The 72089-nt window shown below is 42.0% G+C and overlaps 4 protein-coding genes across 6 annotated transcripts in view; 1 reads left to right on the forward strand and 3 right to left on the reverse strand.

Moving 5' to 3' along the window:
- Window positions 1–25232: 25232 nt before the first annotated feature.
- Window positions 25233–27625, reverse strand: LOC112214678. Its single transcript, XM_024373595.2, has 6 exons — window positions 27568–27625; window positions 27046–27408; window positions 26557–26907; window positions 26233–26358; window positions 25952–25986; window positions 25233–25607 (listed from the first exon to the last, which is right to left on the reverse strand). Exons 1-6 carry the CDS (start codon window positions 27623–27625, stop codon window positions 25470–25472), a joined length of 1071 nt encoding a protein of 356 aa, XP_024229363.2. The 3' UTR covers window positions 25233–25469.
- A 13492-nt stretch (window positions 27626–41117) lies between these two features.
- Window positions 41118–43265, reverse strand: LOC112214680. The gene is made up of 6 exons (XM_024373598.1): window positions 43178–43265; window positions 42656–43024; window positions 42154–42504; window positions 41776–41892; window positions 41581–41630; window positions 41118–41420 (listed from the first exon to the last, which is right to left on the reverse strand). Exons 1-6 carry the CDS (start codon window positions 43215–43217, stop codon window positions 41289–41291), a joined length of 1059 nt encoding a protein of 352 aa, XP_024229366.1. The 5' UTR covers window positions 43218–43265; the 3' UTR covers window positions 41118–41288.
- A 17606-nt stretch (window positions 43266–60871) lies between these two features.
- Window positions 60872–64549, reverse strand: LOC112214679. Its single transcript, XM_024373596.2, has 6 exons — window positions 63661–64549; window positions 63174–63542; window positions 62113–62463; window positions 61787–61918; window positions 61604–61638; window positions 60872–61322 (listed from the first exon to the last, which is right to left on the reverse strand). Exons 1-6 carry the CDS (start codon window positions 63698–63700, stop codon window positions 61188–61190), a joined length of 1062 nt encoding a protein of 353 aa, XP_024229364.1. The 5' UTR covers window positions 63701–64549; the 3' UTR covers window positions 60872–61187.
- Window positions 64550–66058: 1509 nt separating this feature from the next.
- The window catches only part of dock11 (dedicator of cytokinesis 11), a 115377-nt gene continuing 109346 nt past the window's right edge, over window positions 66059–72089 (forward strand). For 2 of the 3 annotated variants that reach the window (XM_042298284.1, XM_042298285.1), the window contains exon 1: window positions 66061–66318. In XM_042298284.1, coding sequence (XP_042154218.1) covers window positions 66217–66318 — 102 coding nt within the window. In that variant the 5' untranslated portion in view covers window positions 66061–66216. Of the gene's footprint in view, window positions 66319–72089 lie in introns of all 3 variants that reach the window. The other variant, XM_042298286.1, reaches the window with a different exon arrangement.

Genomic DNA, 72089 nt, shown 5'->3' on the forward strand with positions numbered 1-72089 from the left:
TGGGAAGTTCTTCAAGACTGTTAGAAAATAATTCCAAGTGAAGCTGGTTGAGAGAATGCTAAGAGTGTGCAAAGCTGTCATCAAGGGAAAGGGTGGCTACTCAAATATAGAATATATTTTGTTTTGTTTTACACTTTTTTGGTCACTACAAGATTGCATATGTGTTATTTCATAGTTTTGATGTCTTCACTATTGTTCTACAATGTAGAAAATAGTAAAAAAATAAAGAAAAACCCTTGAATGAGTAGGTGGTCTAAAACGTTTGACCGGTAGTGTATACAGATGAGACGAGTAATGCAAGATATGTAAGCATTATTAAAGTGGCAATACTAAAGTGACTAGTGATCCACTTATTAAAGGGGCCAATGATTTCAAGTCTGTATGTAGGCAGCAGCCTCTCTGTGTTAGGGATCGCTGTTTAACAGTCTGATGGCCTTGAGATAGAAGCTGTTTTTCGGTCTCTCGGTCTCAACTTTGATGCACCTATACTGACGTCACCTTCTGGATGGTAGCGGAGTGAACATGCAGTGTCTCGGGTGGTTGTTATCCTTGATGATATTTGTCCTTCCTGTGACATTAGGTGCTGTAGGTGTCCTGGAGGGCAGGTAGTTTGTCTGCTGTAATGCGATGTGCATACCGCACCACTCTCTGGAGAGCCTTGCGGTTGTGGGCGGTGCAGTTGTCGTACTAGGCGGTGATACAGCCCAACAAGATGCTCTCAAATGTGCATCTGTAAAGGTTTGTGAGGGTTTTAGGTGATAAGCCAAATTTCGTCAGCCTCCTGAGGTCGAAGAGGCGTTGTCTTCACCATACTGTCTGTGTGGGTGAACTGTTTCAGTTTGTCCGTGATGTGTACGCCGAGGAACTTAAAACTCTTTATCTTCTCCACTGTTGTCCCATCGATGTGGATAGGGGGATGCTCCCGCTGCTGTTTCCTGAAGTCCATGATCATCTCCTTTGTTTTGTTGACGTTGAGTGAAGGGTTGTTTTCCTGACACCACATTCCAAGTGCCCTCACCTCCTCCCTGTAGGATGTCTCGTCATTGTTGGTAATCAAGCCTACTACTGTTGTGTCATCTGCAAACTCCTGCAAACAGGAGGGGGCTGAGCACGCACCCATGTGGGGCCCCAGTGTTGAGGATCAGCAAAGTGGATATGTTGTTTCCTACGTTCACCACCTGGGGGTGGCACATCAGGATGTCCAGGACCCAATTGCACAGGGCTGGGTTGAGACCCAGGGGCTCAAGCTTAATGATCAGTTTGGAGGGTACTATGGTGTTGAATGCTGAGCTATAGTCAATGAACAGCATTTTTACATACTGTAAGTATTCCTCTTGTCCAGATAGGATAGGGCAGTGTGCAGTGTGATGGCGATTGCGTCATCTGTGGACCTATTGGGGAGATATGCAAACTGAAGTGGGACGAGGGTGTCTGGCAAGGTGGCGGTGATATGATCCTTGACTAGCCTCTCAAAGCACTTCATGATGACAGAAGTGAGTGCTACTGGGCGGTAATCATTTAGTTCAGTTATCTTTGCCTTCTTGGGTACAGGAACAATGGTAGCCATCTTGAAGTATATGGGACAACAGACTGGGATAGGGAGCGATTAAATATGTCCGGAAACATACCAGCCAGCTGGTCTGCACATGCTCTGAAGACGCAGCTAGGGATGCCGTCTGGGCCTGCAGCCTTGCGAGGGTTAATATGTTTCAATGTTTTACTCACGTTGGCCACTGAGAAGGAGAGAGGGGGGCGCAGTCTTTGTTAGCGAGCCGCTGCTCGCTAACAAGACAATGCTGTTTCTGTAGTCCGTGATTTCCTGTAGACCCTGCCACATACGTCTTGTGTCTGAGCCGTTTAATTGCGACTCCACCCTGTACCGGCATTTTGCTTGTTTGATTGCCTTGCGGAGGCAATAACTACACTGTTTATATTCAGCCATATCACCAGACCTCTTTCCGTGGTTAAATGCGGTGGATTGCGCTTTCAGTTTTTCGCGAATGCCGCCACCCATCCACGGTTTCTGTATTTATTTATTTTTTTACATTTATTTAACCAGGAAAATCTCATTGAGACCCAGAGTCTCTTTTTCAAGGGAGACCTGGCCAAGAAGGCAGCAACAATCAATACATTACATAATTATAACATACTACAATACAACATCATGATCCAGCCTAAAAAACAGAGTCTCCCATCAATATTTTAAATTAATTCAGTGACACTAACATATCTAGATGAAGCATGGATTGTAGACTATTCCATGCGTCTGCTGCACGAGAAGAGAAGGCAGTCTTGTCTAATACTGGGAATGTCCTGGGGACTTTAAGTAGCATCCACCTAGCACACCGGGTACGGTAACTGCTGGTGGTGAAGGAGACCAGACTGCAGAGGTAAATAGGGAGTTTGCCCAAAAGGGTTTGTAGAGGAACACAAACAAATGTATCTTTCTGCACATATAAAGTGAGGTCCAACCTACCATTTGGTACAATGTGCTATGGTGGGTGGCATTTGTAATAAAGAGCAAGGAAGCATGTTAAACAGAGTCCAGTCTCTGTAAGATAGATGAGGTTGCATGCATATACAACAAGTCACCATAATCAATTTGGTTAGGGTATGTTTTAGTCGTCACAGTGGGTATGACATCTCCAATGCACTTATTTATTAACGCACTCACAGAGTCAGCGTATAGATCAATGTCGTTCTCGGAGGTTGACTGGAACATATTCCAGTCCGCGTGATCAAAACAATCTTGGAGCGTGGCTTCCAATTGGTCAGACCGGCGTTGAATGGCTCTCGTCACTGGCACATCCTGTTTGAGTTTCTATCTATAAGCCGGGACGAGCAAGATGGCGTCGTGGTCAGATTTGTCGAAGGGAGGGCGTGGGAGGGCTTTGTATGCATCGCAGAAGTTGGAGTAGCAGCGGTCGAGAGTATTAGCCCTACGTGTCGTGCAATCAATATGCTGATAAAATTTAGATAACATTGATCTCAAATTAGCTTTGTTTTAATCCCTAGCTACAATAAATGCAGCCTCCTCGTATATAGTTTCCAGTGAAGTTCCTTGAGGGCCGTCTTGGTGTTCGCTTGAGGGGGGATGTACACAGCTGTGACTATAAATTACTAGAAGAGCAGAAGGACTTGGTTGTTAGTTGTTAATCATAAAGTATACACCCCCGCCCTTCCTCTTCCTAGAGAGGTGATTATCTCTTTCGGCGCGATGCATGATGATGGCCATCTTGAAGCATGTGAGGACGGCAGACTGGGATAGGGAGAGATTTAATATGTCCGTAAACACACCAGCCAGCTGGTCTGCGCATGCTCTGAGGAAGCGGCTAGGGATGCCATCTGGGCTGGCAGCCTTGTGAGGGTTAACACGTTTAACTGTCGGACTCACGTCGGCCATGGAGAAGGAGAGCCCACAGTCCTTGGTAGCAGGCCGCGTCGGTGGCACTATATTATCCTCAAAGGGGACAAAGAAGGTGTTTCATTTGTCTGAAAGCAAGACGTCGATGTCCGTACGTGGCTGGTTTTCCTTTTGTAGTCTGTGATTGTCTGTAGACCCTGCCACATACAGTACGTCTCGTGTCTGAGCCATTGAATTCTGACTCCACCTTGTCTCTATACTGACATTTCACTTGTTTGATTGCCTTGCAGAGGGAATAACTACACTGTTTGAATTTGGCTATATTCCCAGTCACCTCTCCATGGTTAAATGTGGTGGTTCGTGCTTTCAGTTTTGCGCAAATGCAGCTATCTATCCACGGTTTCTGGTTAGGGTAGGTTTTAATAGTCACAGTGGGTACAACATCTCCTATGCACTTTCTTATAAACTCATTCACCGAATCAGTGTATATGTTGATATTATTCTCTGAGGCTACCAGGAACATGTCCCAGTCCGCGTGATCAAACCAATCTTGAGGCGTGGATTCCAAATGGTCAGACCAGCATTGAATAGTCCTTAGCACGGGTATAACCTGTTTGAGTTTCTGCCTATAGGAAGGGAGGACCAAAATGGAGTCGTGGTCAGATTTGCCGAAAGGAGGGTGGGGGAGGGACTTGTATGCATCGCAGAAGTTAGAGTAGCAGTGATCCAGTGATTTACCAGCGTGAGTGCTACAGTCAATATGCTGATAGAATTTAAGCACTATTGTTCTCAAATTTGCTTTGTTAGAATCCCCAGCTACAATAAATGCAGCGTCAGAATATATGGTTTCCAGTTTGCATAAAGTCCAGTGAAGTTCTATGAGGGCCATCATGGTATCGGCTTGAGGGGGGATATACACGGCTGTGACAATAATGAAAGCAGAATTCCCTTGGGAGATAATACGGTCGGCATTTGATTGTGAGGAATTCTAGGTCAGGTGAACAAAGGGATATGAGTTCCTGTAAGTTGTTACAATTACACAATGAGTCGTTAATCATGAAACATTCACCCCCGCCTTCTTCTTCCCAGAGAGATGTTTATTCCCGTCGGGCGCGATTTACAAAGAATCCAGGTGGCTGGAATCAGTTAAAATGCCCTGGATGGTTCGGAAAAAGGATTCCGCTTCGGGAAAGTTGTTTTTCTGGTCGTAGTGCTGGTAAGTTGACCTCGCTCTGATATCCAATAGTTCTTCCCGGCTGTATGCAATAACACTTAAGATTTTCTGGGCTAACAACGTCAGAAATAGTACATAAAAAACTAAATACTGCAAAGTTTCCTAGGGACTAGAAGCGAGGCAGCCCTCTCTGTCAGTGCCATCTTGTAGAGATCTTCTTTGTGGTTCTTAAATGTTTTCAACTCGAGATCCAAATGAGAAATTGACCCTAAATAAATGACCCTAAATAAATAAAAAATAGTGTGTGATTATAGATCTATTCTCATAACTCAGGACCGATAGTTTAAGAATGCACAATTATGCACATTTTAAGGTTGGGAAAATGCTTTTGGCTTTGCACATCTAACTGACTGGAACTGGTCTGGTGTTTACCGTCCAGATGAACAGATGAAGAGAGGTGTGAAAAGAGCCATCTTTTCGGTCTCAAAGCCATCTTTTGGCTGGTTGACTGGAAATTTGATGAGACATACTGAGAGAGAGAGAGAGAGAGAGAGAGAGAGAGAGAGAGAGAGAGAGAGAGAGAGAGAGAGAGAATAAGGGACATTTAATCCCCCAGTGTTAGTCTATGAGAGACCCAGTGATGTTCACCTCAGCAGGTCTCACTCTACACTGAGCTGCTCCTTCCTGTCACTCACACCACGGGAAGTGATGCGTACACTTACTGGCACCTCCTCTACCTCAGACCCCAATCATATTCTCCTTATAAGGTGCTTCTCGGAATAGGGGGCTGTGACCAGTGCAAAGCCAAGACAGGAAATACTAAGGGGGGAATAACATCATGACAAAGGCAATTTTGGTCCTCTCTAACCACACCCTGAACCACTGAGCTGTGTGGCCTGAGTTGGAGAGGGCTACAGTGGCCCTGAGGTACAACTCACAAACACTGAAGAGATATTTACTGATTTACATTTCAATACATTTTATTTAACTACACATACAATATAGAATGATTTAAACATGTATTCAAAGATATGGACAACCAATTTTCCTCTTCCATCCTCCTCCACTTTACCATCTTGTAGCAGCATACACTTAATGGGTTCTGACTTCTAAACTTTAAAGATTGTTAATTATCAGGTATCCTATGGAAAGGAGAAGGGCAACAGTCTGGTTGCTACACCAAAAGTTAATGGTCATCTGTAGGGGGAATGTATATGGTGGAGTCAACTAAGGTTGGATATGAGCCAGGGGTTTGAAATGTTACTGATTAAGGAAAAGGCAATCAGGTGGTTGCGGTCACTGATAAAGGTGGACAACTGTGGATTAGTGAGGAATGGGGGCCGAGGTCAGGTCAAGTCACGTTAAGGGAGAAGGAACAATTTATTACCCACATCACTTAACTTCCTGCCTGACAACAACATCTGCCGAAATTGTTGCCACCCCTATTACTAGCCTGTTCAACCTCTCTTTCGTGTCGTCTGAGATTCCCAAAGATTGGAAAGCAGCTGCGGTCATCCCCCTCTTCAAAGGGGGGGACACTCTTGACCCAAACTGCTACAGACCTATATCTATCCTACCGTGCCTTTCTAAGGTCTTCGAAAGCCAAGTCAACAAACAGATTACCGACCATTTCGAATCTCACCATACCTTCTCTGCTATGCAATCTGGTTTCAGAGCTGGTCATGGGTGCACCTCAGCCACGCTCAAGGTCCTAAACGATATCTTAACCGCCATCGATAAGAAACATTACTGTGCAGCCATATTCATTGATCTGGCCAAGGCTTTCGACTCTGTCAATCACCACATCCTCATCGGCAGACTCGACAGCCTTGGTTTCTCAAATAATTGCCTCGCCTGGTTCACCAACTACTTCTCTGATAGAGTTCAGTGTGTCAAATCGGAGGGTCTGCTGTCCGGACCTCTGGCAGTCTCTATGGGGGTGCCACAGGGTTCAATTCTTGGACCGACTCTCTTCTCTGTATACATCAATGAGGTTGCTCTTGCTGCTGGTGAGTCCCTGATCCACCTCTACGCAGACGACACCATTCTGTATACTTCCGGCCCTTCTTTGGACACTGTGTTAACAACCCTCCAGGCAAGCTTCAATGCCATACAACTCTCCTTCCGTGGCCTCCAATTGCTCTTAAATACAAGTAAAACTAAATGCATGCTCTTCAACCGATCGCTACCTGCACCTATCAGCCTGTCCAACATCACTACTCTGGACGGCTCTGACTTAGAATACGTGGACAACTACAAATACTTAGGTGTCTGGTTAGACTGTAAAATCTCCTTCCAGACCCATATCAAACATCTCCAATCCAAAGTTAAATCTAGAATTGGCTTCCTATTTCGCAACAAAGCATCCTTCACTCATGCTGCCAAACATACCCTTGTAAAACTGACCATCCTACCAGTCCTCGACTTTGGCGATGTCATTTACAAAATAGCCTCCAATACCCTACTCAACAAATTGGATGCAGTCTATCACAGTGCAATCCGTTTTATCACCAAAGCCCCATATACTACCCACCATTGCGACCTGTACGCTCTCGTTGGCTGGCCCTCGCTTCATACTCGTCGCCAAACCCACTGGCTCCATGTCATCTACAAGACCCTGCTAGGTAAAGTCCCCCTTATCTCAGCTCGCTGGTCACCATAGCATCTCCCACCTGTAGCACACGCTCCAGCAGGTATATCTCTCTAGTCACCCCCAAAACCAATTCTTTCTTTGGCCGCCTCTCCTTCCAGTTCTCTGCTGCCAATGACTGGAACGAACTACAAAAATCTCTGAAACTGGAAACACTTATCTCCCTCACTAGCTTTAAGCACCAACTGTCAGAGCAGCTCACAGATTACTGCACCTGTACATAGCCCACCGATAATTTAGCCCAAACAACTACCTCTTTCCCAACTGTATTTAATTTTTATTTATTTATTTATTTTGCTCCTTTGCACCCCATTATTTTTATTTCTACTTTGCACATTCTTCCATTGCAAAACTACCATTCTAGTGTTTTACTTGCTATATTGTATTTACTTTGCCACCATGGCCTTTTTTGCCTTTACCTCCCTTCTCACCTCATTTGCTCACATTGTATATAGACTTGTTTATACTGTATTATTGACTGTATGTTTGTTTTACTCCATGTGTAACTCTGTGTCGTTGTATCTGTCGAACTGCTTTGCTTTATCTTGGCCAGGTCGCAATTGTAAATGAGAACTTGTTCTCAACTTGCCTACCTGGTTAAATAAAGGTAAAATAAAATTAAAATAAAATAAAAAAAGATGTCATGTTTTGAGGGAAGGAGGAGACTTCACCAAAATTGGGGTATGTATACTTGTGCTGGTGTGAACATGTCTTTGTCTCTTCAGCTGTCTGACCCATTAGGAGATAAACTTGGTTTGAGCTTTAATAATCGTCTGTGAGTTTTTACTCTGTTAATTTAGAACATAACACACTATACGGGGGTCCAGCTCCTTCTCTCTTCTCCTCTCCATCTTCCTCTTCTTGGAGGTGAAATTCAGGGAAACATAATTCAATGCATTGGGATCTTGGTTCTGTTTTACAAACACCATGACAGACTACATTTTCACAGTTACTGAAATGCTTATATGTCAGTATTTAATGATAAAGTATTTACCTGATCATTTTGTGGTTGTCTTTGAGAATTATGCCCTGAATTTGATGTAAAAAAATATGTCCATCAATGCTTTGCCTTTGTTTCATGATAACTCCTGATTAGGTTGATACACATTTTCAAATGTATCAAAAGCCAGATAAATAGTTGAAAGCGTACCTTTAATTTTTAGATATGTTGCATTGACAAAGAACATGTGGCAATGTGGATACAATCCACAGAAATACAGGCCACAGTCACCTATTTCAACATTTGTGATTTTGAGGAAGTTAGTGGTGTTGTTGCTGAACATTCCAAAATGGCTTCTTTGAAAACCATTATGAAGATCAGGTGTTGAATTAAAGCCGTACATGGACGAGATACACACAGGCTCTGATCCGTTGACTTGCTTGAACCATGCTGTGTGTCCCGCAGCCATCGTAAGATTGGAGCACTGCAAGGTGATGGTGTCCCCAGTACGAACCTCCATAGTTTGAGACTGAGAAACCAAAGCAGAGACCAAATCTGAAACACAGAGAAGGAAGTTAATGACTATAATTGCTGTTATCACATGTACATGTTAGAAATCAGGAAGAAGGGCCTCCCAAGTGGTGCAGTGGTTTAAGGCTTGGCATCGCCGTGCTAGCTGTGCCACTAGAGATTCTGGGTTTGAGTCCAGCATGTCACAGCCGCCAGCGACCGGGAGACCCAAGGGTCGACAAACAATTGACCCAGCGTCGTCTGGGTTAGTGGAGGGTTTGGCTGGCAGGGATGTCCTTGTCCCATCGCACACTAGCGACTCCTGTGGCAGGCTGGGGGCAGTACACGCTGATATGGTCGCCAAGTGCACAGTGTTTCCTCCGACACATTGGTGCGGCTGGCTTCCGGGTTAAGTGGGCATTGTGTCAAGAAGCAGTGTGGCTTGATTGGGTTGTGTTTCGGAGGACGCATGGCTCTCGACCTTCACCTCTCCCGAGTTCGTATGGGAGTTGCAGCAATGAGACAAGACTGTAACTACCAATTGGATACCACGAAAACGGGGTAATAAATTATTTCAAAAAATGAATCAGGAAGAAGTGCTGCACTGAACATTCTGGTTATACATGATGGATGCAGTCAATCTTACTCTGTCTCCATGATAGATTCAACAGTAGCTTACTTACTCAATCCATAGAGCAGTAGAGCTGGTAGGAAGGTTCTCGCCATTCTGTGTGGTTGTGAATCAGAGAACACCTCTTTATTCACGTTGAGATCACAGTGAAATCAAAAGGGATTTCATTGGTTGGGGGCGTGGTAGTTAGTATTGGACCACAATGTCTATTTACAGAAAGCAGAATTGACACAGACATTTTATGTGGGGTGTAAAAACAGAAGTGTAGCATATTTGCGTTGAATCAATATGGAGATTGGTGTTAGGGTTCGGTTAGGTTCATATAGGTCAGAGGTTGCGACCCCATGTGGTGTCCCCTGATTCAAAAATAGGGTCATGAGAAAAAAATCTGAAGTAAAACTTACAAAATCACTCTTAGCTGTTAGTTGCAGTTGTAATAAACATAGCGGTTTCTGTTGTCTCTATCTTTTGAACAGTTTAAGTTACAAAATATTATGACCCTATCCCTGAAAGATAAGACTCTAAGGAACACGTGTGTGTCTTCTGTTTCCCTCTACAATGACCACAAGCACTCAGGACTCATTAGAACAGAGTGGACAAGACCAGGCACTAAATAAGATTATGGGGGGCATGATCAATGATGACATTCTTTTCTACACAAAAACTTTATTACCTGGTGATATTCTCTACTTCCCAATACCTTTCTGATGCATTTCAATCACTTCAAACCACACTTCCTTCAAGATTGAAGTTCTGTCAGAAGTACTTCAGACTGACTTGGCCGTTGATTACAGTAAACATTACAAGTAAACATTAGCCATTGATTACATTACACTTTTAATATGGTGGGGTCTTGAAAAATGTTGGATTTCAAAATTGGGTCACAGGGCCAAAAAAGTATGGGAGCAACAGATTTAGGTGTTTGAATTTGGTGGGGCTCATAGAGGACCACAAGGCTACACACAACAGATGGATTATACAGTACCAGTCAAAGGTTTAGACACACCTACTCATTCAATGTTTTTTCTTTATTTTTGTACTATTTTCTACATTGTAGAATAATAGAGAAGACATCAAAACTATGAAGCAAAACGTATGGAATAATGTAGTAACCGAAAAAGTGTTCAACAAATCAAAATATATTTTATATTCTTCAAAGTAGCCACCATTTGCCTTGATGACAGCTTTGCACACTCTTGGCATTCTCTCAACCAACTTGACCTGGAATTGTAACGGTTCTCTTGAGTTGAAGGAGAGGCGGATCAAAATGCAGCGTGGTTTCTATTCATGGTTCTATAATAAAGCAAAACTATACATGAATAGACTAACAAAAACAATAAACGTGAGAAAACCTAAACAGCCCTATTCTGGTGCAAACACAGAGACAGGAACAATCACCCACAAACACACAGTGAAACCCAGGCTACCTAAGTATGATTCTCAATCAGAGACAACTAATGACACCTGCCTCTGATTGAGAACCATACTAGGCCGAAACATAGAAATACCCAAATCATAGAAAAACAAACATAGACTGCCCACCCCAACTCACGCCCTGACCATACTAAATAATGACAAAACAAAGGAAATAAAGGTCAGAACGTGACAGGAATGCTTTTCCAGCAGTCTTGAAGGAGTTCCCACATGCTGAGTACTTGTTGGCTGCTTTTCCTTCACTCTGCGGTCCAACTCATCCCAAACCATCTGAATTGGGTTGAGGTTGGGTGATCGTGGAGGCCAGGTCATCTGATGCAGCACTCCATCACTCTAGTTCTTGGTCAAATAGGCAATACACAGCCTGGAGGTGTGTTGGGTCATTGTCCTGTTGAAAAACAAATGTTAGTCCTGCTTAGCGCAAACCAGATGGGATGGCGTACCGCTACAGAATGCTGTGGTGCCATGCTGATTAAGTGTGCCTTGAATTCTAACTAAATCACAGACAGTGTCACCAGCAAAGCAACCCACACATCACACTTCCTCTTCCATGCTCACGGTGGGAACCACACATGTGGAGATCATCCGTTCAGCTACTCTGCGTCTCACAAAGACACGGTGGTTGGAACCAAAAATCTCCAATTTGGACTCATCAGACCAGGACTCATCAGACAGATTTCCACCGGTGTAATAACCAGTGCTCGTATTTCTTGGCCCAAGCTAGACTCTTCTTCTTATTGGTGTTGTAAGAATATTTTGAAGATAAATACACAACGCAGAGGATGAGAGATCAATAGAGTACTAACGATCAATGGAAATAGTGTTTTTTTTGTAATATCAATGGGTCAGAGACATGGGAGGAATTTCAGTCCGGGACTCATGGCTACATGGCAAGTTCTCATTGGTCCAAATTGTTTATACATTGAACCTGAAATAGGATACTTGGCCATTGGCCCAGTTTTAGTGCAAAGGAATTCTAATTGGTCGACAACAGGCTTGGGCTGGGTTAAAAAACGACATCCTGTTCTGTGGAGAGAATCACAGTGTAACGGTCGTCGTATGAAGGAGAAGAGGAGGACCAAGGTGCAGCGTGATATGTGTCCATATTTATTACGGAACATGGAAATAACAAAACTAACAAAGAGAACAACCGAAAACAGTTCTGGCTGGTGCAGACACACAACAGAAAACAGAAAATAATCTGAAACACAATAGAAAACAGGCTACCTAAATATGGTTCTCAATCAGGGACAACGATTGACAGCTGCCTCTGATTGAGAACCATACCAGGCCAAACACAGAAATAGCAAATCATAGAAAAACTAACATAGACAACCCACCCAACGCACACCCTGACCATACTAAAACAAAGACATAACAAAAGAACTAAGGTCAGAATGTGACACACAGGAGAGAATCACTGAAGATAATAACTGAGGACAGGGGAGAATGAACATCTTCCTCCTCACACTGATTTGTTCTCTTTTGAATAAACCTATTTTCCTCCCCCTGATTTGCTTTGGGGTCTGTGTTATTGAAGAGTAACATCAACTGCTAACAGTGTCCTTTAGAAGTGGTTTCTTTGCAGCAATTCGAACATGAAGGCCTGATAAACGCAGTCTCCGCTGAACAGTTGATGTTAAGATGTGTCTGTTACTTGAACTCCATGAAGCATTTATTTGGGCTGCAATCTGAGGTGCAGTTAACTCTAATGAACTTATCCTCTGCAGCAGAGGTAACTCTGGGTCTTCCTTTCCTGTGGCAGTCATCTTGAAAGCCAGTTTCATCATAGTGATTGATGGTTTTTGCGACTGCGCTTGAAGAAATGTTTGAAGTTCTTGATATGTTCCGTATTGACTGACCTTCATGTCTTAAAGTAATGAAGGACTGTCATTTCACTTTGCTTATTTTAGCTGTTCTTGCCGTAATATGGACTTGGTCTTTTACAAAATAGGGCTATCTTCTGTATACCACCCATACCTTGTCACAACACAACTTATCGGCTCAAACGCATTAAGAAGGAAAGAAATTCCACAAATTAACTTTTAACATGGAACACCTCTTAATTGAAATGCATTCCAGGTGACAATCTCATGAAGCTGGTTGAGAGAATGCCAAGAGTGTGCAAAGCTGTCATCAAGGCGAAGGGTGGCTACTTTTAGGAATCTCAAATATTAAATATATTTTTTATCACGTTTCAGGAGAAGACCCAGATGCAGACAGTGTTGTCATGACTTTGGCCTGGGGGTAGGTTTATGACAGACATAAATACCTCTTCCCCCTTTTTTCCTCTCTCTACCCTACTGATGTGACATTTGAAAACCCCTTGGTTAACATAGAGATTCTGGGAACATCAGAAGGTGGGGGGAAATGAACTATATTCTGGTAATCCGACCAATTGAACATATGTCTGAGACATTCTCATCAATGACATTATGACATAAACTCTACAGTGGAAAGTCTGCACATTGTAGTTATCGGAGTCACATGGAATTGTTGTTCAATTTAAATGTTTGAATATAAAATTATTGGTGAAGAGATTACATGTAATTTTAGCTTCCAAATGAGAGATTTGGGTTTTCATAAGGTTAGGGCTCTGCTCAATCAGTGGCCTGCCCCTGTGAAGAGACATGGGTTATAAAACTTTTCAGACACACCCTTCTCGCTCCACTATATATAGCCTTGTCGAAAATGTACCCTCCTGTTCCAAGTACTTGAGGTCTGCAGCCTCTGCATTAAAAGGACTAACATGTCAACTACAGAACTAAGCCAACCTCAGCGTGAGCTTTGGTTGCGAAATGGTATGAACTTTGAACTCTTATTCACTACAGAAGTGATACCTCCTAGCCGTTGAGTTAGCAACAGCAGCTGCAAACGTGGTCCAGGAAAGAACAGACAGAGTATCCCGTCTACCACACAATGACGTTACTACAACATATCCAATTGACCACCAGAGACATTCTTCAAAGGACAAAGGACTCGGTTTGGCAACACGGCATTCCATCTACCACCAACCTACCGAAGCGCAGCTCAGAGTAAATATTTATTGCATTTTCCTTTTCCAAATGGGCGGTAATTTAGAATGCGTAAGATACTGTATTTACGACAGCACAGCTTCTCCCTGTGTCCCTCAGTCTTCCCACTCTTTCACTCAAAACCAGCCCTTTTTCTTTTGTGTAACCAGCTGTCATATCTGTTCCTCCCGCTAGGGACGTTTTCCTTTATGACGTCATTTGTAATTAAGGTATAGTTCATTCTGTGTATATGTAATTCTGTGTGATTAGTTAGGTATTTAAGTAAATAAATAATTCAACTCAATTTTGTATTGCTGATTCAACTTGTTAGCCAGGGTTCGTGAAGATAACCAAGAATTCACAACTTTCAGATGAGACTGAATTAAGGTGACGATTAATATTGACTGCTACTGATGTAAAATATTACTAGGTCTTTAAGAGTTTATTCGGAAGATAACAGCTCTATAAATATTATTTTGTGGTGCCCCGACTCTCTAGTTAATTACATTTACATGATTAGCTCAATCAGGTAATATTAATTCTGGAGGAAGGATTTTATAGAATAGCATGTCATATCACTTAATCCGGCATAGCCAAAGACACGACAGTGTTGAAGCCCTAAACCTCAGCCCTAACCCTAGTCCTAGCCGTAACCCTAACCTAACCCTAGCCTGACTGTAGATACAGCTACAAAGTAGTCAAGTCTTTTCAGAGACAGGCGTTATTGCGAGAAGGGTAGTTGCAGTCCAGTATGGTGACTGGAGAATGGCCGAGTGGGTGTGTCGAAAGGAAAGTAGTGGGCATGTGGAAAGGAGTTAGTGTGTCAAAAGCACTCTGATATAAGTTAGACTGTTTTGATTGAGCTGTGTTTTTTTAATTTCAGTTCCTAACCATGCAGCTACGATACATTGAGCTACCATAACCCAAGAGTATATCTTTTTTTCATACATTTGTTTTGTACATCTGTTTTGAAGCCCATGCAAGGTCGTCTGAGTCGTATTTCTCTGTTAGTTTTACACAAAGAATTGTACATTTTGAATTATAAAACTGACAACTGTTATTTTTTATTAGAAGTACAGGTGATGGGTGTACTGTTGCTTCATGTGTTGTACATGTGTGCTTACTGTGACTGTCCCCCAGATATTGGCTACTACAGTAGGTAGCTACTTCCTACTCCGTTGCTGGACATTGGTGCTTGACAAACAAAGGGCACTGTGTCCTGGTGTTGTTGCCGTTCATACCCTCCCCATTGAGTAGTATAGTGTATGTACTGTATGTATCACATTTAGATGGTTTTCAATATTGGTTAATGTGTATGCTGCTATCCTAATTGAAAAAAGATAATGGGATGGTAAAAAATTGGCACGTTAGCTACCGCTGGCGACACGACCATGATACAGCTCCCCAGTAAGAAGCACCTCGGGTCAGTGCACTGGTCACCAGCTTATCGACTCATCATTCAGCCAAATTGTCACGTCCTGACCTTAATTCCTTTTTTATTTCTATTTTAGTTGGGTCAGGGTGTGAGTTGGGGTGGGCATTCTATGTTTGTTCTGTGTGTTATAGTTCTATGTGTTTTGGCCTGGAATGGTTCCCAATCAGAGGCAGCTGTCCATCGTTGTCTCTGATTGAGAACCATACTTAGTCAGCCTGTTTTCCCCCTATGGGTTGTGGGTAGTTGTTTTCTGTGTCTGTGCTTCACCATACAGAACTGTTTCGATTTTCATTGTTTCACTTTGGTTATTTTGTATTCAGTGTTCAGTTATATTTCATTGAAATGGACACCTACCACGCTGCGTTTTGGTCCGATCTTTCATACTCCTCATCAGATGAAGAAGATCGTTACACAAATCAGCCACACAAAACGGTCTTGAGTGGCAACAAATCTGCCAAATTAGCTGATTCACTTTCCATACACCCACTCCTTTCGACAAACCCACTAGCCCATACTCCTGTCACATTGGCTGCAGCTACCCATACTTGTCTTTAGATCATGATCATAGCATGAAGATCTGTCTGGGTGTCAGAGCTACTAACCCGGGGGTTCCCAAACTTTTTTGCCCGCGACACTATTTTGATATTAAACATTCTTCGCGACCCCACCATGTAAAATAAGTTATGTAATCAATGACCAATGTTTACTTTTATAATTGGAGCGATGACAGTCTATTTCAAATCAGTCTAACAGTACTTTTGACAGTTTTCTATCTGAAGGAAGTAAGGTTTGAAGTGACTGAAATGCATCAGAAAGGTATTGGGAAGTTCAGAAGATCACCAGGCAATAATTCTGATGACGTTCGAGGGAAACAGAAGATACATATGTGTTCCTGAGAGTATTATCCTTCATTAATGGGGTCATAATATTTTGTAGTTTAAACCATTCCGAATATAGAGCCAAATGTGTAGATAGAAAACTGAAACAGCTCTATTTATTAGAACCCCATCTAGCGACTGTTGGAGGTTACTGACGTAACCCTGGTTATTTGAACCAAGCGCAATTGTTTTCATTTTATTTCTGAGTTTTTCTTGCGACCCCATTTTACAGCCAGGCGATCCCAAATCAGGTGACCCCTATTTTGGGAAACGCTTTACTAACCAATAATATCAGGTCATCACTGGCTCCAGTGTTGTAGTTCCTATCACCTCACACTGTGGTTGATGCACTTGTCACCTTTCTAATGTCAGTTAGAAACAAACTGCAGGAAATGGGAATTAGCTGACCCCTTCACGTTTGAGTCGAACTCTGACGCCACACTATACTGCGGTTGAAGCGACCGATCACACATAAGGCATGTAATTATTCTATTTCAGTTCACTTGAAAAGATTGTTAATTAATGTATAAAATATTTTGATAGTGTAAGAATCTAAAACATATAAGAATGTTAATCATCATCTGATTACTGAGGACTCCATTAACTTCAGAGTTCACTGTTAGAAGCAGGACTGATGATACAGTAGGTGTCCTCTTCCTTCTCTCTGCTGGTCTCAGAACAGCCAATCAGGCCTAGAGACCATCATTCCAGCCATTTAAGACAGCCAGTCCCCTGCGTCTCACTCTAACCTGGCAGACAGAACGACTAGTATATACCAGTGGCAGTCAGTGCCGTTTAAGTTTTTAAAATATACAGTGGGGAGAACAAGTATTTGATACACTGACGATTTTGCAGGTTTTCCTACTTACAAAGCATGTAGAGGTCTGTAATTTTTATCATAGGTACACTTCAACTGTGAGAGACGGAAAATCCAGAAAATCAGAAAATCCAGAAAATCACATTGTATGATTTTTAAGTAATTAATTTGTATTTTATTGCATAAGTATTTGATACATCAGAAAAGCAGAACTTAATATTTGGTACAGAAACCTTTGTTTTCAGATCATCCTTCATGTTTCGGGGCTGTCGCTGGGGAATACGGTCTTTCAGCTACCTCCAAAGATTTTCTATTGGGTTCAGGTCTGGAGACTGGCTAGGCCACTCCAGGACCTTGAGATGCTTCTTACGGAGCCACTCCTTAGTTGTCCTGGCTGTGTGTTTCAGGTCGTTGTCATGCTGGAAGACCCAGCCATGACCCATCTTCAATGCTCTTACTGAGGGAAGGAGGTTGTTGGCCAAGATCTCGCGATACATGGCCCCATCCATCCTCCCCTCAATACGGTGCAGTCGTCCTGTTCCCTTTGCAAAAAAGCATTCCCAAAGATTGATGTTTCCACCTCCATGCTTCACAGTTGGGATGGTGTTCTTGGGGTTGTACTCATCCTTCTTCTTCCTCCAAACACGGCAAGTGGAGTTTAGACCAAAAAGCTCTATTTTTGTCTCATCAGACCACATGACCTTCTCCCATTCCTCCTCTGGATCATCCAGATGGTCATTGGCAAACTCCAGATGGCCCTGGACATGCCCTGGCTTGAGCAGGGGGACCTTGCGTGCGCTGCAGGATTTTAATCCATGACGGCGTAGTGTGTTACTAATAGTTTTCTTTGAGACTGTGGTCCCAGCTCTCTTCAGGTCATTGACCAGGTCCTGCCGTGTAGTTCTGGGCTGATCCCTCACCTTCCTCATGATCATTGATGCCCCACAAGGTGAGATCTTGCACGGAGCCCCAGACCGAGGGTGATTGACCGTCATCTTGAACTTCTTCCATTTTCTAATAATTGCGCCAACAGTTGTTGCTTTCTCACCAAGCTGCTTGCCTATTGTCCTGTAACCCATCCCAGCCTTGTGCAGGTCTACAATTATACCCCTGATGTCCTTACACAGCTCTCTGGTCTTGGCCATTGTGGAGAGGTTGGAGTCTGTTTGATTGAGTGTGTGGACAGGTGTCTTTTATACAGGTAACGAGTTCAAACAGGTGCAGCTAATACAGGTAATGAGTGGAGAACAGGAGGGCTTCTTAACCTCTAGCGTCGAGCAATCCCATATCCGGGAGCGTAATCATAGCCTCAAGCTCATTACCATAACACAACGTTTCCTATTCATGAAAATCGCAAATGAAATGAAATAAATATATTGAAACACAAGCTTAGCCTTTTGTTAACAACACTCTCATCTCAGATTTTCAAAATATGCTTTTCAATCAAAGCTACACATGCATTTGTGTAAGAGTATTGATAGCCTAGCATAGCATTAAGCCTAGCATTCAGCAGGCAACATTTTCACAAAAACAAGAAAAGCATTCAAATAAAATCATTTACCTTTGAAGAACTTTGGATGTTTTCAATGACGAGACTCTTAGTTAGATAGCAAATGTTCATTTTTTCCAAAAATATTATTTGTGTAGACGAAATAGCTCCATTTTGTTCATCACGTTTGGCTAAGAAAAATACCGGAAAATGCAGTCACTTACAACGCCGAACTTTTTTCCAAATTAGCTCCATAATATCGACAGAAACATGGCAAACATTGTTTAGAATCAATCCTCAAGGTGTTTTTCACATATCTATTCGATAATCTATCAGTGGTGGCAGTTGGCTTGTCATCAGAAGCAAATGGAAAAATACTGCAGCTGGAGATTGCGCAATAATTGCAACGGAAGACACCAAGCGACCACCTGGTAGATGTAGTCTCTTATGGTCAATAATCCAATGATATGCCTACAAATACGTCACAATGCTGTAGACACCTTGGGGAAAACGTGGAAAACATAAGATGACTCCTAGCTCCTTCACAGCCATATAAGGAGTCATTGGAATGAGGCGGTTTAAAAAAATCCGTCACTTCCTGATTGGATTTTTATCTGGGTTTATCTGGCCTGTAACATCAGTTCTGTTGCACTCACAGACAATATCTTTGCAGTTTTGGAAACGTCAGAGTGTTTTCTTTCCAAAGCTGTCAATTATATGCATAGTCAAGCATCTTTTCGTGACAAAATATCTTGTTTAAAACGGGAACGTTTTTCATCCAAAAATTAAAAGAGCGCCCCCTATATCGAAGAAGTTAAAGAAAAACTAACAGGTCTGTTAATTTGTTAATTTGCAATACATTTGTTAATTTGTTAATTTGCAATAAAATGCTAATTAATTACTGAAAAATCATACAATGTGATTTTCTGGATTTTTGTTTTAGATTCCGTCTCTCACAGTTAATGTGTACCTATGATAAAAAATTAGAGACCTCTACATGCTTTGTAAGTCGGAAAACCTGCAAAATCGTCAGTGTATCAAATACTTGTTGTCCCGACTGTACATGGCCTTATTTCTATTACAGGATATTGGATGACTGTCATTCATATTCCATTCACCCAACTCAATATAACATTGATAGGTTTAGGCTTAATACATGTTACTCAAATTTTCCCTGTACCCATCATGAGGTTGCTACAACCTAGCCTATGAATGAAAGTTTACAACGTAGGTGCACAGGTGGAGAGAATTTTGAGTAATCAAGGTGACAGTCAGTGACACATTCAATACCGACTTGCACACTCTTGCCTGCATCTAGCTGATCTAGGGTGTAATCATTAGTCCAACAGTTGCAAACAAGAGTTTCTATTGGACAAATGCAGGTATGTTTATCCCTGTTTAGTTCCGTTTGCTTCCATTTAAGAACGTTTTTCAACAGAATAAGCGTAATCAATACACCCCTGATCGCACGCAAACACAGTTAGCTTTCATAGCAGCCACATACAAACAGCTCGTTGTATACATAATTCCTTCTCCTATCTACACACTCTCCTCCTCTTGTATTTTCCCTTCTTTTGTGCACAACACATCAGCTGTCTGTGACCAGGAGAAAAAAGCTTTTTGATAAGCGGCATATGGTCCCCAGTTATTGGCCACCTTGCTTTTTAGATCAATTACAAGACATATCCATTTAATTTAGTTAAAAAAGAGACACCAACCTCGTGTCCAAAGTGTTTACTAGATAGTTGGCTAGCCTCCCGGTTAAAAATAATACTTACCTGAAATCCGTTAGCTATATTTCAGAGGTAAAAAGTTGGATATTAAATGATGTGTTGTCTGTCGCGCAGTCAAATTTTACAATATACAGAGTGTCCCAGAGTGTATATATATTACTTTTATGAAAACTCTCAAAACTTAACTTACATAAATTACAATGAAAATCAGTGGTCAGTTAGCTAGAAGGGTGTCTTTAGTTGCAAAACTTAACGTTATTTTCCAGGCCATTTAAATGTTGAACTCAAGGTGATTTAATCCTCAAACCGCTAGAGAGTGTCTGAAGTTAGGAGATGTCCAATGTTAGGGGAAAATTAGCTACAATAATGTAGCACAGTGTGTACAATCAATAGTAAGTAGTTCAGCTGTTACACTGGGCCCCTGTGATAAAACATGTATTGACTTGAAGAGTTCCAGGGTTGCATAAGAAATGAATGAATTTGTTCAAAACTGTTCAACTATTGTCTTTCTCTATCTTTGAGTCAACTACTGACCACATTGCAGTGCTAGCTAGCTGTAGCTTATCCTTTCAGTACTAGATTCATTCTCTGCTCCTTTCATTGGTTGGACAACATGTCATTTCATGATGCAAGAGCTCTGATAGGTTGGTGGGTGTCCTCCGGATGTTGTCGTAATTACTGTGTAAGTCTATGGAAGTGGGTGAGAACCATGAGCCTCCAATGTACCTAGAAGAGGAGAGAAGCTAGGTGTCCTCCGGCTACACCATAGTGCTGCCCCACAGAGTGCTGCTGAGACTACTGTAGAACTTCATTGCAAAACAGTGCGTTTTAATCAATTATTTGGTGACATGAGAATATAATATAATATAATTGTATCTAAAAAGGCTAACTTTTTAAATATTTCACAATTATTATTATTTTTTATTCACTGAGTAGGATGGTCCTCCCCTTCCTCCTCCAAATAGCCTCAACTGGTACTGTATACACATGATGGAGATCTATCTACATAGGACAACGACAAAACTCTGTCTGGCCATCTCTCAGTTATTTGCAGCAGGTAGAGGCAGCTGTAATAGTGCAAACTTACTATTGAAACGTAGGATCATGCCTATGTATTTAAGATGGAAATATGTGTTTTGCTTTGCAACTATTTTCAGTATAGTACCTGAACAGGCATGAACTAGATTGAGATTGAGGTCTTCGATTAATCAAAACATTTATCTTTTTGAGCTTTGTCTCTTGCTTTTGCTCAGTCTGATGTTTGAAGACCTTTATCCTTGGAGGCACAGTTAATTTGGAATGCTTCATCACTGGGGACCTTGGCAACTTCTACAACTGGTTCAATGTGAAAATGGGACAGTCTGAGTCATTCCAGCCAGGAGACTATGTGACTCTGAATTGGACAATACACACTGAGACCTGTGCAGGAGAACACAGTGTATATTGGTTCAGACATGGCTCAGGAGAATCCCGTCCAGGACAGCCAATACTATATTATATACAATGATGCCAAAAATTGGAAATATGAAAGATTTTCTTCTTTCAGGTGGGGACATTCAAGCGGCGACTGAAGCAGATATTAGGATCCTTGCCCTCCTCTCCATCATAAGAACTGAAATTGTCCTCTGCTGTCTGACCATCATCTTCATCATCTACACCACCAGGAAATAGATTCATTCAATGATTAATGTTCACAATCCTTCAGCTGTTGCAAACACAAATGTGGTTTATTGTCTGTTCAAATGTTTCAATGCTCGTCAGCTTAGTTGACAATATCAAGGTAAAATGCCCACATGTTGATGATGCAGATTCGTTTGTAATACTTTTTGGATATTTCTGTTTAGACTTTCAATAAATAAATGAATCTTTATTGAAAATGCCTTTTTTTATTCAGTTACTGATAGATACAGTATGATATATTAACATATTGAAACAAGACTGATGGGAATTATTTCACGGTTGTTGCTTTCTGGGAGCATACACAACTTCTCCACCCTGCACTCTCCCTCTTCCACACTCTGATTTGTTTATTGAGAAGCTCAGTGCAGCATAATTGTCTGTGTCCATGGTCAGAGTATAAAATAGAGAAAGAGAGATACGTACTTCATCCACAATTACTAAATAACCCCAGCGACCTATATGAAGCATGAGATTTTATTGAGAACGTGAAGTTGCATAACAGCAAGAAAAACAAATTAGGCAAAATTACTCACTTGGACTGTGGGTGAAATGTCCATTGTACCCCTAATTTAAAAAACAAAACAAATATTCTTTTTGTGTATTATTATTTTGCATTCATACATGATATTATATACATTGATTACATTAATACATGGCATTCATATCTTGTATAAAGTCAAACTTAATCACACTACTTACTTTTTTACTTTTTTGCTGAGCTCTCCTCCACATGAGAATGTGTGTTGCTATCAAGATAATAACGATAACAACCAAAACAGATGTTATGTAGTTTAACAATCCGGCTTGATTCTCTTGACGAGAAAAATACATTTAAATGGAGAGAATTGTTCAGGTTGCTGACCAGAAACCCCGGACATGAAATGTATAATAACTGTACCTACATTTGGTGCCCTGTGTGAGGAGGACATATTTTTCATAATTTGTAAAAAATAAAACAATTGTAATCAGCTCTTACAAGGTCTAACCCTCAATGTCCAGCCTGGTCTGTTTACTTGAGTTTATTTACTGGCTAAAAAGAACCACACAACATTTTGACATTCAGAAATTAAAACTGGAAACATAGTTCGCTACAAAACTTTCTGTTTCTTTACTTACCATGAATAATGAGATATTCAACATCTCCAAAATATGATTCATTACACCAGAATATTCCACAACGATATGATTCAACATCAGTATGGGCAACATTCCAAAGGGTCAAATTAAAACTCAAATCATCCATTGCAGCTCAAAACGAATCATCTTTGCAAAATCTCCCTGGAATTGCACTTTTCATAGTAGGCTGTGACATGGGTGCAAGTCCTTGTCCCGGTGTGTTTCAGAGATATCCAGGATAACACTGAGTCTACAGTGGAGAAGCACTCCAGAGTCACAGGTCCCCCTAGGGGCACCGATTCGGTCATCACAGTCTGATACAATGAGATGCATGGTACCATCTAGAACACACAGGACAGAGGACATACTTGGAGATCGAAATATTTGCCCATGGGGTAAATCATTCAGAGGTAAAGGGCTCATGTTTGATGTAAATGTATCCAACTCATGTCCCAATTTGCATGAGAGTTACAGTAAAGCCAAGTCAATAAGTTGAGTCAAGGTAGAGGACAACATCAGTTATCTTACAGTAAATAGCTACTGAAACAGAGGAGAAATGGACTAGGAAGTCTAGATATGCACATACAGTACTTAGTGAGATGCAGAATCACCATACAGATGAATAGTGGGATCATCTTGCAGTCCATCCTGAGTGGTTACTCTCGCCTGCCCTGAACCAAATGGACTGGTGCAGTACTGTGATCAGTAGGCTTCTTGTCTGACAGTTACAGAGAAAGGAACCTTTTTTTCTCTGATTGGTGGGGATACGTTAAATCACACCCTTCCTGGTAGCAGTGGTGTGTATTCATGGATGCCAAGGAAGGCCGTACAGACACAGAGGGGCACTGTTTCGTTTGCTTGGATGCTTTGTCCTGTGAGGTACATTCAGCCTCTTGCGAATTGAAGGAAAATGATGCAACACAAAGAGACAAAAGATACATTTTAATGGTCTATTTTTTGGGGAAGCCTGGCTGACGCCAGGTTGGATTTGTTGTCACTTTTATCAAATCCCATTGAGAGTATATGTCATTGATTGTTGTGTCTTGATGTGTTGTTGTCCTCCGGATGCTAGCTAGCCAGCTAGCTAAAATTGTCCCTTTCTGAAATTAGCCATGGATGGGGATAGGGATTTGGACTTGTGGTTTTACTTAATTCTCCATACTAGCCAATAATTATAACGGTGATTCTAATCCTACCATTAATTCATACATTGTTATGACCCTTGCTTGAGAGGATGGAAGTTCAATATGTAGGTAGATGTAGAAGGCTAATGTAGAAGGCTAACTTTGCCCATGAATGGAAGTTTGGCTAACGAGCAAGCATTTAGCCAGGTAACATTCAGTAGGACAACAAAAAATTACAGTGTGTACTGTATGACAGAGTGATAGACTGTTTCATCAACATGAAAGAGAGGAGGATGGCATAGGCGTTTCTTTACAAGGTTAGTAAACTTGTTTTTGTACTTGCACGAACGCGCACTCACACACACGCTCACAGAAATCAGAACCACGGACAGCCACATCATATTTAATGTAGCTTACGTTGATTGGACACAACAGTTTTTGGTATCTTTTAGTTCCAACTGTATTAGACTAAGCAGAGGTGGTTTGATCATGTTGAAATGTTGAGGTTGAAATGGTACTGGAATAGTGAAGGCAGCTCCTGTTTTCTGTGCGACTTGCGGTAACTCTCCGTGGATCTAAATCAATAGCTGTTTAGTGGTCATTAAGTGTCAGAAACATTCACTTGCTTGAGCATTCAACATTCAATATTCTTTGTGGACTTCACTGGACAGAGGCTGCTATGCGTTTTTGTGCTTAAACAAAGGTGAGGTTGACTTTACACTGCCACTGTGTCTTCTTATTATCTCCTTTAGGCCTATATATCACAGTCGCAAAGCATATGAATTAACAGGCTATAGAGAAAACAACGCAATTATCACAAAACATAGGTTGTAATATGGCTTGGCTTCCCCAGTGTTTTTACCCACGCACCACTACTGCCTGGTAGGTGTGTAAACCGACACTGCACTTCCTACAAAGAGAGCATTTATTGTAAATCATAAACATGTTTATATGTGCGGTATGTGGAGTCAGAGTGATTCTCATGGTCTCTCCTGAAAAATGTATTTGTATCTCAGCAACTCTAAGCTTGGTTAAATAACAGTTAAATAAAAAAGCAGTTATTCTGTGATAAGAAATAGATGTGTGTTGGTGTTCCTCCATTTCTAATGTTGTGATGGAGCCTGATACATATTCAGCTAAACTGCTATTCCTTTAATAATATTGTATATTTGTAATTGTGGTGGCAGAGACGTTCAGTAGACAGAGAATAGGGATGAACGGAGTGTATAAATTAATGGTTTATTATGTTAAAAACACACAGTCATAGAGCAAAAATGGGATTCTCTATCAGATTATTTCTTACAAACTGTCAAAAGATATGGCTATTTAAGGCATTACAGGATTACATAAATCTAGACAATGTTAAAATTACATTGTCTTTGTTACATTGTAACTAATTTCAGTTACTAAAAGCAGTTCAATTATGCTACAAATAGTAAAATGGTTATTCTTGGAGTTTTTGTGACAGTGGTGATATCTTTCACTGCTGCTGAAGGTATCTGACATCAGAGTACACTGCATCGTCTCTGCTGGTCTTCTTTCTTGCTGTTCTAGAGGAGGACTTGTTCTTGGGGGTGAAACTGACAGCTGCATAGTTCAACACGTCACTGTCTTGATTCTGAGGGGGGTGGAGCCATGAGAAAATACATTATGATGACAGCATGAACTACTATATAATGTTTCTATTCTCCTGTGGAAGAAAACACTTGACAAAAGACATGACTGTTCAGACTGTACACCCACTACAATGACCTGACAGTCAGTGGAACAGAGACAGACAGAAGTTCCATGGAAAAATGAACAAAAATAAGTAGGCTACATCTAGTACAGTGACCTATTACTTCCAAGAAAACTTAACATAAAAAATACAAATAAGCTGACTTCTAGCTGTAAGGAAAGTTAAAAGGCAGTTTCTGTAAAAAACTGAAAGCATACTATATTTATAAATGTTGACAAATTTACCTGATTGCCGTGGGATGTTGGGACATCAGTCCTCCCTTCAAAGAGATTGAAATAGAGGAAGGCCAGCTATTATTTTTTTATGACAATCTATCTATTTTTAACCTCATGTAGTTAATTAATAGTGCTTATATGATGGACATTTAATTGATCTTTACAGAATGTACATTGCATAGAGATGCATGAAACATTAGATACATCACCTATAACATTATAACATCACATACATTAGATACATCACCTATAACATTATAACATCACATACATTAGATATAAAGTAATACCTCTGCTATCTCTGTTCTTGCACAGCGCCCAGACAAGTAGAAGGGTCACTATCCCCAGAACGATGTTGGAGACGACCAAGGCCAGAACAGTAGGACTCATATCAAATGGAGAATCATGTTCTGGAACTGTGGAAAGGGTATCAGAGAATTCATATTGTATTCATGAGCGCTTAGGAAGATCATCAAACAGTAAAGTATGGCATCAAAAGCTGATGGTGATATTGTATAGCTTGTTGAGACAAGATAATGAGGTCATTTGGAGGTAGGCTGTTTGCATGAATATACAGTATTGTTGGGGATATTTACAGATTAAATGGGATTTACCTTGAATGTCCAGTTTGGTCCCATTCCCAAACAGTATCTCCCCACATGAGGCCACAGCACAGTAGTAAGTCCCAGCATCAGAGAGGCTGAGGTTCCTCTTAGGGAGGTTGAAGACACAGCTCTGTGTAGGAGACCCAGCCTCAGAGATCTTCTCACACTGATCACTCCTGTCTCCATGGGTGTAAATGATTCCTGGACGGGATTCTCCTGAGCCATGTCTGAACCAATAGACACTGTGTTCTCCTGCACAGGTCTCAGTGTGTATTGTACAGTTCAGAGCCACAGAGTCTCCTGGCTGGACTGACTCAGACACAGGCTGCTGGAGCACAGTCATGTTTCTGGACCCTGAACCTGACAAGAAGTTCAATAAACCCATTGAATCTCTGGAGTATTACTGTAGAACGTGTTCAAACTCAACATCTCATCTGAATAAGATAACACCTCATATTTACACAGCATATATGTACATTTAGGTTTACAAAAACGTACCTTTTACTATGAGAATGGCTCCTTCTCCAAACTCCACCTTGTTGCCATAAGAGCTTCCGCAGTAGTATGTGCCTGAATCAGAGAGCTGCATGTCTGAGATCCTCAGGTGATTTCTTTCTTGGCCATTTTCCACTGAGAAGCGAGGGTTATCCTTAAACTCATGGTAAAAGGTTGCGTTCCTGTCAAACTTATAGACAGTTGAGAAGAGTTGAAGCTTATCTCCCAAGGGTTGCTTGTACCAGGAGAAATGCATGTCCATGTGGTCTTTATAGAAGCAGTGCACAATCACTGCGTCTCCAACTTTGGCTGATATGAGACCACTGTCCTGAAGTATGGATGAGGATTCAGTACCAGCTACCACATCTAATAAAGAAAATGAACAATACAGTATATTTGCTGTTACTTACCCCAAATACAACTTAGAATATTCAAAGTGTCTGTAAAGTATTGCATGTGATATCTCAAGCATCCAAATCAAAGGCGAACATCTCAAAAGCAGAGAAATATAAAAGTTGGACTTACCCATCTCTACAAGAAGTGGAAATATGAGACACAGTGTGATCCTCTTTGAAGTTGTCATCCTCTTAACAACTTGTCTTGAGTGGAAAAAGTCCACCAATGTAGACAACACTTCAACAATGGAGTTGCAGGTGATTGGTCGAACTGGACCGATCATTTTTGTTAACGCCTTATTCCGTTGTGTAAATCTTCTTCACATTGTACAGAGTCATAGAGTATCCAGGCTGGACTGAATCAGACACACACATATTTTATTATAGGTATATTCTTATCCTTAAATATTTAGTACAAATGTAGTTATAATCATTCAAGTTTGGCATTCCTTATTCTTTACCACTACATCTCCTGTTGTCTACGTCAAGAGACTGTTGGTTGTGACCTTTTTGGGAACATGCATACAATGACATTGTCATCCACTAGGGCTTCTGCCACCACACAGTCACTTCACCTCACACAAAAAAAACATCTATTGAAAAAAAAATCTACATTTCAGAACTTACACTCAATTGGATTGGATGGATAGAATCCCTTCCCATGATTTTGTTATTGAGGAGGCAGATTCCTCTAGGCCTATAGGTGATGATAATACTTCACAGTTAAAACTGTGTTGTGTTTGACTAAGAACTACAGATCTAGATGAAATTACCTAATAAATAGCTCATTGTGTTTTTTCACAGATTTTAGTCAACTATGTTTAGGTTTGCTGCCTCATCAAAAGAGTTGGTTTAATGTTGTTACAATGGTCAACTTGAAGAGCAAGTAGTATAGCCTATGGTATGAGATAGCTAAGAGTTCTGAGACATCCGGCTGAAAACCACAGAGAGAGAGAGCGAGAGAGAGAGAGAGAGCGAGAGAGAGCGAGAGAGAGAGAGAGAGAGAGAGCAGAGCAGAAAGAAAGAAGGAAAGAGAGCAGAGGGTCCTGTGTACAAAGCCAGCAGGCTCTAACAAAGTGTAGATACATCCTCATCTTGTGTTCATTCAAGACCGCAGAGTAACTGTAAATATGTTGCTGTTTGTTTGAGGGCATGTTAGTGGCATGAGAACGGTTTAACACTTCAAATTAAAGCTGTAATACATCACTTGAAAGCAAACTTACCAAATTCACATAGAAATGTGAGTTATATATCTGTCATTCTCATTGACAGCAAAAATTAAGAAGCGTTAGATCTGTTATAAGTGTGCTATATCTATGCTTCCTGCTCTTAAAACAACAATGTGTAACTTTTTGTGTGAACTGGCCAAATTCACATAGAAATGTAGGTTATAGATATTTAATTCTCATTGAAAGCAAGTCTAAGAAGTGGTAGATCTGTTCTATGGTCTCTATTTCTAAGCTTCCCGTTCTTAAGTCTAGTTTTTGCATCTTTTACTTTGGTTTTGTGCACCAGCTTTAAACAGCACAAAATACAATATTTTTGGTTATTGAAAAGATATTTCACAGAGGTTTAGATGGTACAATGATTCTCTACACATTGGTTGTTTTGTCACATAAACTGAAATTAGGTGAACTATTAGAATTTTAGCAACCAGGAAATGGCGTAGTGATTTCTGCATATTGCGTCTTTAAAGATCCTGGGTATGGCCTTAATAAATACATTCAACTTCCTTTGTCTTGACTGTTGTAAAATGCTTTATTCATCTTGTCACAAGCAAGTCCATTTAAAATGAGTTTGGCAGAGAAGCAATACACTTAATTCAAGTAGCTACAGTAATTATATGTTACAGTAATACAGATAATAATGTTAATAAAGTGGGAGTTGATAAAAAGAGAATTCATTGGACTGTTTCATTCATCCAGTTCTACTGTCTGATCCCAGCATACACCACTGTCTCTGTCACGTAGAGTAGGCCAGATGGCTAAACTGGATAACCTAACCTCTATAAAAATAAAAAGATGGCGGAACCGCAAAAGTTCTTCTGTGCAAAGGTGTTTATTTACAAGTGATTCCGGAACAGAAAATAACAGTACTGCCATCAACGTCTATCTTATGGGACAGCTTAACAACAATGCTGCCCCATCCACAGCTCAATCCAAAAAATCCCCCTTAGAGACTGGAGAGAGGCTCCTTTTGTAGGGCTAGCCCCTCCCCTCAGAACAATTAACCCTAATTAATTAATCAATTAACAATACAAACCTACATTTTCCATGAACTAAACATACTAAAGGATATACATTGCAACACGGTTTTAAACAATATCACAACATAACATTTACAACATTACATCATTACTGACAATATCTTTCAATATGCCCATATGCATTAATGAGCCATTTGGGACAGGCACTATAAAGCCAACCCAATTCCCTTAGCTCGGGTCCTTTTCCAGCATACCCAGAAGCTACAGAGATGGAGAGAGAGGAACAGAACAAACAAACAATGCGCTCATCCACAACATTGATAAGTATAATAATTATTGTATCTCTCAAATATGAACATTGACAAGTGTGAAATGCATGCACCAAGACAGAAGTTAAATTGTGTGCGTTAAAGAACCAAATGCTGCCCGCGGCCAGTGACGGACTTCTACGTCACATTACCTTCCTCCTCTCCTGAAGCGACCATGTTCGGGAGCCTTGATAGGTAGTCCGCAGTAACGTTCTCTTTTCCTGCCTTGTGACGGACACAGAACCTGAAGGGCTGGAGCTCCAGATACCACCTGGTCACACGAGAATTCCCTCCCAAGAAGGTAGTAACGGAGGCTATCTAGGGCCCACTTTATAGCCAGGCACTCCTTTTCGATTGTAGAATACCTGGTTTCCCTGGGCAACAGCTTCCGACTCAGGTACAGCACAGGAAGCTCTTCTCTTGGCTCCCCTTGGGCCAGTACAGCTCCAATTCCTACAGCCGAAGCGTCCACCTGCACGAGAAATCTCTTCTTAAAATCAGGGGTCTGGAGAACAGGGAATGAGCACAGTCGTTTTTTCAGTGTCATGAAGGCTTCCTCACACTCCTCAGTCCACTTCACAGGGTTGCTGGCCCCCTTCGAAGTGAGGTTGGTCAGAGGGACAGCGATGGTCGAAAACTGTGGAATGAATCTCCGGTACCACCCTGCCAGACCTAGGAAGGACTTCACCTGTGTCTTGGTTCTGGGTTGAGGGCTATTCCTGATGGACTCCACTTTCTCCACCTGAGGCCGAACTTCACCCTTACCCAGCTGGTAACCCAGGTACTTTGTCTCCTGTTTCGCCCACTCACACTTCAGGAGGTTAAGCGTGAGGCCTGCTTCATGGATCTTCCCCAGGACGCTGCTAAGATGCTGTATGTGCTCCTCCCAGGAGTGGCTGTAGATCACCACGTCGTCCAAGTAAACAGCACAGTAATCGTCACAGTCCTGGAGGACCTTGTCCATCAGCCTCTGGAAAGTCGCAGGGGCCCCATGAAGGCCAAACGGCATGACCTTGAAACTGGAACAGGCCCATTGGCGTCCGGAATGCAGTGTAGGCCTTGGATTGTTCATCCAGGGGCACCTGCCAGTACCCTTTGCAGAGATCCAATGTGGTGATGTAATGAGCTCTACCTATTCTCTCCAGTAAGTCGTCAATGCGGGGCATGGGATAGGCATCAAACTGGGAGATGGCATTCACCTTACGGAAGTCCATGCAGACGCGCAAAGAGCCATCCTTCTTTGGGACAATGACAATAGGGCTGCTCCATTCACTTGAAGATGGCTCGACAACATCCATCTCTATCATGGTGTGGACCTCTTCCTTGAGGGCTACCACCAGCCTCTCAGGCACACGGTAAGGATGCTGGCGGACAGGGTTCTGGCCAGGTTTCAAACGAATGACGTGTTCCAGGACTTTGGTTCTTCCTGGTCTCTGACTGAAGAGGGCCGGATACTTGCCAAACAGCTGCTTCAGCTCATCTTGCTTGTCTTCTTCCAGGTGAGCCAGTATGACTTCTGCTCATTCTTTCCATGCCTCTGTGACCCCATCCGACTCATCCTCTTCTACTCTGCGGACCAGAAAGGACTTTCCTTTGGAGAGTTCCTCTTTCTTCTCCCAGGCCTTGAGAAGGTTCACATGGTAGGTTTGCTTCTTCTTACCCTTGTCCGGGTGCAGCACCTCGTAGGTCACTGGGCCCATCTTCCTCCCGATTAGGTACGGTCCTTGCCATTGCGCAAGGAGCTTGCTGGTAGACGAGGGAAGGAGGAGCAGGACTTTCTGTCCTGGCTCAAACTCTCTGTGGCGAGCGTGCTGGTCATAGCCTCTCTTCTGGGCCTTCTGGGCTTGCTGAAGGTTTGCTCTAGCTTCCTCTCGGTACCGTTCCAACCTGTCTCGCATCTGGAGGACATACTGGACAATCCCCTGTCCTGAGGTAGCTACTGGGGAACCTTCCCAGCACTTCTTCAGCAGGTCCAGTGGTCCTTGCACTGGCCATCCATAGAGGAGTTCGAATGGCGAGAAACCTGTCGATGCCTGAGGCACCTCCCTGTAAGCAAAAAGCAGAAAGGGTAACCACTTATCCCAGTCTTTACTAGTGTCAGCCACAAACTTCCTCAGCATGTTCTTGAGCGTTTGATTGAATCTCTCTACGAGCCCATCCGTTTGGGGATGGTAGGGAGTAGTCCTCAAGCCTTTAATGCCCAGCTGTCGGTGGAGTTGAACCATCAGTCGCGAGGTGAAGTTTGTCCCTTGGCCCGTCAGGATTTCATCTGGGATTCCTACACGAGAGAAGAGCTGAACAAGAGCACTGATTATCTTTGGAGTGGTTATGGAACGGAGTGGGAAGGCTTCTGGGAACCTTCTGGGAACCGGGTGGCATAGTCACAGTTCACCAATATATACTATATTGCACTACTCTATATTGCACTACTCTTCTCCAAGGGTCCAACAATGTCCATTGCAATTCTCTTGAATGGGGTAGAGATAACTGGCAGTGAACATAGAGGAGCCCGTTCAGACCTACGGACAGCGCTGGTTTTCTGGCACGTGGGGCATGATTTGCAGTATTTTTGTACATCAGTATACATGGAGGGCCAAAAGAAACGGGAGCCTAGCCTAAGATAGGTCTTATGTTGCCCTAGATGGCCTGCCCATGGAACTGTATGTGCAAGGTTGAGAACAAGTGGTCTACAGGTAGATGGCACCACCAACTTCCTGCTATCTGCCTCTGACCCAAGGTAGAGTATGTGGTTGTCTACTGTGTAAATCCCCCACATAAAGATTGACTGTCCCCAGCTAAGGCCTTGTCAAACAAACATTTCAAGGTTGCGTCAGACTTCTGCAGAGTAGCAAAATTTTGTGGAACATCCCATTGCACCTCTAACCCAGACACATCAGCAACAGGTACAGGGGTTCCCACATACTTCTCAAGACGCCGCTGGCGGCGTGAATTTCTGGGCCCTTTGGTTCCCCCCTCGCACAGACTATCACACAAGTCAGGCAGAGGTTGTAAACCAGCTTTGGCCTGGGCACGAGTGACAACTGAACATGCCATCTGAACATCAGACTGGCAAACTGACTGCTCATATAGCTGACCCCCCACACTTCCCAACAGATCAGAGAGTACAGGCACATCCCTCCCCAAAATCATCTCAAAAGGTAGCTTCTCCATTACCCCAACTTTGAGGAGGTATTTCTGACCCTGAATCTCAACTGTGAGCTCAGCTGTGGGCTGCTGTGACTGGTCACCATGGACACATTGGATCAGTGTCTGATGACCATAATCAATGTCATTAACAGGTACATTACCTTTTCTGATCAATGACAGGGAACTGCCGGTGTCAATCATTGCAGTAAGACTTTTACCATTCACTTTTACAGGTACCAAGCATGACCCTTCCCGAGTCTGTCTATTCTGAACACCATCCCCCTCTCTGGGTACATAACAGTAACCTGAGAGCTTGGATTTACGTAGCGGACACATTGAAGCTTTGTGCCCCTGCTGCCGGCAGTAAAAACAGGTCAGACCCCTCCCATCAGAGCGAACTGCATGATCCCTTACCTCCCTCCCAGACACATAACCCCCAGAGTTACCTCCACCATCTCTGGCGTTTCTGATGTCCCTTGTGTCGCTGAGACTCCTTGGAGCGGGTGCTGCAGGTTGTGGTGGGCCCCCTTTACGTGCATTAAGATACTGCAGTGCAAGCTTGGCCGCCATAAGCCCGTCCTTGGGCTCGTGCTCTCGGACCCAGGTTCGAATGTCGTGTGGTAGAACTTGTAGAAGTTGCTCGAGGATGATGACCTCCCGATTTCGTCCTGTGTCTTCTCCCCGGTCGAACCCATCGTCGGTAGAGACCCTTGAGGCGGTGGTACGTCTCTGTCGGCGACTCACCCGATGGCGTTGATGCAGCTCTGAAGCGTTGACGGTAGGTTTCCGGTGAGATGTCAAACTTCACCAGCAGCGCTTCCTTCAAGCCCTTGTAGACATTGGCCAGCCCCTCATCCATTGCTGTGTAAGCCTATAAGGCCTTGCCCGTGAGCAATGGGACAAGCCTGCAGGCCCACTCTACCTCAGGCCACTGCCACGTCTTAGCCATGCGCTCAAACCTCAGCAGGTAGTTTTCAATGTCCTCCCCTGCTGGTATGAGGGCATCTTTGGCTCCTTCCTCAGGAATGCTGGAAGATGGACGTTAACACTGCTGGACTGGTCTCCTGGTGCTGGCCTCATTACTGCTTGGGGTGCCTGCTGTGGAGTTGAAGTCCCTGCTGCATCGAGCCTTTGTCGTCCTGGTGTTGGAAGACCCAATCTTGGGCTCTCACTGACGAGTTCCGCCTGGTGGGGAGCTGTGAGGATAGATTGGCGTAGGCCACGTAACTCCTGCTTGAGGTCTTCGTCCCTCCTCTCAAGGCAGGTGAAAAGTTGCTGAAAAAGGGTTACCATGGTTGGGTGTGGTTCTGGTCCCCCAACTGCTCCTTCAGTCAGCAGCTCACCCAGTTCTGGTTGTCTTTGGCCCTGCGGTCGGGCTCCTAGTTTCTCATACTTGACCTCTTCTTCACCAGATGATTCCATGGTATTCCACCCCGGTTCAACTTCAGGTACCTTTTCTGACAGTTGATGCTGTTGCTGAGAACGCAATCCTGTACGCATTCCTTTACCTCTCTTGTTGGAATTCACTGATTTGCGGTACGCCATCCCACCACTGCCACCATATGTCACGTAGAGTAGGCCAGATGGCTAAACTGGATAACCTAACCTCTATAAAAATAAAAAGATGGCGGAACCGCAAAAGTTCTTCTGTGCAAAGGTGTTTATTTACAAGTGATTCCGGAACAGAAAATAACAGTACTGCCATCAACGTCTATCTTATGGGACAGCTTAACAACAATGCTGCCCCATCCACAGCTCAATCCAAAAAATCCCCCTTAGAGACTGGAGAGAGGCTCCTTTTGTAGGGCTAGCCCCTCCCCTCAGAACAATTAACCCTAATTAATTAATCAATTAACAATACAAACCTACATTTTCCATGAATTAAACATACTAAAGGATATACATTGCAACACGTTTTAAACAATATCACAACATAACATTTACAGCATTACATCATTACTGACAATATCTTTCAATATACCATATGCATTAATGAGCCATTTGGGACAGGCACTATAAAGCCAACCCAATTCCCTTAGCTCGGGTCCTTTTCCAGCATACCCAGAAGCTACAGAGATGGAGAGAGAGGAACAGAACAAACAAACAATGTGCTCATCCACAACATTGATAAGTATAATAATTATTGTATCTCTCAAATATGAACATTGACAAGTGTGAAATGCATGCACCAAGACAGAAGTTAAATTGTGTGTCGACCCACATTGTTAACTTATGGTATAATGGCGCAGGGAGGAGTGATGAATATGTGTGTGCGTTAAAGAACCAAATGCTGCCCGCGGCCAGTGACGGACTTCTACGTCACAGTCTCCATGTGACCTCTGTCTTCTAGACCTGTTCTTCTTGTTGCTCAGATTCAGAGCTACGCAATGGAGACTGTCTCCATCTTGGTTCTGTGAGAAACAATTATAAAAGTGGGAGGGGGAAATAATACCATATGTTATTATTTAACATAAACATTTCCAAACATATTTTTATGGTAATACAAAATGTAAGGAATTCTACTTACCCCTGCATCTGTAGAAGAGACTGCTGGACATGGTGTCAGAGAGACGGATCCTGAAAAGAAACACCTCAAAGATAAAGATGCAACTCCTTCTTCCCATGCAGATACATCTGTAGATGGTAATGTTAAAGAAGAGCAACTTCTAAAAGGTTGTCACTTACCTCTGCACTGCAGACACTTTCTCTGGTTCATCTTGTACATGATGCAAGCAAGGACAATGATCAGGATTAACTTCTTTGGGGTTGGGGGGCAGTATTGAGTAGCTTGGATGAATAAGGTGCCCACAGTAAACTGCCTGCTACTCAGGCCCAGAAGCTAGAATATGCATATAATTAGTTAGATTAGATTTGGATTGAAAACACTCTGACGTTTCTAAAACTGTTTGAATTATGTCTGTGAGTAACACAGAACTCATATGGCAGGCAAAAACATGAGAAAATATCCAACCAGGAAGTAGGAAATCTGTTTTTTTTAAGTGATTGCCTATCCAATATACGGTGTCTATGGGGTCATATTGCACTTTCTAAGGCTTCCACTAGATGTAAACAGTATTTAGAACTTTGTTTCAGGCTTCTTCTATGAAGGGGGAGCGAATAAGAGCTGTTTGACTAAGGGGTCTGGCAGAATGCCATGAGCTAAGTCATGCGCTCGGCCGTGAGAGCGAGGTCCGTTATTTTTCATTTCTAAAGACAAAGGAATTGTCCGGTTGAAACATTATTGAAGATTTATGTTAAAAACATCCTAAAGATTGATTCTATACATCGTTTGACATGTTTCTAAGAACTGTAATACAACTTTTTGGACTTTTTGTCTGAACTAAGTGCTCGCGCATTGTGAATTTGGATTACTGGGCTAAATGCGCGAACAAAAAGGAGGTATTTGGACATAAATTATGGACTTTATCGAACAAAACAAACATTTATTGTGGAACTGGGATTCCTGGGAGTGCATTCTGATGAAGATCATCAAAGGTAAGTGAATATTTATAACACTATTTCTGAGTTTTGTGACACCTCTCCTTCTTTGGAAAATGGCTGTATGTTTTTCTGTGGCTAGGTGCGGACCTAACATAATCACAAGGTGTGCTTTCGCCGTATAGCCTTTTTGCAATCTGACACAGCGGTTGCATTAAGGAGAAGTGTATCTTTAATTGTGTGTTTAACACTTGTATCTTTTATCAATGTTTATGATGAGTATTCCTGTAATTTGATGTGGCTCTCTGCACTTTTACCAGATGTTTTTTTTTATTTCTGAATATAACACACCAATTTCAAATGATTTTTTTGGACATAAAGATTAACTTTATCGAACAAAACACACATTTATTGTCTAACATGGAGTCCTGGGAGTGCCATCCGGTGAAGATCATCAATGGTTAGTGATTAATTTTAACGCTATTTCTGTCTTTTGTGACACCTCTACTTCTTTGGAAAATGGCTGTACGTATGTTTTTCTATCGCTAGGTGCTGACCTAACATAATCACAAACCCTTTTTGAAATCAGACACTGTGGCTGGATTAACAAGAAGTTTAGCTTTAAAATGGTGTATAATACTTGTATGTTTGAGGAATTGTAATTTTGAGATTTCTGTTGTTTTGAATTTGGCTCCCTGACGCTAGCGTCCCACATATCCCAGAGAAGTTAACAAGAAAGCCAATCCTACATCCAGGCAGTGCACCAAGAGAAGAGGGTCTGTCCTATGGCCTGTGGACATTCAAACATTGATAGAGGACGCTCAGAATAGCGAGTAAATGTATATTCTACACAGTAGATTTGTAAAATATATACAAAGAAGCAAGCCATATCACCTACCTTCAATGTCCCACTTGGTCCCATTCCCAAACAGTATCTCCCCAAGAGGCCACAGCACAGTTGCAAATCCAAGCATGAGAGAGGCGAAGGTTCCTAGTGGGGATATTCTATAAATGACTCCTGGACGGGATTCTCCTGATCCATGTCTGAACCAATAGTCACTGTGTTCTCCTGCACAGGTCTCAGTGTGTATTGTACAGTTCAAAGTCACAGAGTTTCCTGGCTGGACTGACTCAGACAAAGGCTGCTGTACAACAGACATGCTGTTGGAATCTGAAAAGAGTGAAAATTAAGATTATGGTGTGTAAATGGTTTTGTCCTGCTAGATGTATCTATTGACAATTTGTAATGTATATTTAGAATTTCATGGATATAAAATGAAAATCTAAAATAAAGAAGTAAGTTAGGTTACCTTTGTCAATCAAGACAGCTCCTCCAAATGTGACTTTGCCCACTTCAATAGCAACACATTAGTATGTAGCTCAGTCCCCTAACCTTGTCTTAGAGATGGTCAGGTTAAAGCTGTCAACTCCTCTCTTCACACTCAGACATTTAGTCCCAGTGAAGTCCTTGGTAAAGTTAGATAACTTACCGATTTGTTTGAGAATTAGAAATATTGTAAACAGTGACACCATCTTTGAATATAAAATATTGAGTGGACAAAGTCTACCCAAGTGTACAACAAAGGGCTAGTGGGTGATTGGTTGAACTGGACCCAATCTTCTTTGTCGACTTCTCATTCAGACGACCATGGTCTTGTGGTCTATTGCACCATACAGAGTCACACAGTCTACTGGCTGGACTCAGACACAGGAAGCTGTAGAATGCAAGTAAATGAAGGTTTTACTCGTCTGGTGGTTTGTGGTTTTCTCACCTCTCTGGACAGCCCTGGGTCAAAATAGTAGGCTTTGTTTTCTCACCTCTCTGGACAGCCCTGGGTCAAAATAGTAGGCTTTGTTTTCTCACCTCTCTGGACAGCCCTGGGTCAAAATAGTAGGCTTTGTTTTCTCACCTCTCTGGACAGCCCTGGGTCAAAATAGTAGGCTTTGTTTTCTCACCTCTCTGGACAGCCCTGGGTCAAAATAGTAGGCTTTGTTTTCTCACCTCTCTGGACAGCCCTGGGTCAAAATAGTAGGCTTTGTTTTCTCACCTGCGTCACAATAGTAGGGCTTTTGTTTTCTCACCTCTCTGGACAGCCTTGGGTCAAAATAGTAGGGCTTTTGTTTTCTCACCTCTCTGGACAGCCCTGGGTCAAAATAGTAGGCTATTTGTTTTCTCAATCTTACTTTAGTTACACTTGATTTATCTTGCCTCCATTGCAGAAGGCAAGCAAAACCAAGTGTGCGTAAAGTATTTGAAAGAAAACTATTATTATTATCAACAGTTACAGTACTCCAGATGACCCATATGAGGGCTGTAATATGTTGAACATGTCTTGTCTAGTGGTTAAAAGCAATGAGCCAGTAACCAAAAGGTCGCAGGTTCGAATCGCTGAGACGACAAAGTTAAAAATCTGTGGATGTGACCTAGAGCAAGGCGCTTAACCCTACATTCTCCAATAAGTTGCTCTGCATAAGAGCGTCTTCTAAATTACTAACATGTAAATGTATAAGAGTGAACAGGGGTAGAGCAGTGAGAGTGTATATGTGATCATTTATTTCACCTTTATTTAACCAGGTAGGCTAGTTGAGAACAAGTTCTCATTTGCAACTGCGACCTGGCCTAGAAAAAGCAAAGCAGTGCGACACAAACAACAACACAGAGTTACACATGTAATAAACAAGCATTCAGTCAATAATACAATAGAAAATGTATATATACAGTGTGAGCAAATGAGGTAGGATAAGGGAGGTAAGGCAATAAATAGGTCATAGTGGCGAAATAATTACAATATAGCAGGTGATAAACACCTACAGAATAAAGCAATTCAATTGGATGTCAGTCTCATTCCCTATCATTCACAGAAACATGCATTATCTGAATTGTAATACCTGAGTGTGCATCACTGATTGGACTGTTATATATTGAACATGTCTTATTGAACATGTCTTATTGAACATGTCTTATTGAACATGTCTAATATAACCAATTCACATGACACACTTTATCCACTCTGTATCACTGTCTGCTTAGTGTGGTTCTTATAGGAGGCAATCTATCAGAAGGAGGATCCTCCTCTATTGGTCTCCTTACAGAGAACCCTGCAGTAGAACCCTGCACTTGTCTGATTGAGAACGTACTAGTTCTCCCATGACATCATCCTAAAATGGCCCCTCAGCAGATATATATAGTATAGATGGTTCCGTATTATGACATGAGATGCTTAACTTGGAGAGTTCATTAGCATTTCTTTGTGGTTTGAAACTGATTTCAGATAACTATATATATCCAAGTAAGTTTATAAAGAACTGGTTTGCTGTGACTGCAAGCTGTCAGTAGAAACATGAACAACAATAACAAATGTGAAAACAACTGACTGACACCAGAATAGACATCCTGCTGAAAACCACAGAGACACAGAGAGCAGGTAGGAGGGTCCTGTGTGTACAAGGCCAACAGGCCTGACCAAAGAATAGATATAGCCTCGTACTTAGAGAAGACCGCAAGTACCTGTGAACTTGTTAGCTGTGTGTGGGTGGATGTGTGTGTCATGCTATCAACACATCTAAAAGTAGTTCACTTTTTTTATGTTAAAAAATGACACACCCTAGCACGAGTCATTGTCTTCATCATACAGTTCTCTACTACCGCTTTCATTTTGAGTGATTGTTGCTCCTTGTTACTAAGCTACACTTTATTATAACTATGTTGAGGTTAGTAGTCATGATCCAGGGATGACGACTGCCTGGCCTGTTTGGTGGCTGCTATTTAAAGATTCTGGAAATGATTTCTAACATGTTAGAAATGTGTAATAAGCATTTAATAACTATATTATCTTGATATAGATTCTTCATAGCCACACACTGTCTTTTTTGGCATTTGTTTGCCTGCTATTCCGGGCTACACACACGAACTATCACAGAAAGTGAAGTTGTAAATGATACTTCATCCAATTAGTGGACATTTTGAACATTTTGACAACTACAAGTTGCTGCCAACTCTACTGTTGAGGCAGTTATTGGGACTTCCACGTTCACTGCTGCTCCCTGTTGAAAAAGAAACGGATTGCAGTTCTGCAAGGTGCACTTATACCAATTCACATTTTGTCCATGGTTTGTGAAAACTTCTGTTACAAAGTGAATATTGTCAAATTTGAAATCAGTCTCCTAACCATATCAATTCTGTTCAAAGTATATTTAGCGAAGAAGTCCATTTTTAGTTCAGCCTGTTCTTATGGAGAGAGAGAGAGTTGGGCTCTTAGTGACATGGATGTTGGTTGGTTTTGATGGTGTGTGAAAAGAGAGTGTGGTGAGGACTGATGGTCATTGCTGGGGGTTAGAGTTGAGTTTACGTGAGTGGAACATCTATACAGGGCAGTCAGAACACCACAGAGATCTGTGATACAGGATACAGCTAAAAGAAGACAGTTTGAGAGGCTAAAACGCCAGCAATAGATACATATTTACAGTTATTATGCAACCAACCTTATGTTTTACATTGAGCATAGGCTTGATATGGTTGTTGCACACTGAATCTGTGGGTGAAAATGTTGTACATATTTAAGGAAAGAGAAAATCAAACAATACCTTTATATGAAAGCAGTTTAATGTTTTAATTGATCAAAATTGAACATCAGTATCAATATAAAATTGAGCTGTAAGAAATTGTAACTTACAATGAAAAAGCCACAGTCAAACATACAGTGTAGAAAACACAGAATCAAAGCAAGTTATTAAAGAGGACAGGTTGACATTTCAGTCCATGTTTTTGTATCTCACACTAGAGAACACAGTGTCTGTCTCCATGGCGCTCCTCTGTCTCCCGGCATTTGGTTTCTTGTGGACGACGTTCAGAGCGGCGTAATGGAGAGTAACAGGCTCTTGATCCTGAGAGGAATAACAAATATTAAAATCTAAATATTTGGTATTATACTAAATATTGTGGTATAGTGAAACAATCCACTAATAAAATGCATTTTTTCATATATAGTTTGAAGGAAAAATACATTGATTCAGCAACAACTAAACAAGTGTGAGGTCAGGTTACCTGGTTATCATGACTGGGGACTGCAGGAGTACTTGGCTGAAGGTGGGTTCCTTTTAATCAAACACATTAATCAAAATAATCATCATCATCATACAATGAAGAGACTATGACCAATTTTGACCAAAACATGTCAACTAATGTAACTGTACCAACAATTGAGAAGCATACTGGATCTTGCACAATATTGTCACTTACCTATGCACTTGCTCATCTTGTACAAAACACAAGTAAGGACAATGATGAGGAGGACACACAGACCCAACGCTACGCCAAGGCAATACATGAACAGAAGATGGTCCTCCTTACAACCATCTGTGAAATATCAAATAGGGATGGAGACACTGAGACACTGAGGGATAAAGCTATGACAATGTTAGAGACACCAACAAGACTCGGCTTGATCTGAGTCATATTTTATTCTCTCATATACAAAGATATCTGAATGATATAGAAAAACAAAGATATCTGAATGATATAGAAAAACAAAAGTATACGAATGTTACCTTGCCTGCAATCTAAAGAAATGTGATTATATAGATTATTATAAAACAGAATGTCAGAAGTATCACGTACGGTCAATGTCCAGCTTGGTCCCGTTCCCGAACAAAATCTCCCCACATGAGACCACAGCACAGTAGTAAGTCCCAGCATCAGAGAGGCTGAGGTTCCTCTTGGCGAGGTTGTAGACACAGCTCTGTGGAGGAGACCCAGCCTCAGAGATCTTCTCACACTGATCACTCCTGTCTCCATGGGTGTAAATGATTCCTGGACGGGATTCTCCTGAGCCATGTCTGAACCAATAGACACGGTGTTCTCCTGCACAGGTCTCAGTGTGAATTGTACAGTTCAGAGTCACAGAGCCTCCTGGCTGGACTGACTCAGACACAGGCTGCTGGAGCACAGACATGCTGTTGGACTCTGAGTCTGAAGAGAGTGAGTAACTAAAGTAAAACTAAGTGGGTGAAAAACACGAAAAGCCATGTATTCATCACTAGCATTTGATGAAGCAGTTGTACAATCATGCCAATATACAGCACCACACATTTTGAAATTGAATAAGCAAATGTTTGGTTACCTTGGACAATTAATACAGTTCCCTCTCCAAATGTGAGCTCATAGATGGCTGAAGTAAAACAATAGTATCTAGCTGAGTCCCCTGGCTCTGTCTTGGATATGGTCAAGTTATAGCTGTAGTCTCCTCTCCTCACACCCAAACGTTCGGTCTCAGTAAAGTCCTTGATAAAGTTGATGGAATAATAACTATCTTGGCCAACATAAAGAGATGATGCCATGAGGAGGGGTTCCTGTCCAAAACTCTGCTTGAACCAATCAAACCTGGTCACCGACAATTTGGGACAAAAGCAAGTGAGAGTCACAGTGCCTCCCAGCTCAGCAACCATTACAGGTGTTGGTTGGATTACGTTTGTTTTGGTAAAAGCAGAAACTGTCAAAGCAAACAAACAAAATCGATCAAAGACAAAGACATAGATAAACCATTTCTAGCATTACAGAGAGAACGTCCACTTTGCTTATCAAATTCAAACTACATACTACAAATGATTAAAAAAGGAACTCAATTAAAATGTCTTACACTTACACAAGTTGATGTAAAACAAAAATACTTCTCTATTCATCATTGTAACATTAGTCCCTTCTGCACTGTGTAGTCTGTGGGTCTGACAGTGGAACACTTCATATGCACCTAATATAGGACAGCACTTTACATGTACCTTTCATGCAGTAGGAGGGAACACTGAAACGAGAGATTTTATTGGCTGACTGAAATCTTAGAAGTGTGTCCTCTGGCTCACCATAGTCTGAGCTTCTCAGGAATTACTTTTTCAAGAAGACAACATATCAGTTACTGGATCAAGCCAATCAAATATTTGCTTGATACAGCTGCTTCTTTTTTGAGAGAAATTAAACATTTACTGAAATTATTTCTCTTTTGATGTTTGGAAAGGAAACAGTGAATGATCTTTAGTGCTGCTAATACTACCAACCCAGCCCAGCCTAAGGAAGGGTTAAAGTAATCCATAATGTAAATATACACACCACTGCATAAAAGATGCATTTCTGGCTCTTGATTTTCATCACAAGCCTCCACAAATAAATACTCATATTAGTTGTAACCGCAATAGCATTGAATAATATATAATATATATAATAATAATAAATATATAATATATATTTGTTGGTGTCACACCCTGATTAGTTTCCCCTGCCTTTGTGCTTGTCACCACCCCCCTCCAGGTGTCACCCATCTTCCCCATTATCCCCTGTGCATTTATACCTGTGTTCTCTGTCTGTTGCCAGTTTGTCTAGTCAGGTCTTACCAGTGTTCTTTCCCCTCTTCCTGATTTCTCAAGTTTCTGTTTCCCCGGTTCTGACCATACTGCCTGCCTGACCCCAAGTCTGCCTGCCGTTCTGTACCTGCCCGACTCTGACCCGATTACAAACCTCTGCCTTCCCTGACCCCGAGCCTGCCTGCCGTTCTGTACCTTTCTGACTCTGCCCTGGATTGCGGACCTCGGCCTGCCCTTGACCTGTCTTTTGCCTGCCCCCTGCTTGGGTCAATACACATCTGTGATTCTGGACGTCTGCATCTGGGTCTTATCCTGAGTTCTGATAGTTGGCTTAATTTCAAACCTTTGATTGTTACCAATACTTTCATTTTTTTTCATGAAGGGAAAGTTGACAACTATTGAGACAGCCAATCTTTATCTGCACTTTGTCCTCTTGTTTAATGCTTTAGGGCTCTTAAACCTTTTCAGTTCGAGACCCAAATGAGAAATTGACCGTCCTCCCGGAACCCAAATCAACCGCCAACGACTCAAAATAAGACAGTGTGATTATACAGTAGATGTATTCTCATAACTCAGGACCCATAGTTTAGGAAACCCTACATAGTTTATGGTTTGGAAAATGATTTTAGCTTGTGGTTTGTATTCTTGACATTGTACATCTAATTGACCGGCAGGGGTCTTGTCACGCCCTGACCTTAGAGATCCTTTTTATGTCTCTATTTGGTTTGGTCAGGGTGTGATTTGGGGTGGGTATTCTATGTTCTATTATTTGTATTTCTATGTTTTGGCCTGGTAGGGTTCTCAATCAGGGAGAGCTGTCTATCGTTGTCTCTGATTGAGAACCATACTTAGGTAGCCCTTTTCCCACCTGTCTTTGTGGGAAGTTGACTTTGTTTATGGCACATAGCCTTTAGCTTCATGGTTTGTTTGGTAGTGTTTATTCTTTTGTTTGGCATCTTTTCTAATAAAAATGTTATACGCTGACCACGCTGCAACTTGGTCCTCTTCATTCAACAGCCGTGACAGGTCTGGTGTTTACCATCCAGATGTAAAGAGCCCCCCCACCCCCACCCAGGCATTTACTCTTACACACAAATATTTTCCCCATACTATCTGTTGGCAGGTGGACTGAAAATCTGACGAGACATTGAGAGAGCATAAGGGACATTTCATCCCCCAGTGTTAGTCTATGAGAGACCCAGTGATGTTCACCTCAGCAGGTCTCACTCTACACTGAGTTGCTACTTCCTGTCATTCATACCACAGGAAGTGATGCGTACCCTCACTGGCCCCTCCTACTTCAGACCCCATCATATTCTCCTTATAAGGTGCTTCTCAGAATAGGGGCTGTGATTAGTGCAAAGCCAAGACAGGAAATACTAAGGGGGGAATAACATCATGACAAAGGCAATTTTGGTTTAACTCTTTATTTGTCTTCATAAGTGATCAGTATAATACAATTGTCTACTCCTGGGTACTTTGCCCCTCGAGGTCACCCTATAAATAAATGACCAAATCACTGACACACACAACAGAGATCTAAGTTAAGAGAGGCCAAAAGATGCAACTGCTCCTCTGCGACCATTAAACCGTTGTGTTTTTACTTCTAACTCCCCCTCTCTAACCACACCCTGTACCACTGAGCTGTGTGACCTAACTTATTGGAGAGGGCTACAGTAGCGCTGTTGTACAACTCACAAACACTACAGCGATATTTACTGATTTACATTTCAATACATTTAATATAACTACAAAGATACAATATAGCAAGATTTCAACTTTTATTCAAAGATATGGACAACTAATTTTCCTCTTCCATCCTCCTCCACTTTACCATCTTGTAGCAGCATACACTACATGGGGGTCCAGCTCCTTCTCTCTTCTCCTCTCCATCTTCCTCTTCTTGGAGGTGAAATTCAGAGCGGCATAATTCAATGCATCTGGGTATTGGTTCTGTAGATTTGCAAGCTACAATTGTAATTTTCTCAGTTTCCGAATTGCTTATATTTCAGTATTTAATCGTACAGTATTTACCTGATCATTTTGTGGTTGTCTTTGAGTATCAGGTCCTGAATATAATATAAAAGAGAGACGAGAACGGATTAATGGATCATTCTGTCAATGGTGTATTGGAGGCGAAGTCAGGTGCAGGGGAGCAGAGTATAATGAACAGGTGCACTTTTATTAAAGTTCCAAAAACGAGAGCACTACATAAATCGAACGCGCTCAAAAAAAGGAACATAAAAGTAAAGCGCGTAAACTAACACCACATAACATGAAACAATTACACACAAAACATGATGGGAAACAGAGGGTTAAATACAAGTAGATTGATTGGGGAAATGAAATCCAGTTGTGTATGGAAACGAGACAAGACAAGACAAATGGATCTATGAAAAATGGAGCGGTGATGGCTAGAAAGCCAGCGACGTTGATCGCCGAACGCCGCCCGAACAAGGAGAGGAGCCGACTTCGGCGGAAGTCGTGACACACTCCATTCAAGTGAAAACACCCCTATTTGAAGTGTAGTTCACAGGTCCTATATGATCATGATGTGGGTTCCTACCTGTGTTGTTTATGTTTATGTCTCATCTGATCTTGAGGACCAGGATGAGGATGACTATCAGTAGAACAGCAGTCACAACACCCAGGATCACAACCAGGGGAAGGAGGTACATGGTTCCATCATCATCCTCTCATACTAGACTGATAGTACCATTACAATGTCCTATTAGATGACATTTTATTAAATCACTTGATGGTCCTTTAATGACACACAAAAAAATGTTGCTTTATTGTTTCTTAGTTATTCTTTTTTTTTTTTATCTACATGAGAAAGAAAGATAAACTCACTCTCTTTAGATGACTCTGGTATTTCCTCAAATCCGTTGTGCACTTTAACATTGAGATTAGTAAAAAATAAACAAGTATTTTTTCTCAAAAATATAATGATAAAAAATATGTCCAGTAATGGTTTGCCTTAGTCATGAAACAAACTCCTAACAAGGTTGATAAGCATTTTCAAATGTATCAAAAGCCAGATAAATAGTTGAAAACTAACCTTGAATTTTTGCATTGACAAAGAACATGTGGCAATGTGGATACAATGCACAGACATACAGGCCACAGTCAGCTATTTATACTTTTGTGATTTTGAGAAAGATAGTGGTGTTGTTGCTGAACATTTCAGAATGTTCCTTTGAAAACCATTATGAAGATCAGGTGTTGAAGCCACACTGTACATAGACGAGAGACACATAGGCTCTGATCCGTTGACTTGCTTGAACCATGCTGTGTGTCCCACAGCCGTTGTAACATTGGAGCACTGCAAGGTGATGGTATCCCCAGTACGGACCTCCATAGTCTGACACTGAGAAACCAACACAGAGACCAAACCTGAAACACAAAGCACTAAGTCCCACATTAATGATTAGAATCATTGATATCACATGTACATGTTAGAAGAAGTGCATGTCAGGAAGAAGTGATGCCCTGAACATTCTGGTTATACATGATGGATGCAGTCAATCTTACTCTGTCTCCATGATAGATTTAACAGTAGTTTACTTACTCGCCATTCTGTGTGTAGATCTATTCTCCTCTGTCTGGTTGTGAATCAGAGAACACCTCTTTATTCAGAGTGAGATCAAAGTGGATTTCATTGGTAGGGGGCATAGTAGATTGGTATTGGAACACAATGTCTATTTACAGAAAGCAGAATTGGCAAAGAGGTTTCATGTAGAGTGTGAAAACAAAAATGTAGCATATTTGTGTTGAATCTAAATGGAAATAGGTGTTTGGATTCAGATGGGTTCATATAGGTCTAAAGGTTGCAACCCCATGTAGTGTCTGTCCCCTGATTTTAAAAATGGGGTCACGAGAAAAAAATCCGAAATAAAATGTACAAAATCTCTCTTGGTTCATAGAACCGGGGTTACGTCAGTAACCTCCGGGAGACGCAAGTTGCAGTTGTAATAAACAGAACGTTTTCTGTTCCTTCCTACAAATGTGTCTCTATCTTCTGAATGGTTTAAGTAAAAAAATATTATGACCCCATCCCTGAAAGATAATACACTTAAGAACACTTATGTATTGGGGGGGGGGGGACATCATCCATGATGACATTATTTTCTACACAGAAGATCACACAACTTTATTGCCTGGTGATCTTCTGAACTACCTTTCTAATGCATTTCAGTCACTTCAAACCATACTTCCTTCTGATTAAAAAACTGTCCAAATTACTGTGAGACGGATTTTTAATAGACTGTCACCAATTAAAAAATAAACATTACATCACTGTTTTTACATGGTGGGTCTCGATATCAAAAAGGGGTTGCAGGCCAAAAGAGTGTGGGAAGAGATGATATAGGTGTTTGGGTTTAGTGGGGTTCAGATACAGTACCCGTCAAAAGTTTGGACACACCTACTCATTCAAGGGTTTTTCTTTCTTTTTTTACTATTTTCTACATTGTAGAAATTCCATATGTGTTATTTCATAGTTTTGATGTCTTCACTATTATTCTACAATGTAGAAAACAGTAAAAAATAAAGACCCTTGAATGAGTAGGTGTGTCTAAACTTTTGACTGGTTCTGTAGGTGTTTGGGTTTGGTGGGGTTCATAGAGGACCACAAGGCTTCACCCTACAGATGGATTATACATGTTCAAACTAACTATCCACCAGCCCTCACCCTTAAGCCCTCGCTAAACTCTAACCCTAGGCCTAACCTCAGCCCCACAGATGCTGTCCATTTTTTTGTACTTGCTTCTCGTCTCCCAGCGTCTGTCCTTGCACTGTGGTTGATGCACTTGATACCTTTCTAATGTCAGCTAGAAACAAACTGAAGGAAATGGGAATTAGCTAACGTCTAAAGACATCTCTTTTCACGTTTGAGTCAAACTCTGATGCTGCACAATACTGCAGTTGAAGCGACCGATCATACATAGGCATGTAATTATTACTGTTCTATTTCAGTTAACTTGAAAAGATTGTTCATTAATATATAAAATATTTTAGATATAGTGTAAAAATCTCAAACATATAAGAAAGTTCATCATCATCTGATTATTCAGGACTTTATTAACTTCAGAGTTCACTGTTAGAAGCAGGACTGATGATACAGTAGGTGTCCTCTTCCTTCTCTCTGCTGGTCTCAGAACAGCCAATCAGCCCTGGGGACCATCATTCCAGCCATTTAAAACCTCTTTGGGAAAGGGGGTGGTATTTTCACATCCGGATGAAAAGCGTGCCCAAAGTAAACTGCCTGCTGCTCAGGCCCAGAAGCTAGGATATGCTAGGATATAATTGGTAGATTTGGATGGAAAACACTCTAAGGTTCTAAAACTGTTAAAATAATGTCTGTGAGTATAACAGAACATATTTGGCAGGCGAAACCCCGAGGACAAACCATCCAGGATTTTCTTTTTGAGTTGACTGTGTTTTCTATTGGTTTTCTATGTGGAACTAGATTTATGAGGCACCTGGTTGCAGTTCCTATAGCTTCCACTAGATGTCAACAGTCTTTAGAAATTGGTTGATATTTTTCCTTTGAGAAATGAAGGTGTACGGCTATTCAGAATGAGAGTCAAGCCAAGTGGACTCTTTTGTTTGGGGCGAGCGACCTGTAGCTCTCTCCACTTTGATTTTATCCGCTATTGAACACAGTATATTCCACCTTAAATTTGATCGATTATTTATGTTTTAGGATACCTAAGGATGGATTCCGAAAGTTGTTTGAAATGTTTGGACAAAGTTTACAGGTAACTTATTAGATCTTTTGTTGTGATGTTTGGCGAGTTGGAACCAGTGTTTTTCTGAATCAAACGCGCCAAATAAATTGACATTTTGGGGATATAAAAAAGGAGTTTATCGAACAAAAGGACCATTTGTGATGTTTCTGGGACATATTGGAGTGCCAACAGAAGAATATCTTCAAAGGTAAGGCATGAATTATATTGTTATTTCTGGCTTTCATGTCGCACCTGCTTGGCTGAAATATGATTTTCATGTGTTTTTATGGTGGGTACTGTCCTCAGATAATCGCATGGTTTGCTTTTGCCGTGAAGCCTTTTTGAAAACTGACATGGTGGCTGGATTAACAAGAAGTTAAGCTTTATTTTGGTGTGTTGCACTTGTGATTTTATGAAAGTTAAATATTTCTAATAATTTAATTTGAATTTCGCGCTCTGCAATTTCACTGGATGTGTCGAAACGTTCCACTAGCGGAACGTCTAGCTGTAACAGGTTTTAAGACAGCCAATCCCCTGCCTCTCATTCTAACAGACAGAATGACTAGTATATACCAGTGGCAGTCGGTGCCGTTTAAGGGCGGATGATAATGTTTTATTATGAACATGGCCTTATTTCTATTACAACATTCATATTCCATTCACCCAGCTCAATGAAACATTGATAGTTTTAGGTTACTACATGATACTCAAATGTTCCCTGTACCCATCATGAGGTTGCTACAACCTAGCCTATGAATGAAAGTTTACAACGTAGGTGCACAGGTCGAGAGAATATTTTGTAATCAAGGTGACAAACAGTGACACATTCAATACCGTCTTGCACTCTCTTGCCTGCATCTAGTAATGATTAGTCCAATAGTTGCAAACGAGAGGTTTTATTGGACAAATTCAGGTATGTTTATCCCTGTTAAGTTTAGTTTGCTTCCGTTTAGGAACGTTTTCCAACAGAATAAGCGCAATCAATACACCCATGATCGCACGCAAACATAGTTAACTTCCATTGCAGCCACGTACAAACACCTTGTTGTATATATAATTACTTCTCCTCTCCACACGCTCTCCTCCTCTCACCTTTTCCATTTGCTTGTGGACATCAGTGCACAACACATCAGCTGTCTGTGACCAGGAGAAAAAATCTCTCCAAGCCAAACCTTCATATCATGACCGCTAACCTCTGCACACAGCCTACATCGTTGTCACCATATCATCTAACTTCATAGTCAACATAACTACTAGAACAAACCCGTTAACGTGCTATAAAAATGTAGTACAGTGTGTACACTCAGTAGCAAGTAGTTTAGCTGTTACAATGGTGGGTTTAGGTGGTAAAACCTTGACTGGAAGAGTTCCCATGTTGGATAACCATAGCCAGCTAGCTAACATAGCATCCCTCTCCATTTGAGCCAGGTGTTTGAGTAGGCTAAACTTGGTAGCTGCATTCGATGCTAACTAAGTAAGTGAAAGTGAAAGTGAACAAAATATATACTTCGAAATATAGCTAGCTCTCTCTCTCTCTCTTTTGTTGTCGTAATTACTGTGTAAGTCTATGGAAGGGGGTGAGAACCATGAGCCTCCAAGGTTTTGTATTCAAGTCAATGTTCCCAGAAGAGGAGAGAAGCAAGCAGTCCTGCAGCTACACAATAGTTCTGCCTGACAGAGTGCTGCTGAAACTACTGTAGAACTTCATTGCAAAATAGTGTGTTTTAATCAATTATTTGGTGTCACGAGAAAATATTTCATATAGTTTTATCTAAAATGGATAACTTTATTTAATGTTTTACAATTATTTATTTGTTTAATTCTCTGAGTAGGATGGTTCTCTCCTTCCACTTCTAAAGAGCCAATCTACAGAGGACAATGACAAAACTCTGTCTGGCCATCTCTCAGTTATTTGGAGCAGTTAGAGTCAGCTGTAATAGTGCAAACTTACTATTGAAACGGAGGATAATGTCTATGCATTTAAGTTTTAAATGTATGTTTTCCGACACTACACTTTGCAACAATTTTCAGCAGAGTACCTGAACATGCATGAACTAGATTGAGATTGAGGTCTTTGATTGTAATTATTTTCGCCTCGGGGGCCTATTTATTGCCTACCTCCCTACTCTTCTACATTTGCACTCACTGTACATACGTTTTTTAATTTTCTTCTTTTTTTGTGTTACTGACTCTACGTTTGATTATGTGTAACTATGTGTTGTTGTTTTTGTCACACTGCTTTGCTTTATCTTGGCCAGGTCTCGGTTGTAAATGAGAACTTGTTCTCAACTGGCCTACCTGGTAAATAAAGGTGAAATATAAAAATTCTGATTTCAAAAATTAATCAAAACATTTATCTTTTTCAGCTTTGCCTCTTGCTTTTGCTCAGTCTGATGTTTGAAGACCTTCAACAACGGAGACACAGTTCATTTGGAATCCTTCATCACTGGGGACCTTGGCAACTACAACTGGTTCAAAGTGACAATGGGACAGTCTGAGTCAGTCCAGCCAGGAGACTGTGCTCTGAACTGGACAATACACACTGAGACCTGTGCAGGAGAACACAGTGTCTATTGGTTCAGACATGGCTCAGGAGAATCCCGTCCATGACAGCCAATACTATATTGTATACAATGATACAAAAAAAATGGAAAGGTTTACAGGTGGGGACATTCAAGTGGCGACTGAAGCAGATATGAGGATCCTCTCCATCATAAGAACTGAAATTCTCCTCTGCTGTCTGACCATCATCTTCATCATCTACACCACCAGGAAATAGATTCATTCAATGACTAATTTTCGCAATCCTTTTGCTGTTACAAACACATATGGTTTACTGTCTGTTAAAATATTTCAATGCTCGTCAGCTTAGTTGACAATATCAAGGTAAAATGCCCACATGTTGATGATGCAGATTCGTTTGTAATACTTTTTTAATATTTCTGTTTAGACTTTCAATAAATAAATGAATCTTTATTGAAAATGCCTTTTTTATTCAGTACTGATAGATACAGTATGATATATTAACATATTGAAACAAGACTGATGGGAAATATTTCACGGTTGTTGCTTTCTGGGAGCATACACAACTTCTCCACCCTGCACTCTCCCTCTTCCACACTCTGATTTGTTAATTGAGAACCTCCGCACAGTGTCATTTTTGTCAGAGTCTAAAATAAAGAAAGAGAGATACGTACGTCATCCACAATTACTAAATTACCCCAGCGATCCATATGATGCATAAGATTTTATTGTCAATGTGAAGCAGTATAATGTCAAGAAAAAAATAGAAGGCCAAATTACTCACTTGGACTGTGGATGAAGTGTCCATGGTCACCCCTAATTAAAAAAACAAAACATATATTTTTGTATTTTCTTGTTTGGCATTCGTACATGATATAATATTAATTCATTATATTAATATATGGCATTCATATATCATATATTTTGAATAAAGTATAACTAAGTCAAACTTAATCACCCTGCTGACTTTTTTGCAGAGTTCTCCTCCACAAGAGAATGTGTGTTGCAATCAGGATAATAATGATTACAACTCGAACAAACATTATGTAGTTGAGCAATCCGGCTTGATTCTCTTGAGAAGTAGAAAAATACATATATTTAAAAGGAGGGAATTTTTCAGGTTGCTGACCAGAAACCCCTGTCATATAATGTAGAATACCTGTACCTAAATTTGGTGCCCTGTGTGAGGACGACATGCTTTGCAGAAATATTTAAAAAAATATGTACATTAATTATAATCAGCTCTTACAAGGTCTAACCCTCAATGTCCAGCCTGGTTCCGTTCACTTGAGTTGATTAATAGGCTAAAGAGAACCACACAACATTTTCACATTTAGAAATTAAAACCGGAAACATAGTTTGTTACTAAACATTCTGTTTCTTTACATACTTTGAATCATGAGATACATACCATCTCCAAAATAGTATTCATTATACCAGAATATTCCACAATGATACGATCCAACATCAGTATGAGCTAAAGGCTAATTGATGTAGGTGTGAAATGTATCAATTCACATCCTCATTTGCATACGAGTTACAGTAAAGCCATGTCAATAAGTTGAGTCAAGGAAGAGGACAGTGTCAGTTATCTTACAGTAAATAGCTAATGAAACACAGGAGAAATGGACTAGGCAGTCTAGATATTCACATATAGTACATACAGATGAATAGTGGGGTGCATACACAGTACTGGTGCAGTACTGTGATCAGTAGGCTTCTTGCCTCACAGTTACAGAGAAAGGAACCTTTTTTCTCTGATTGGTGTGAGATACATCAAATAACACCCTTACTGGTAGCAGTGGTGTGTATTCATGGATACCAAGGAAAGTCAGGCTTCCCCATAAAATTGACTAGTAAAATGTATCTTTCATCTCAAATCAAATCAAATCAAATTTATTTATATAGCCCTTCATACATCAGCTGATATCTCAAAGTGCTGTACAGAAACCCAGCCTAAAACCCCAAACAGCAAGCAATGCAGGTGTAGAAGCACGGTGGCTAGGAAAAACTCCCTAGAAAGGCCAAAACCTAGGAAGAAACCTAGAGAGGAACCAGGCTATGTGGGGTGGCCAGTCCTCTTCCGGCTGTGCCGGGTGGAGATTATAACAGAACATGGACAAGATGTTCAAATGTTCATAAATGACCAGCATGGTCGTATAATAATAAGGCAGAACAGTTGAAACTGGAGCAGCAGCACGGTCAGGTGGACTGGGGACAGCAAGGAGTCATCATGTCAGGTAGTCCTGGGGCATGGTCCTAGGGCTCAGGTCCTCCGAGAGAGAGAAAGAAAGAGAGAATTAGAGAGAGCATATGTGGGGTGGCCAGTCCTCTTCTGGCTGTGCCGGGTGGAGATTATAAAAGAACACGGCCAAGATGTTCAAATGTTCATAAATGACCAGCATGGTCGAATAATAATAAGGCAGAACAGTTGAAACTGTGTTTCATAATTTTCCTTCAATTCGTAGAGGCTGAATTTTATCTCACTGGAGAAAGCATCCCGAGCCATTCAGCATTGAGCTAAACTGAGTGGGCTCAACTCTGTGTGGTCCTGGTGCACCAAAATAAAGGGAAGCAACCTTGGATTTGTCATCACTTCTATCAAATCCTATTGCGTATACGTGATTGTATACGTGATTGACAGAAAAACTTTAATTGTTACATCTCGTTGTGTTGTTGTCCTCCTGTTGCTACCTAGCCAGATAATATGGTCATTTTCCAAAATTAGCCATGGATGGAGATAGGGATTTGGACTTGTGGTTTTACTTAATTCCCCGTACAGGCCAATGATTATAACAGCGATTCTGAACAAACCATTAATTCATACATTGTTGTGCCCCTGGTCTGAGAGGATAGAAGTTCAATATGTAGCTAGATGTAGAAGGCTAACGTTAACAAGGCTAATGTTGCCCATGAATGGAAGTTAGGCTAACGAGCAAGCATTTTAGCCAGGTAGCATTCAGTAGGACAACAAAATATTACAGCGTGTATGACAGAGAGATAGACCGTTTTGTCAACATGAAAGAGAGGAGGATGGCGTTTCTCTACAAGTAAGGTTAGTCAACATGTTTTTCTACTTGCACAAACACGCACACGCACACACGCACACACACGCACACAAATACACACACACGCACACAAATACACGCGCGCGCGCGCACATACTTGCGCATGCACGCACTCACCCACACGGAAATCAGAACCACGGACAGCCACATCATATTTAATGTAGCTTACGTTGATTGGACACAACAGTTTTTGGTATCTTTTAGTTCCAACTGTATTAGACTAAGCAGAGGTGGTTTGATCAGGTGGAAATGTTGAGGTTGAAATGGTGCTGGAATAGTGGAGGCATCTTCTGTTTTCTGTGCGACTTGAGGTGACTCTCTTTGTGGACTTCACTTGTCACGACTTCTGCCGAAGTCGTTGCCTCTCCTTGTTCGGGCGGTGCTCGGCGTTCGACGTCACCGCTCTTCTAGCCATCATTGATCCTTTTTTCATTTTCCATTGGTTTTGTCTTGTCTTCCCACACACCTGTTTTCAATCCCATTCATTACCTGTTGTGTATTTAACCCTCTGTTTCCCCTCATGTCTTTGTCAGAGATTGTTTTATTGTCAGTGTAGTGTGATTGTTGTATAGGTGCGCGTCGGGTCCTCGTACCCATGTTTATGTACATTTAGTGTTATGGAGCATACTCCGTGGACTTTATTAAAAGACTCCATTTGACTCTCCTACGCCTGACTTCCCTGCCACCTATTACACCTATGCATGACAGAATCTCTGACCAATATATGAAGTAGCAGGAGAGGACACTATGCCCATGGAGCTGGAGGAACGCGTTCAGGAACAAGCGAGGGAGCTTGACGTTATCAGCTCCGTCATGGATCACATTGTCATGAAAATGGATCGCTGGGAGAGACCGGGAGTTTCTCCAGCGCCACCACAACCGGAATCTCCCGTGAACGTTTTTTCCTCTCCGGAATCGAGGATCCATTTATCCCTACCTACGGGATACAACGGAGATACTGCCGGCTGCCAGGGTTTCCTCCTTAAACTGAACTTGTATCTAGCCATGGCCTCCCCAGTACCATCTGACCGTGAGAAGAGTTACGCCCTCGTCTCATGCCTCACCGAGAAAGCCCTGGAATGGGCCAGCGCTGTGTATAGTAGGGAGGATGCGGCGCTGGACCATTTTGAGGAGTTCACCCGCCAATTCCGGATAGTATTCGATCACCCACCTGAAGGCAAAGCAGCGGGTGAGCTCCTCTATCATCTGAGGCAGGAGACGAGTGCACAGGATTTTGCTTTGGAGTTTAGGACCTTGGCTGCCGGCGCTGGATGGAGCGACAGGGCCCTGATCGACCATTACCGTTGTAGTCTACGCGAGGACGTCCGTCAGGAGCTGGCCTGTAGAGACACCACCCTCACCTTCGACCAGCTGGTGGACATGTCCATCAAGCTGGACAACATGCTGGCTACTCGTGGACGCCTAGATCGGGGTCTGGTTGTTCCATCCTCCCGCACCCTCTCTCCCGAACCTATGGAATTGGGAGGGATGGTGCGCAGGGAGATCGGAGGGGGTTCCCGCTCGAGCACCATTCAAGGTCGCAGAGAGCACACTGCTGTTCGGTGCCGGGTTGGTTCCTCTGGGAATAGAGAGGGCAGGCAGGGCATTCTGGCGTCACCCCAGGTGAGTAGGCACCATTCTCATCCAGAGCCCTCTGCTGCACTAATGTTTGTCTCTGTCTCTTTTCCTGATTTTTTTTTCACTGCATTCCCAGTATAAGGCGCTAGTAGATTCGGGTGCGGCTGGGAATTTCATTAATAAAAGTCTAGCTCATAGTTTAGGGATCCCTATTGTTCCTGTGGATATGCCTTTCCCTATTCATGCCTTAGATAGTCGACCATTAGGGTCAGGGTTTATCAGGGAGGTAACCGCACCTTTGTGTATGATAACGCAGGAGGGTCACAAGGAGAAGATTAATCTTTTCCTTATTGATTCTCCTGCGTATTCTGTGGTGCTAGGCCTACCCTGGTTAGTTTGTCATAACCCCACTGTTTCTTGGCCACAGAGGGCTCTCACGGGGTGGTCGCGAGAATGCTCAGGTAGGTGTTTAGGGGTTTCCGTTGGTGCTACTACGGTGGAAAGTCCAGACCAGGTCTCCACCGCCACCGTGCGCATTCCCCCCGAATATGCCGATTTGGCTCTCGCCTTCTGTAAAAAGGCGACTCAATTACCACCCCATCGACGGGGGGATTGTGCGATAGATCTCCTGGTAGACTCTGCATATCCCAAGAGTCACGTGTATCCCCTGTCGCAAGCGGAGACGGTGGCTATGGAGACATGTCTCTGAATCCCTGCATCAGGGGTTCATTCAGCCATCCATTTCACCCGTCTCAGTTTCTTTTTTGTGAAAAAAAAAGAATGGCGGTTTACGCCCGTGCGTTGATTATCGAGGTCTTAATAAAATCACAGTGAAATATAGTTACCCGCTACCTCTGATCAATACGATTATTGAGTTAATGCACGGGGCACGTTTTTTCACAAAATTTAATCCCAGGAGTGCGTACAATCTGGTGCGTATTAAGAAGGGTGATGAGTGGAAGACTGCATTTAGCACCACCTCAGGTCATTATGAGTACCTGGTCATGCCATATGGGTTGATGAGATCTTCAGGGACCTGCATGGGCAGGGTGTAGTGGTGTATATCGATGATATTCTGATATACTCTGCTACACTGCGCTGAGCATGTGTCCCTGGTGCGCAGGGTGCTTGGTCGCCTGTTGGAGCATGATATATGTCAAGTCTGAGAAATGCTTGTTTTTCCAACAATCCATCTCCTTCCTAGGGCATCGGATTTCCACTTCAGGAGTGGAGATGGAGAGCGACCGCATTACAGCCGTGCGTAATTGGCAGACTCCAACCACTGTAAAGGAGTTGCAGCGTTTCTACTGGGTTTTGGTCAGGTGGCAGCTCCCATTACCTCACTGCTAAAGGGGGGCCCGGTGCGCTTGCAGTGGTCGGCTGAGGCGAACAGGGCTTTTGAGCACCTGAAGACTCTGTTTACCTCTGTGCCTGTGCTGGCTCATCCGGATCCCTCTTTGCCATTCATAGTGGAGGTGGACGCTGCTCTCTCAGCGTTCGGGTACGCCACTGAAGCTTCGCCCCTGTGCTTTCTTTTCAAAGAAGCTCAGCCCGGCGGAGTGAAACTATGATGTGGGGAACCGAGAGTAGAAGCTTTGAAGGTGTGGAGGCATTGGCTTGAGGGGGCTAAACACCCTTTTCTCATCTGGACTGACCACCGCAATCTGGAGTATATCCGGCAGGCGAAGAGATTGAATCCTCGCCAGGCAAGGTGGGCCATGTTTTTCACTCGTTTTGTGTTTACTCTTTCTTACAGACCAGGCTCCCAGAACGTTAAGGCAGACTCATTGTCTCGGCTGTATGACACAGAGGAGCGGTCCATGGATCCCACTCCCATACTCCCAGCTTCGTGTTTGGTGGCGCCAGTAGTGTGGGAGCTGGACGCGGACATTGAGCGGGCGTCACGTGCAGAGCCTTCTCCCCCTGAGTGTCCAGCTGGTCGTCTGTACGTTCCGTCTGCTGTCCGCGACCGATTTGATATTGGGCTCACACGTCACCCTCTGGTCATCCTGGGATAGGTCGGACGATGCGCTGTCTTGACTGGAGATACTGGTGGCCCACTTTAGCTAAGGACGTGAGGATTTATGTTTCTTCCTGCTCGGTGTGCGCCCAGTGCAAGGCTCCTAGACACCTGCCCAGAGGTAAGCTACAACCTCTACCTGTTCCTCAACGGCCGTGGTCGCACCTGTCGGTGGATTTTTTTTTTGACTGATCTTCCACATTCACAGGGTTACACCACGATCCTGGTCGTTGTGGATCCCTTTGCCTGGTCTCCCTACGGCCTTACAAACTGCAGAGGCCCTGTTTACACACGTTTTCCGGCACTATGGTGTGCCTGAGGATATAGTGTCTGATCGGGGTCCCCAGTTCACATCAAGTGTCTGGAAGGCGTTCATGGAGCGTCTGGGGCTCTTGGTTAGTCTTACCTCAGGTTTTCACCCCAAGAGTAATGGGCAGGTGGGGAGAGTTAACCAGGATGTGGGTAGGTTTCTGCGGTCTTATTGCCAGGATCGGCCGGGAGAGTGGGCGAAGTTCGTGCCCTGGGCAGAGATGGCTCAGAACTCGCTACGTCACTCCTCCACTAACCTTACCCTAATACACATTGAAAGGGAGTATCAGCTGGTTCTGGCTCCTTGGCATCAGAGCCAGACCGAGGCCCCTGCGGTGGACAATTGGTTTCGGCACGCTGAGGAGACCTGGGAGGCAGCCCACGTCCACCTTCAGCGTGCCATAAGGCGCCAGAAAATTGGCGCAGACCGTCGCCGCAGTGGGTCCCCATTGTTCGCACCAGAGGACAGGGTCTGGCTCTCGACCCGAAACCTGCCCCTTCGCCTGCTCTGCCGGAAGCTGGGTCCGCGGTTTGTGGGGCCGTTTAAAGTCCTGAGGAGAGTGAACGAGGTATGTTATAGGTTACAACTACCCACTCATTACCGTATTAACCCCTCGTTCCATGCGTCTCTCCTCAGGCCGATGGTGGCTGGCCCGCTCCAGGAGGCTGAAGTGCGTAATGTTCCTCCGCCTCTAGACATCGAGGGGGTCCCGGCGTACTCTGTTCGATCCATTTTGGATTCGAGACGTCGGGCGAGGGGCCTTCAGTACCTCGTGGACTGGGAGGGGTACGGGCCGGAGGAGAGCTGCTGGGTTCCGGTGGAGGACTTGTTAGATCCTTCCATGTTATCAGAATTCCACCGTCTCCATCCGGATCGCCCTGCACCCCGCCTTCCGGGTCATCCCCGAGGCCGGTGTCGACGCGCAGCTGGAGCCGCGCGTCGGGGGGGGTACTGTCACGACTTCTGCCGAAGTCGTTGCCTCTCCTTGTTCGGGCGGTGTTCGACGTCACCGCTCTTCTAGCCATCATTGATCCTTTTTTCATTTTCCATTGGTTTTGTCTTGTCTTCCCACACACCTGTTTTCAATCCCATTCATTACCTGTTGTGTATTTAACCCTCTGTTTCCCCTCATGTCTTTGTCAGAGATTGTTTTATTGTCAGTGTAGTGTGATTGTATAGGTGCGCGTCGGGTCCTCGTACCCATGTTTGTGTGTTTATGTACATTTAGTGTTATGGAGCATACTCCGTGGACTTTATTAAGACTCCATTTTACACTCCATTTGCCTCCTGCCACCTATTACACCTATGCATGATATCACTGGACAGAGGCTGCTATCCGGTATTGTGATAAAACAAAGGTGATGTTGAATTTATTATTATCTCAACCTTTATATCACGGTCGCAAGACATTTGAATTATCAGGTTATAGATCAAATAACGCAATTATCACAAAACATGTTGTAATATGGCTTTCCCGGTGATTGTACCCACACACCTACTGCCTGGTAGGTGTGTAAACCCACACTGCACTTCTTACAAAGAGAGCATTTATTGTAAATCATATACATGTATATCTGTGTCGGGTATGTGGAGTCAGTGATTCTCATGGTCTCTCCTGAAAAAAGTATTTGTATCTCAGCAACTCTAAACTTGGTTAAATAACAGTTAAATAAAAAAGCAGCTATTCTGTGATAAGAAATAGATGTGTGTTACTCAATTTCTCATGGTGTGATGGAGCCTGACACATATTCAGCTAAACTGCTATTCTTTTTAATCATTTTGTATATGTGGTGGCAGAGATGTTCTGTAGACAGAGAATAGAGATGAACGGCGTGTGTAAATGGTTTATGTTAACACAGTCATAGAGCAAAAATGGGATTCTCTATCAGATTATTTCTTACAAACTGTCAAAAGATATGGCTATTTAAGGCATTACAGGGTTACATAAATCTAGACAATGTTAAAATTACATTTTCTTTGTTACATTGTAACTAATTTCAGTTAATAAAAGCAGTTCAATTATGCTACAAATAGTAAAATGGTTCTTCTTGGATTCTTTGTCAGTGAATTTCACTGCTGTTGCAGATTCCTGACATCAGAGTACACTGCATCCTCTCTGCTGGTCTTTCTCGCTGTTCTAGAGGAGGACTTCTTCTTGGGGGTGAAACTGACAGCTGCATAGTTCAAAACGTCACTGTCTTGATTCTGAGGGGGGTGGAGCCATGAGAAAATACATTATGATGACAGCATGATCTACTATATAATGTTTCACTTGACAAAAGACATGACTGTTCAGACTGTACAATGACCTGACAGTGGAACAGTGACAGGCAGAAGTTCCATGGAATAATTACATCTAGTACACTGACCTATTACTTGCAAGAAATGTTTATAACATAATCACAAGCTGAATACTAGCTGTAAGGAAAATGTAATTGCATATTCTTAAAACTGAAAATATACTCTATAAATGTTGACAAATTTACCTGATTGCCCTGGGACGTTGGGACACCAGTCCTCCCTTCAAAGAGATTGAAATAGAGGAAGGGCAGCTATCATTTTTTACGACATTCTATCTCTTTTTAACCTCATGTACATCGCATAGAGATGCATGAACCTTTAGATACATCAGCTATAACATTACATACATTGGATACATTAAGTAATACCTCTGCTATCTCTGTTCAGAGTCTTGCACAGCGCCCAGACAAGTAGAAGGGTCACTATCCCCAGAACGATATTGGAGACGACCAATGACAGAACAGTAGGACTCAGATCAAATGGAGGATGATGCTCTGGAACTGTGGAAAGGGTATCAGAGAATTCATATTGTATTCATGAGCGCTTAGGAAGATCATCAAACAGTATGTAATCAAAAGCTGATGGTGATTATTGTATAGCTTGTTGAGGCAGATGTATGGGATCGCTTTGAGGTAGGTCGTTTGCATGAATATACAGTATTGCTGTGGCAATGTACAGATTAAATGGGATTTACCTTGAATGTCCAGCTTGGTCCCGTTTCCAAACAGAATCTCCCCACATGAGGCCACAGCACAGTAGTAAGTCCCAGCATCAGAGATGCTGAGGTTCCTTTTGGGGAGGTTGTAGACACAGCTTTGTGTAGGAGACCCAGCCTCAGTGCTCTTCTCACACTGATCACTCCTGTTTCCATGGGTGTAAATTATTCCTGGACGGGATTCTCCTGAGCCATGTCTGAACCAAAGGACACTGTGTTCTCCTGCACAGGTCTCAGTGTGTATTGTACAGTTCAGAGTCACAGAGTCTCCTGGCTGGACTGACTCAGACACAGGCTGCTGGAGCACAGACATGCTGTTGGACTCTGAGTCTGAAGGTGTTTGGGTGAAAAATATTACAGCCATGTATTCATCAGTAGCATTTGAATAAACAGTTGTACGAACATCAACATGTCAACATACAGGGCCACAAAATTTGCAATGGTGGAAAAAGTCCTCAATGTCATACTTGAGTAAAAGTAATGATGTCTTAATAGAAATGTCTCAAGTAAACGTGAAAGTCACCTAGTAAAATATTACTTGAGTAAAAGTCTAAAAGTATCTGGTTTTAAATGTACTTAAGTACAGTTGGGGGGAAAGTACTCAAATGTCAAGTGAATGCTATACTTCAAATTCCTTCTATTATGCAAACTAGACGGCACACTCTCACACTCCAACACTCAAGACATAATTTACACAAACCCGGTATATGTTTTGTGAGTCCGCCATATCAGAGGCCATAGAGATGACAATGCGTTATATTGATAAATGTATGTGCGTCAATTGGACCATATTGCTGTCCTGCCTGAGCATTTGAAATGTATGAGTACTTTTGGGTGTCAGGGAAAATTTATGGGAGTAAAAATTAGATATTTCCTTTAGGAATGTAGTGGAGTAAAAGTCAAAGTTGTCAAAAAATATAAATGGTAAAGTAAAGTACAGATACTAAAAAAAAAAACTTAAGGAGTACTTTAAAGTATTTATACTTAGGTACTTTACACCACTGAACATTTTGAAATTGAAAAAACAAATGTTTAGCTACCTTTGACAATTAAAACAGTTCCCTCTCCAATAGTGAGCTCATAGATGACTCTAGTGGAACAATAGTATGTAGCTGAGTCCCCTGGCTGTGCCTTGGAAATGGTCAGGTTACAGGTGTAGAGTCCTCTCCTCACACCCAAACGCTTGGTCTCAGTAAAGTCCTTGATAAAATTGTTGGAATAAAAACTATCTTGGCCAATATATGGTGATGACGCCATGTGAAGGGGTTTCTGTCCAACACTCTGCTTGAACCAATCAAAACTGGTCACTGACACATTTGGACGAAAGCAAGTGAGAGTCACAGTGCCTCCCAGCTTAGCAACCATCACAGGGGTTGGTTGGATTACGTTTAGTTTGGTAAAAGCACAAACTGTCAAAGCAAACAAACAAAATGGATCAAAGACAAAGACATGGATAAACCATTTCTATTAAAACGACATACTTCAAATTATTAAAAAAGGAACTCAATTAAAACGTCTTACACTTACCCAAGTTGATGTAAAACAAAAATAAGTGTCTGACCATCATTTTTACATCAGTCACTTCTGCACTGCATAGTGTGTGGGTCTGACAGTGGGGCACCTTATATATGATGACACTTTACATGTAGCCGTCATACAGTGGGAGGGAACACTGAAACGAGAGATTTTATTGGCTGACTACCATCTTACAAGTGTGTCCTCTGGCTTACCATAGTTTAAAAACGTTTAAAGAAGACATTGTAAGTAAGTCAGAGTTACTGGATTCTGCCAATAAAATATTGGCTTGATACGGCTGCTTCTTTTTTTTTGGAGAAATGAAACCTTTACTGAAATTTGTTAATCAAAAATCAGTTCAAAACATCTGTTTTTATGTTTGGACAGGAAACAGAGAAGAGTCTCATTCCGTTTTCTACAGCTAGTACCTCACATACTACTTTGTCCTGCAGAGGTTGAACTAACCCTCAATGGGAATTTACCCACCATAGCATAACAACTGCATATCCAGCATGCTCTTGGTTTTCATCCTAGGCCCCTATGTGGCTAATAAACACATATGTGGTTATGACATAATATGAGTTAACCCTATCTAAAAGTGTGCCTAGATCGAAGAAATAGGGAGAATACCCATGACCTCTTGATTAGTGAAAGATCTCATAACTTACCCACACTTCACTGCTTGTTGCCCAGTGGCTGTATAGGGCACTTTTTTTCAAAAAAAGGTTTGGGTGGGAAGGAACCTACTATACCCCGAGTAAGATTCATTATCTATCAAAGTCAGCCCACAGATATAAATAGATGGATGATGACAAGGCTTGATGGAATCGGAATTTGGTTGTGGCAAGTGGTGGAAAAAGTACAAAATTGTCATACTCGAGTAAAAGTAAAGATACCTCAATAGAAAATGACTCAAGTAAAAGAGAAAGTCACCCAGTAAAATACTACTTGAGTAAAAGTCTAAAAGTATTTGGTTTTAAATGTATTTAAGTATCAAAAGTAAATGTTATTGCTAAAATATAGTTAAAAGTAGAAGTATAAATAATTTAAAATTCCTTATAATAAGCAAACCAGACAGCACCTTTTTCGTGTTATTGTAATGTATGGATAGCCAAGGGCACACTCCAACACTGAAACATAATTTATAAACGAAGCATGTGTGTTTAGTGAGTCCGCCAGATCAGAGGCAGTAGGATAAGTGCGTGAATTTTCCTGTCCTGCTAAGCATTCAAAATGTAACAAGTACTTTGGGGTATCCGTGAAAATGTATGGCGTAAAAAGTACATCATTTTCTTTAGTAATGTACTGAAGTGAAAGTAAAAGTTGTCAAAAATATGAGTAGTAAAGTAAAGTACAGATACCCCGAAAAACTACTTAAGTAGTACTTTAAAGTATTTTTACTGGGGTAATTCACACCACTGTTTGTGGCTCACAAACTTCTCTGAATCATTTTATCCAGAAACAAACTGTTTGTGTATTGGTTTCCTTGACTTTAATGGTGGCTAATTTGACGCAGGCTAACTCAGAACAACAGGCCCTGTGTTCTGGAATCTAATCTGTTTACTGGAGAGTAAGACATGTGGTTTGGCCCCTTATGACAATTGTATCATCATCATTATTATCATCATTATATTACATATAAACATTGACTCTTATTTTTAAATTTATGCGTGCAAATCAACGTAACTTTTTTATTTATAATTTGGGGATATGAAATAGAAAATAGAAATTGTTCAAATCCCTACAGAATTTGAACTTGATGACCTGCTGTGGTTCTCATCATTGTCCACTAGAGCACGGCATTCTCTCATATTTCACTTTGGATAGGTATTGCTGACAGCGTCACGAAATCGATGCGCAGGCTTTAATGGGGCAGCAGTTTGTGTGTTGTTGTGATTCTGGACGGAAAGATAGCAACAATGACCAGAAACTGCCATGTGGGGAATCGTAAATCGCTAATTGAAGTTAGTTGCATCTTGTTCTTGATACCATGTCTTATTTTGAGGTGTTTTGACTGGTTTCATGTCAAATATGGAAAAAATGTGCTGTAAGGATATATTTGAGAGACAACAAGTGAAATATAGATTACATGTTGTCAACAACCTAAACCAACTCCATCTGTTTTGCCCTATAGTTTGTTGCTAAACAACCAAACCATCTAATAAGAATTCACACCTATAATCTACCCAAAATACTGATAATCTCCAATTCATAGGAGACAAAACATAAATAAAAAATAAATAAATCAACTGTTCTTTGAATTTATCCCAGGAAAATTATTACAGGTCTTCATGCAATTTGTAGGTTACTATTTGTAACAGTGGTCAGTCAGGTATTTGAGGCGTGTACTTGATCCCCTACCGTATGAGAGGGAACAGGCAGGAGGCGCGCGAGATGCTCGAGAATCCTGTTCGGTCCTCTTCACTCGCTCCAGCCCCGCCTCACTACGACAACGCTGCCTGCCTGGTCCATCCGCATCTGTCACAACTGTTTGCAGCTGCTTGAGCTCCGTGGCATGCCCTCAGTTATACCGGGATTTAGGTGGAGGTTTTCACGAGAAAGATAGTTATGTCGGAGGTACGGAAATTTACCAAAAGGTTGAGTAAACCAGGAACTGCGGCGGAACTCAGGCAAAGCGTCTCCGAGGCTGTGAGGACATCGGTGATTGTGGTTAGTGTGATGATGGCTAATAATCTCTTCTTTGGCTAGCTAACGGTAGCCTACCTTGCTGTCCAAACCCGCTCGCGAAACCGTAGCCCGAGGGTCCGCTCCATTTATTCTGTTTAATCCGGAAAAGCCTAAGTGTACTTTTAGTTCATAACGTTACTTGAATGTCTGAATGTCGAAAGACAAATGTTGCCCCCCAGTTATTATCGAAGACGCGTGTCAGCGTCTCACCATTTCCTCTACGTCACCCACTGAGCAGAGCTTGCTACATTGGATTGGGATACAAGCTACCTCTTTCAATTTAAACATGCGAATTACGTCGTAATTAGCCTGTAATTAAGCAGTGACGGTTAGCAGAATATGACCGTAATTGAAACGGGATAATGTCCATATAAAGGAAGTATCGTATTTGCATTATGTGTGTCTTTTCCCTGTGGATAGTGGTGTGACATTGTTCATGCAGAGAGAACACATGGTATTCCATTGGTCTTGGCTCCAGCTCCAGCGGCGGCTTTTGTGTGCTTGAGAATTGAGCAGTGCCAGTTCTGAGGTTGAATGTGCAGCTAGACTGCATGGTTTGCCTAGCTATCCCTATTCCCTGTCGTGTAGCCTGGTCCTTTCTTTCCCCAGTATTGAATATTTGATGTTCCAGGCATGTAAAGTATCATTATTGATCCTGGTGGTCTTTGATTATAGCTAGGTCTACAGTAAGAGTTCAGTCTCTATAGAAGCATTTCCTTTTTCTTTGTTGAAAGGACAATAGTAAGTGCTGTATCATGGATCATGATTTGTGCACTGGTCGGGGTTTGTGTTACAGTTGGACTGTGTGTAGTATTGGCCTGAAACCCTTTGATGATGCAGGGTATGGCTTGAGATAAATTGCATTTAATGCTGAAGAAGCATGAAGATTTAATCACTCACACAGGGCTCCTTTTGGTCCTCTGTGTGTGTGTGTGTGTGTGTGTGTGTGTGTGTGTGTGTGTGTGTGTGTGTGTGTGTGTACATGACCTCTAGGGTTGTTTGACCTCATGCCCTCTTGATTTGTCATCATGATAGTTCTCCATGGTAAACTCTCCCACACTGTCAATGTCATCTGATTCGCTAGACTTTTCTCTCTTTCTCATATCATGCAACCAATTGAAAATCCCAGCCAAGAAAACATTCAGTGGACTTTTGCAGATCTCTTAGGCCAGATCTTTTTATTCACAAATATCTCCACTCAAGTGAAGTCAATCAGGCATAGTAATCTTGTGATGAGGTTTGACGCTGACTGACGTGTACTTGGCAACACAGGTTCCGAAGTGTGTTGTGTCTGGTTGAGCGGATGATCCTCAGGGTAATGGTCGCCGTGGTAATGAAGAACAAGCCCTGTTTTGTGGAGGTCACGGAGCAGGCATTCTCACATGGGGATTCCCTGGAGGCATGCTCCAACCATGCTTCCTGTGTGTGTGTGTGTGTGTGTGTGTGTGTGTGTGTCACTTATGTCAATGGGGTTGCTTGTCTTATTCTCCTTCCTGGAATTAACAGTTTTCTGCTCTTTCCATATTCCTGTATCTCTTAGTTAGTGTGTCTAGAAATGACCTTTCCTACATTCAATTGGAGGGGTAGGTATTTACTTTGTTCTGGGCTCCATTCTCTGTGATCTGAAAGCTCAATTAAAAGCCTTAATGTAGTTTCAGCTCATAAGACATTGAGACGTTTTGAATGTTAGCTGAAATGAACATACTGTAATCGACTAGGGTCGCTTAGATCATAAGGAAGCTCCTGAAGAGTCTCAAGAGGTGTTGTTTAGATCTTGTCTAGAGGAATGATATACATATAAGATTGTGTATTTACTCAAATCAAGTCAGGTCAAAGGTTGTGGAACATGGGAAGTCTGTGTTCTCAGTAAACACACAGACTGTAGTAGTTACTGGGGTCAGGGGGAGGACATTGGAACTGTTGGTGCATGTATGTGTGTGTGTGTTGGTGCTTGCGTGCGTGCGTATGTACACATAAACGCCAGTAGTAAAGCCCATCTGCTAGAGATAGACTTCTCCTCTGTCTTTCCACTGAACTGTATAAGACGCACAGCAATCTGGAAAAGTACTTCTCTCGCTAACATTATAGCCAAAGCCAGTGATGATGTTTGGAGTGTCCGGGGCCAGATTGATTGCTGAGTTGAAAAACCGGTGTGACGTACAGTAAAGTCCCATAAAGAGATGAGAAAGTGACTATATATGGGCGAATGTAGCAGGCAGGCGGCTACGCCCCAACCAGAACTAACCCCTTCTTCCTCCTTTCTTGCTCTTTCGTTTTATTTCTCTCCCAGGCTGTTCTTCTCTAAAGGAGTTGAGCCAGAACTCTCTCTCTTTCTCTCCCTCTCTCTTTTCCTCTCTCTCTCTTTCTATCTCTCCTATGACTCTCTCTCGCCCACCTTCTCTCTCTATCTCTTCGCTTTCTCTCTCTCTCCCCCTTCTCTCTCTCTATCTCTCACACAAACTGTCGCAATGGAACTGTATCTTCTGGTTCTGTGGTTCCACTGCTGCCCAACCTGTTGCACATGACAGGAAGCTGCTGCTCTCCTCTGAGCTGCTAGAAGTAATGCATTAAGCAGGCAGCAGAACCTACCTACAGTAGCTGATTGTAAGGCCCAGCGATTATGTTGTTTACCATGTACAGTTGAAGTTGGAAGTTTACATACACCTTAGCCAAATACATTTAAACTAAGATTTTCACAATTCCTAACATTTAATCCTAGTAAAAATTCCCTGTCTCAGGTCAGTTAGTATCACCACTTTATTTTAAGAAAGAAAAGAGCCGATACCGATTAATCGGCCGATTGTTTTATTTATTTATTTGTAATAATGACAATTACAACAACACTGAATGAACACTTATTTTAACTTACTATAATACATAAATACAATCAATTTAGCCTCAAGTAAATAATGAAACATGTTCAATTTGGTTTAAATAATACAAAAACAAAGTGTTGGAGATAAAAGTAAAAGTGCAATATGTGCTATGTAAGAAAGCTAACGTTTCAGTTCCTTACTCAGAACATGAAAACATATGAAAGCTGGTGGTTCCTTTTAACATGAGTCTTCAATATACCCAGGTAAGAAGTTTTAGGTTGTAGTTATTATAGGAATTATAGGACTATTTCCCTCCATACCATTAGTATTTCATTAACCTTTGACTATTGGATGTTCTTATAGGCACTTTAGTATTGCCGGTGTAACAGTACAGCTTCCGTCCCTCTCCTCGCTCCTCCCTGGGCTCGAACCAGCAACACAATGACAACAGCCACCATCGAAGCAGCGTTACTCAAGCAGAGCAAGGGGAACAACTACTAGAAGGCTTAGAGCGAGTGACTTTTGGAATGCTATTAGCGCACGCTAACTAGCTAGCCATTTCACTTCGGTTACACCAGCCTCATCTCGGGAGTTGATAGGCTTGAAGTCATAAACAGCGCAATGCTTGACGCACAACGAAGAGCTGCTGGCAAAACACCCGAAAATGCTGTTTGAATTAATGTTTACGCGCCTGCTTCTGCCTACCACCGCTCAGTCAGATACTTAGATACTTGTATGCTTGAATACTCAGTCAGATTATATGCAACGCAGGACACGCTAGATAATATCTAGTAATATCATCAACCATGTGTAGTTAACTAGTGATTATGATTGATTGTTTTTTATAAGATAAGTTTAATGCTAGCAAGCAACTTACCTTGGCTTACTGCATTTGCGTAATAGGCATTGTGGAGTGCAACGAGAGAGAGGCAGGTCGTATTGCGTTGGCTTACTGCATTCGCGTAACATGCAGTCTCCTTGCGGAGTGCAACGAGAGAGAGCCAGGTCGTTATTGCATTGGACTAGTTAACTGTAAGGTTGCAAGATTGAATCCCCCGAGCTGACAAGGTGAAAATCTGTTGTTCTCCCCCTGAACAAGGCAACAAGGCAGTTAACCCACCGTTCCTAGGCCGTCATTGAAAATAAGAATGTGTTCTTAATGGACTTGCCTAGTTAATTAAAATTAAATAAAGGTGTGAAAAATAAATAACAATACAATTTTTAAAAAATCGGCGCCCAAAAATACCGATTTCTTATTGTTATGAAAACTTGAAATCGGCCCTAATTATCCGGCCATTCCGATTAATCGGTCGACCTCTAGTTTACATACACTCAATTAGTATTTGGTAGCATTGCCTTTAAATTGTTTAACTTGGGTTAAACTTTTTGGGTAGCATTCCACAAGCTTCCCAGAATAAGTTGGGTGAATTTTGGCCCATTCCTCCTGACAGAGCTGGTGTAACTGAGTTAGGTTTGTAGGCCTCCTTGCTCACACACGCTTTTTCAGTTCTGCCCACAAATGTGCTATAGGATTGAGGTCAGGGCTTTGTGATGGCCACTCCCATACCTTGACTTTGTTGTCCTTAAGCCATTTTGCCACAATTTGGAAGTATGCTTGGGGTCATTGTCCATTTGGAAGAACCATTTGCGACCAAGCTTTAACTTCCTGAGTGATGTCTTGAGATGTTTTTTCAATATATCCACATAATTGTCCTACCTTATGATGCCATTTATTTTGTGAAGTGCACCAGTCCCTCCTGCAGCAATGCACCCCCACAACATGATGCTGCCACCCCCGTGCTTTACGGTTGGGAGGGTGTTCTTTGGCTTACAAGCCTCCCCTTTTTCCTCCAAACATAACGATGGTCATTATGGCCAAACAGTTCTATTTTTGTTTCATCAGACCAGAGGACATTTCTCTAAAAAGTACGATCTTTGTCCCCATGTGCAGTTGCAAACCGTAGTCTGGCTTTTTTATGGCGGTTTTGGAGCAGTCTTCCTTGCTGAGCGGCCTTTCAGGTTATGTTTTCGGACTCGTTTTACTGTGGATATAGATACTTTTGTACCTGTTTTCTCCAGCATCTTCACAAGGTCCTTTGCCGTTGTTCTTGGTACTTTTCGCACCAAAGTACGTTCATCTCTAGGAGACAGAACGCGTCTGCTTCCTGAGTGGTATGACGGTCCCATGGTGTTTATACTTGCAAACTATTGTTTGTACAGATGAACGTGGTACCTTCAGGCGTTTAGAAATAGCTCCCAATGATGAACCAGACTTGTGGAGGTCTACAATTTTTCTTCTGAGGTCTTGGCTGATTTCTTTTGATTTTCCCATGACGTCAAGCAAAGAGGCACTGAATTTGGATGTAGGCCTTGAAATATATCCACAGGTACACCTCCAATTGACTCAAATTATGTCAATTAGCCTATCAGAGGCTTCTAAAGTCATGACATAATTTTCTGGAATTTTCCAAGCTGTTTAAAGGCACAGTCAACTTAGTATATGTAAACTTCTGACCCACTGAAATTGTGATACAGTGAGTTTTAAGTTAAATAATCTGTCTGTAAACAATTGTTGGAAAAATTACTTGTGTCATGCACGAAATAGATGTTCTAACCGACTTGCCGAAACTATAGTTTGTTAACAAGACATTTGCGGAGTGGTTGAAAAACAAGTTTTAACAACTCCAACCTAAGTGTATGTAAACTTCCGACTTCAACTGTACATGAATACACATGCGTGTGTGTGTGAGAGACATAGAACAATGACTGGGGGAGGGAAGGAGTGCGAAAGAGAGGGAGAATCACTGTGCACCAGCTGAAAGGGAAATAGTTGATCTAAAGTCCAGCATGTCCTCTCCCCACACTCCCTAATTCCATGGACAGCAGTACAGCATACTCTCTGTTACATGTGCCAGGTGGGACACACTTACAGCTGAA

This window comes from Oncorhynchus tshawytscha, linkage group LG15, assembly GCF_018296145.1.
Source record: "Oncorhynchus tshawytscha isolate Ot180627B linkage group LG15, Otsh_v2.0, whole genome shotgun sequence".
In the NCBI taxonomy this organism is placed as follows: Eukaryota; Metazoa; Chordata; class Actinopteri; order Salmoniformes; family Salmonidae; genus Oncorhynchus; species Oncorhynchus tshawytscha.

Bases quoted from the DNA above. Each gene is read 5' to 3' on its own strand.
- LOC112214680 (XM_024373598.1), bottom strand. From the start codon at position 43,217: ATGATGAATAGAGAAGTATTTTTGTTTTACATCAACTTGT. The intron at 42,505-42,655 runs GTAACCAAACAT...CACTCTCTTCAG, and splicing joins AACTGTATTAATTGTCCAAG to ACTCAGAGTCCAACAGCATG. The intron at 41,893-42,153 runs GTACGTGATACT...GATATTTCACAG, and splicing joins GACCAAGCTGGACATTGACC to ATGGTTGTAAGGAGGACCAT.
- LOC112214679 (XM_024373596.2), bottom strand. From the start codon at position 63,700: ATGATGGTCAGACACTTATTTTTGTTTTACATCAACTTGG. The intron at 63,543-63,660 runs GTAAGTGTAAGA...TTGCTTTGACAG, and splicing joins TTTGTTTTACATCAACTTGG to TTTGTGCTTTTACCAAACTA. The intron at 61,323-61,603 runs GTAAATTTGTCA...CACCCCCCTCAG, and splicing joins CAACGTCCCAGGGCAATCAG to AATCAAGACAGTGACGTTTT.
- LOC112214678 (XM_024373595.2), bottom strand. From the start codon at position 27,625: ATGACAACTTCAAAGAGGATCACACTGTGTCTCATATTTCCACTTCTT. The intron at 26,908-27,045 runs GTACGTTTTTGT...ACTTCTTGTCAG, and splicing joins AGCCATTCTCATAGTAAAAG to GTTCAGGGTCCAGAAACATG. The intron at 25,987-26,232 runs GTATTACTTTAT...ATCTCTTTGAAG, and splicing joins CAAGAACAGAGATAGCAGAG to GGAGGACTGATGTCCCAACA.